This window comes from Acanthochromis polyacanthus, chromosome 21 (genome assembly GCF_021347895.1).
Source record: "Acanthochromis polyacanthus isolate Apoly-LR-REF ecotype Palm Island chromosome 21, KAUST_Apoly_ChrSc, whole genome shotgun sequence".
Lineage (NCBI taxonomy): Eukaryota > Metazoa > Chordata > Actinopteri > Pomacentridae > Acanthochromis > Acanthochromis polyacanthus.
In genome coordinates, this window is record NC_067133.1 from 21083215 (window position 1) to 21155303 (window position 72089).

General features: G+C 39.6%; 1 protein-coding gene across 2 annotated transcripts; it reads left to right on the forward strand.

Moving 5' to 3' along the window:
* Positions 1-781: 781 nt before the first annotated feature.
* Positions 782-53777, forward strand: rnf213a (ring finger protein 213a). Of its 2 annotated transcripts, none has more exons than XM_022216710.2 (67): positions 782-907; positions 2990-3108; positions 7177-7322; positions 10442-11140; positions 11268-11446; positions 11563-11730; positions 11988-12196; positions 12315-12604; positions 12695-12951; positions 13080-13292; positions 13392-13584; positions 16262-16317; positions 16650-16824; positions 16907-17068; positions 17147-17245; positions 17340-17462; positions 17704-17887; positions 18078-18251; positions 18681-18833; positions 18926-19545; positions 19972-20131; positions 20216-20433; positions 20845-20982; positions 21093-21257; positions 21839-23123; positions 24778-24959; positions 25063-25218; positions 25323-28931; positions 29017-29141; positions 29488-29604; positions 29685-29809; positions 29897-30019; positions 30130-30191; positions 32121-32274; positions 32354-32495; positions 32581-32772; positions 32859-32989; positions 33063-33220; positions 33327-33533; positions 33651-33838; positions 33990-34110; positions 34213-34313; positions 35824-36006; positions 36226-36392; positions 36501-36603; positions 36700-36814; positions 36918-37125; positions 37231-37427; positions 37539-37661; positions 39057-39167; positions 45499-45741; positions 45827-45902; positions 46013-46047; positions 46157-46257; positions 46374-46530; positions 46686-46860; positions 47370-47464; positions 47596-47847; positions 49217-49349; positions 49740-49823; positions 49904-50084; positions 50323-50524; positions 50626-50703; positions 50808-51005; positions 51230-51319; positions 51454-51632; positions 52972-53777. In XM_022216710.2, the coding sequence occupies exons 2-67, from the start codon at positions 3009-3011 to the stop codon at positions 53126-53128; spliced, it is 15702 nt and encodes a 5233-aa protein (XP_022072402.1). In that variant the 5' UTR covers positions 782-907; positions 2990-3008; the 3' UTR covers positions 53129-53777. The 2 variants fall into 2 exon arrangements, with proteins under 2 accessions (XP_022072402.1, XP_051797048.1); XM_051941088.1 differs by lacking the exon at positions 782-907 and adding an exon at positions 952-1059.
* Positions 53778-72089: the final 18312 nt, after the last annotated feature.

The following is a 72089-nucleotide window of genomic DNA, read 5'->3' on the forward strand; positions in this document are numbered from 1 at the left end:
GGATTTCATGCAGAAATCTTGAAATAATCCATGGATCCAGACTATAAGCTGCATCACTGTCAGAATCTAATTATTTGGTCCTTGTGTCATTTCTGACTCTCCCTGAAAATATCGAAATCCGTTTTTTTTTGTGCTTTGAGTAACATTGTTAACAGACAAACCAACGTAGAATGTCACATAACTCACACAAAATGTCAAATTCAAACTGTCAAAAATATTATACTGTAAATATCTGAAATTAAATACAATTAATGACAATTACCAGAAAAAGAAATATTTATTCTGGGATTTTACATAGATTCTTTGGTTGAATGTGCGATGTGTTTTATATTTACAGACGTTTTCACAACAAAAAGGTTGAATAAACGCAATTTCATCAGTGTCTAATATCCATAAGCATTGGCAATCTGTTAAAAAATAATATACACTACTGCTCAAAAGTTTGGGGTCACTCAGAAATGTCCTTATTTTTTGAAAGAAAAGCAGTTTTTTTTCAATGAAGATAACGTTAAATTAATCGGAACTCCAGTCTAGACATTGTTAATGTGGTAAATGACTATTCTAGCTAGAAACGGCAGATTTGTAATGGAATATCTACATAGGAGTACAGAGGTCCATTTTCAGCAACCATCACTCCTGTGTTCTAATGTTACATTGTTAAATATTGATTGCACGACATAGAGTTGATACAAGTTATCGACTTATTATTTCCCCTACACACATGGGTGCCCCCCGCGTGATGAGTCACACTGAAAGTTATCTTTATTAGCTGACGCCCATTTCTGACAAAACGAAACTTTGGCAAATGCGGAAATGAAGTGACAGCGGGCTTTTGATGGGACTAACATCGCGGGTTCATCGTTGCAGCAGCAGGGATGGTTCGCGGTCTCATCTTTTTGCAGAAAAGGTCAGTCAGCTCAGGTGTGAGAGCTCATGTGTTTGTTAATCTTACCGAAAGCTGTAGGTGATAACGTCAGACCTAACGTTATGACAAAGTAGGAATAAACTAATCCTATTAGCCGGAGTAGCTATCGTACCTTGATGTCACAGCACGTCTGAGTAAGTCTGGTTCAAACGGGGTTACACTGTGATGTAGTTCGGTTAACGCCTGCTATATTTGCACGTATTATTGTGTTCTTGCTGGAAAGTGACCAATTGACCAAGCTAACGTTAGCTACGCAGCTCAGTAGGCTGCCCGCTGTAGAGCGTGTGAGCTTGTTAGCTAGTTAGCATGCCTGCTGCTTTATTTCAGTAAGTGCGCTGCAAAGCTTTAGTTTCACCCGATACACGTGTCGTGATACTGTGATAATGTCAGCTGCCGGCCGCTTGTTCAGTGTCTCTATTTTGCTCTGAAACGAGGCTACAGTACAGGAAAGAAACAGGAAGTGACTTAAATAATGTCTTTAGCGAAGCAAATATGTGATTGGACAAACTGTGGGGTCGAAGATATTATAACTACGAAGAGGAATCTCTCCGCAGCGGAAAAAAGCGTTCCCCAACCACGCAGTCTGTAAATATGTAATATGCTTTCTTCTGCTGTTTTTGATTATTGGAAACAGATAGAAACATAACGTATACATACATACATACTTCCATGTTCAAGGTAAGATAAGGTTTAACTTTAATAATTCAGAACGGATATTTTTTTGTGTCTGATAGGGGAGAAATCCGAGTATTCGATTCAAATATCACCACAACGACCAAATATTCAGATATTTGGGTCTAGCCCTATCAATTATGTATGCTGTCTCCTTCCATTCTATTCGCAATTTTCTTTGCAATGTTACCACAGCCATAATTTGCAGAAATGTGAAGCATTTTTTATGGATTTTTTTTTAAAGAGAAAAATAATTACAAAAAGTACTGTTCACAGTGACATAGGTTTTGGACATGTAAAGTGTACACATAATAAAAAGTATGTATATCTGTACATATGTCTGTAGCTATTATTCAGTCACGGAGCCTGATGTTGACTGCTTATTGATGTAGTTTTGAAAAAAAATGTAATAATAATGACAATGATGATGTATGAGCTCTGCCTGCTAAGGACTGGTTGCACATTACACAGACATATACAACTGTTTGTACGAAGTGCAGTAAAACTCAGATACACCACTTTCAAGCCTCAGCCTGAAGGTGTAGCCAGAAGATAAAAAATTGATAGATTTTTCCATTGCGAGTGCAAGACAGCAGCAATGGTGATTTCCAGCTCAGTTATCCAGAAGTGAAAGCAAAGTGAGGATCCAAACCACATGATGTGATGTCACTAAATTCTCAGCACATCTAATATATGAATCAAATTTACACGCTTCATCCATTAGACATACCAGAATCTAAATCAAGAATTTGATATTATTGTATCATAACATTGTACTATTGAATTAGAATTTTAACTTGTTTGAATGATGTGTCCTGGGTGAATTAATCTTTTTCAAACTATTTTTTAAAGTTTTCAGCCTGTAAATAAATAATGCCTACCATCTGTCTAGATGATGAGAAAAGTTGCAAAAGTCAATTTGTCAATTTTGGCCTGCTCATTGCTCTTTGATCCTGATAAATATAGTTTAGTGCAGCAACATTTTTAAACATTTTTATGATATTTCAGTTTTAAAAAAGGTTGTTCTTCAATGAACTAAATGTGATCAATGCTCCCTTTCTCCTCATGAGATTATTTTTTGCAGGAATTTGTATTTTAGTGTACTATGAGAGCTCTAGTTTTCCCTTCTCTTTGACTGAAGTCTCCCTATCATTGAGTGTTATTTAGCAGGATCGAAGGTAGGCATGCAGTGAGTCACTGGAACTGTTGCAAAATGATTTCCATTTTGGCTACTTAACAAAATGTTTACAGGCTACTGGGTAAGACTGTTCAAAGTCCAGAGGAGAAGTAAACAACTTTGTTCTGGGTGGTTGTTGTAGAGCTGATAACAGTTTCATGAGCCTTCGACTGGTAAAATTGAAACTAAAAGGAATCTGTTTTCTTTCTTTGCAGGAGTCACTGAAGTCTGACAATGAAGTGTCCAGGTTGTCTCCATAATATTGTGGAGAAAACTGCCAATTTCTGCAGTAAATGTGGCACCAGGCTGACTGTTCAACCTGCAAACACACCGGGTTAGTAGATAAGTTCAGAAATTTGGTCAAACATTGTATACTGTAGTGTAATATTTTTGGGTACAGTATGCTAAAAATAAAAGGTGATACAGTCATGGCAATTGCTGTTAAACTTAAGAGTACTGTACTACAGTTAAATATGTCTGAACTACATAATGATGAATATTCTAATAATCAGTGATGTTTTGATGGTATTGATGAAATATGATAATTAGAACTGGGACATTTCGATTAATCAATTACAGTAAGCATGATGAATTATAATGAATTAAAAAAAATAACACATTTAATCGCGTCTTTTCTCAAGGTACGTGTTCACAGGATCTGTCAATTTCTCAAATTGACGGATCCCAAAAAGTCTTACAATGTTGAATATATTTGCTATAATTGGACTTTGAGTTTGCAGTAATCTATGGATGTAGTTGACAGATGAAAAATGCAGATAAATATAAATGAAACAAAAACCTTTTTGTTGTTTAAGTTCACGTATATGTAGGGCTGAGTACCGAACTTCGGTTCTTTAATGGCACCGACCGAAATGTTTCGGTAGTAATGAGTATCAAAATAAGCCTCGTCTTTTGATTCCATGTTCCGGTACTTATCACGTGATTATAATAAAGCAAACCTGTGATTGGCTGTAACATTACACGTGATTGCGGCAAGCCGGAAAAAAAACATGCTGTGGCACACCTCCCCCCATTCACAGACAGGTTTCACGTTTGGTACATTGACTTTACTGCAGTTGTGTAGCGTGTCGTCGAAGTGAGAAAATATGCCTCTGAGGTCTAAAACGTGGCTCTACTTTTGTAAAATGGATGCCAATAGTGTGCGGTGCAGTATATGCCAAAGCAGGTAGTAAACTCCATCTAAGGCTAAATACCGGCACGAGACCGATAGTCGACAAGTACCTTAAGGGAAAGTTGAAAAGAACTTTGAAGAGAGAGTTCAAGAGGGCGTGAAACCGTTAAAAGGGAAAAGGGTGGGGTCCGCGCAGTCCACCCGAGGGATTCAACTCGGCGGGCCAGGGGCGGCCGCTCGGTGCGGGAGGATCCCCTTGCGGGACCTCTCCCCGGGTGCGGGTCGTCCCCCGCCGGGCACATTTCCTCCACGGCGGTGCGCCGCGACCGGCTCCAGGTCGGCCAGGAAGGGTCCGGGGGCGAAGGTGGCTCAGTATGCACTGAACTGTACATTGCTTGCAAATGTTCTTTTGCACTGGAAATCACTGGAAAATTAAACTCAAGATGTGAAAAGTAATGTGTAATGCAACTTTCATTCTGTTGGAGTATATATTGTAAAACTGGTATCGAAAAAGTATCGTTTAGGAACCGGTATCGAAGTGAAGGTATCAGTATTGGTACCGGTATTGAAACTTTTAGATTGATACCCAGCCCTACGTATATGTCTATTCATTGATTCAGTTGTCAACCAAAATTTATTTGAATTGAAAATCTTTGCCTCTTGTGTCAAATATTGCTGTTGGACAAAAATGCAATTAATCATGATTAATTACAAAGCCTCTAATTAATAAGGTACTTTTAAAAAATTGTGGCCCACCTCTAATGACAATCTGATGACAAGATCTGACCAATGGATTTTGAAAAATACAGGGTGACACAAAAAAACAAAATCTGCTGTTGACATTCCTCATTGACCGCTGCAACATGTCAGCTAGGATACTGTGAATTTCATCCTGAATTCTCTGTTTTAACTCATCCAGAGTTCTTGGTCGAGTCATGTACACTTTACTCTTGAGATAGCCCCAGTTAGATTTCAAGAATACATTCATACAGGAGGACGCCATCTACAGGAAGTAATTTTTAAAAAAGGAAAATTCCGTCATTGTTTCTTAAATGGCATGTTTTAAGGTTTCAATTACTATGAATAAAATTTTTTCTTCCATCACTCTTGGATTTTATTGGATTGTTAAAAAGTTCCTGTTTTTTGTGTCGTCCTGTATAATGGTGTCAAAACTGTTTATCAATAATATGCCCTGTAGGCATGGAAAAAAAATGACCAATCTCACAGCAAAAAAGACGATGCACAGCTCAGTATTTTTAGTATTTCTTGTGGTGTTAATTACCACTAAGAACTACTCCTAGATTTTCTGGCGACAATAAATCCTGCTGCCTCTGAATGCTGGCTTCTCTTGGTGATTTTTTTTAAGATCTTTATAGAAGCTTTTTGGACATTTGTACACAGTCAAGTCTTAGACTCTGGCCCATGATTTGAAAATTCGTTTCCACATCAATATACATTCTCACAAGATTTGATTGATGGATTTCACAGAAATGTTGAACAGCATGTAGCAAAACAAACAGAGAACACAGGACTTATACTTTATCTGTACAGCCATGGCCATAAGTTTGGACACAAGTACCATGAGGCTTGTGAATCTTAGAAAATACCACAAAATTGTCACTTACAATACAGTACACAACTCCTGAGAACTATATTAAGTTTCATATTTAAAAAAAAACATCAAAAGAGTTTGGTGTCATTTTGTTATTCTTACCAAATTCGGTTGTGAAAGTACTGCATTTTTTGTTATTTTCTTCTAATATTATGTTTTGGGAACAAAGTTGTTCCAATTGTTGGAATTTATTGATAATATTATATCCCTTGTTGATTTGTTGACTAATTAAACTGGTGCTGTCAAAAAATATTAGTTATGTTCTGTAATAGACATCAAAACAGACATAGTAAGTCATGCTGTGTCCAAACTTATGGCCATGGCTGTATATTGTACTTGCTTAACAGTGTTCCATCAAGGGATGAGTGTATGTATTATCCGTGGGACTACTCTGTCAACTGTCACAATCAGACAGACATACTTAGATTACACTTTAAAATGTGTACAAGTAAATATGTAAAGTGATGTAACAAAAAAAGGAGTTCATCTGTTTAAAATTTACGTCATGGCTTGACAATTTAGGAATGTCGCACTTATGAAAGCTAAATTACAAAGTGCTTCACACGAAAATAATAAGAACTTCACATTGAGTGTAGTTTTTCTGGCCCTCAAGATGGCAGTATTTCTATATTTATCAGTTCACAGTTTGGCAGGCAATAGAATGGGTGGGTAATCTTACACACTGAGTAAGATTACATTTGATAATCATTTTGTGACCAGCTTTATAAAATACCAACAGTTAAAAAGCCAACTCGAGCCTTTTAACTTAATGAATAAGCCTTTGTTCATTCACATATTTATGTTCCTGACATAAACTTATGTCTTGTGTTTGTGGTCAGTATTTATGCATCTGTACATTGTAGAAGTTCATTTTCACATCTTAATATTTCCTTACAGCTCTTATTACTCTTTTTTCTATCACAGAATGCTTTGCTTGGTCTCTAAGATTTCATTGTATTGATAATGCAAATACGGTACATTGAAGAAAATCCTATTAGCACATTGCCTGCTAACGGCAACTGTTATGTCAGCAGGCACTGAATGAGTAGATTGTTACTTGATGTGCACTTGAACTATCTATGACCTGAACAGATGTACCCCGAGCAGACAGGGAGAGCTCCTGTCATTGAAGGATCAGAGAGATGGCCTATGTATGGAAGTATAATCAGTTGTAAGAATTAATGTAACATAAGAGTCATTGTTCACTCTTGAGGAATATAAAGAGGTCTGCTGAAAGAGTTGTGGGACGCTTTTAGCCAGAAACTCAGCATGGTGACTGATTGGGTCCACTTACGCAAGTGTATTTAATAGAAACCCAAGAACTGTTAGATTGTGAGTTTGTTTGTTTTGGTCAAAATTTCCCTAATCCTTGGTAATAACACATAGATACAATCTCTTTTTGTCGTTGTGTTCATAAATATGGAGGTTGCCCCCCATAAATAATCTTTGCAATCTTTCAGTACAAAGTCACTGCTTCCTTCTACATAGCTTTTACTATGGCAAGGTGATGTGATTAGGATTTAGCTAGAATGCACAAAAAATTAATGTCCATCAATACAGTAAGCTACTGTCATCGATAATTCTGGTACTTATCAAATGGCTGACTGTCACAATGCATGCAGTTATATTTTTTTTTAACACTATGTTTCTTACTCCAGATGCAGGAAACGAGCCTAAATCCTTGGTGACAGGCTTGGAAAATACAACACAGAAATCAGTGCCTCAGAAAAATGTGGACAACAAAGAACTCAACAAAATTCATAAACGACAGACTGATGAGACCTTCAACAACCCAAAGAAAAAGGTGAGAGTAACTGTCACTGGCTTGCGTTGCTTTTTTTTTTTTTTAAAGCATGGGCAACTTCATATGAGTCTAATGTCTAACTTTATCTAATTACTCTTGTGTACAGTAACATTATATTCTAAAACTTTCTAATATGACAGTTGTGCAGTACACTACCTGAATTAAGGTCGTTCATAGTGTTAATTTTTTGTTTCAACTGTTTCAGAGATACAGTGGGTACGGAAAGTATTCAGACTCCTTGAAATTTTTCACTCTGTGTCATTGCAGCCATTTGCCAAAATCAAAAAAGTTCATTTTATTTCTCATTAATGTACACTCAGCACCCCATCTTGACAGAAAAAAACAGAAATGTATATTTTTTGCAAATTTATTAAAAAAGAAAAACTGAAATATCACATGGTCATAAATATTCAGACCCTTTGCAGCGACATTCATATTTAACTCACATGCTGTCCATTTCTTCTGATCCTCCTCGAGATGGTTCTGCTTCTTTATTGGAGTCCAGCTGTGTTTAATTAAACTGATTGGACTTGATTAGGAAAGGCACACACCTGTCTATATAAGACCTTACAGCTCACAGTGCATGTCAGAGCAAATGAGAATCATGAGGTGGAAGGAACTGCCCAAGGAGCTCAAAGACAGAATTGTGGCAAGGCACAGATCTGGCCAAGGTTACAAAAGAATTTCTGCATCACTCAAGGTTCCTAAGAGCACAGTGGCCTCCATAATCCTCAAATGGAAGAAGTTTGGGACGACCACAACTCTTCCTAGACCTGGCCGTCTAGCCAAACTGAGCAATGGTGGGAGAAGAGCCTTGGTGAGAGAGGTAAAGAAGAACCCAAAGATCACTGTGGCTGAGCTCCACAAAGTCAACTATCACTGCAGCCCTCCACCAGTCGGGGCTTTATGGCAGAGTGGCCTGACAGAAGCCTCTCCTCAGTGCAAGACACATGAAAGCCCGCATAGAGTTTGCCAAAAAACACATGAAGGACTCCCAGACTATGAAAAATAAGATTCTCTGGTCTGATGAGACCAAGATTGAACTTTTTGGTGTTAATTCTAAGCGGTATGTGTGGAGAAAACCAGGCACTGCTCATCACCTGCCCAATACAATCCCTACAGTGAAACATGGTGGTGGGAGCATCATGTTGTGGGGGTGTTTTTCAGCTGCAGGGACAGGATGACTGGTTGCAAACCTCTTCCAGAGTGCTCAGGACCTCAGACTGGGCCGAAGGTTCACCTTTCAACAGGACAATGACCCTAAGCACACAGCTAAAATAACAAAGGAGTGAATTCAGAACAACTCTGAGTGTTCTTGACTGGCCCAGCCAGAGCCCTGACCTAAACCCAATTGGGCATCTCTGGAGAGACCTCAAAATGGCTGTCCACCAACGTTCACCATCCAACCTGACAGAACTGGAGAGGATCTGCAAGGAAGAATGACAGAGGATCCCCAAATCCAGGTGTGAAAAACTTATTGCATCATTCCCATGAAGACTCATGGCTGTACTCGCTGAAAATGGGGCTTCTACACAATACTGAGCACAGGGTCTGAATACTTATGACCATGTGATACTTCAGTTTTTACTTTTTAATAAATTTGCAAAAATTTCTACATTTCTGTTTTTCTCTGTCAAGATGGGGTCCTGAGTGTACATTAATGAGAAATAAAATGAACTTTTTTGATTTTGGCAAATGGCTGCAATGACACAGAGAGTGAAGAATTTCAAGGTGTTTGAATACTTTCCGTACCCACTGTATGTTTATTCTAATATATAGACAGTGGGAGACAATAGTTTGTATTGTGTATACTGTGGGTAGACTAAACAACAGGAACGCCTCTCTATACAATACAAACCAATTCAACAGATCTGAAAAGTAAATTCTCCAAAATGTGTGTAAATTTAAAACAGTTCCAAAAAATCAAGCAGTATAGCCTTCATGAAGGTAGAATTTATTGTAGGGATGTTGGATTAAATTACATTTGCTAGGTAGGTATATCTATATACCTATGAAGATTATAAACTGACAGCTATAAATTTAAAGAAAATATAAGCACATTAATATTTTCCAGGTGGAAACAGGATCTTTTTGGGAAGAGGCAACATATGCGATCTTGAATTTAAGAAATCCTTATTTGACATGGAAAAATTCTTTGTGCAAAAGGCATGTCAGAATGCCAACATCTAAGACATGCTGGTATTACAAAGACGTGCTTTAGGGCAAGCAGTTGTAATAATCAAATATTCCAGTAGAAACATTGTTTGGAATAGCTTTTAGAAATACTTTGAATTTCTAGCAATCTTGAATGTTAATTTGTTATCTAATCCTCTGAACCCGAAAATTCACCAGTGAGTTTGCAAAATCTCACAAATCATTTAAAATCATTTAGCATAGCCAGCAATGGAAAAAACGGAGACATTTGCCAAATTCTAAACATCTCAACGGTTCTTGAACTAGTCATCTGCAACGTAACTTTCAGATGGGAAACTTAACTAAATCTAAGCCTAAAATTATGATAATTCTTCTACAGGTCTCATTTAAATATTTTCCAGTAATGAAGTGTTTAACCTGACTCTAAAAAAATAAAACAAATTCGAGGCTTCTCTGTGCAAGCAGAAAATTCTTAGTGATTCATCTGTCACCAAAAGTCATGTGAGGGAAAAAATCTGGGACTTTTTGACTGAACTGGCCTTAACTCAGGCTGCTTGCACAGAGCGGAAGCCAATTAAAAATCAAACTAATAAAACATCCATATTAACTAGAATCATCTTTTTTCCAAGTGTTGGTAGCACCTGTGGACACTTGGAAAAATACCAAAAGTGTTAATCACAGTTTTTATTTGTAAAAAAATGTAATAAAGAAAATTCATGCTTTGTGATTTATGGCATTATATCTTTGTTATACTGCAGCAAAGGACATTTTGGAGTTCTTACTATTTCTAACTATGGTTGTGCTGCCTATATAGAGTGGAAATACCTTATATTGCAGTAAAAGATTTTCCCACATTAATAAAAATGAGGCAGTAGAAATGACCCAGAAACTGTTTGGGGTTCAAAAAGGCCTGGTTTAGGGTTTTACATTGTAAAACTAATTTGTCTTCCTTGCTTGTCTTCAAGAAAAAGAAGAAAAGGAATAACAAAAAGAAAAAAGATGGCAACATGTCATCAGACCAAGATCAAAGCCAATCTGACATGTCGCATTTGTCTCTGGACGACAACCAGGGAAAGAGAACAGAGGGCACAAAAGACTCCTCTGACCCTGAAAGCTCAGATAATGCAATGGACGAAACACCAGATGCACTCCAAGATGGGCTGAGCCAGCCCAGTTCCTCAGCAGTTAATGATACCGCTGTACCCTCTAAAGACACACAGGTTACACAGAGTGACAGCGCAGCCATCACAGAAGAGGCACCTACAGCAGGGAAGTCCGAGGAAACCATGGGCAAACCTAAAGAGGGAGAGGGCAATGCACAAAAATTAACAAAGGATCAGACACTCGAAACACCACCTGCTGACTCTCCAACTCAACAGCCCATCTCAGAAGACAAAAAGAGTACAACTTCTCAGTCAGGTTCTGGTGAAGGAACAAACTCCACAAGTCGTAAAGAGCAAAAAACTGACAGAAAAACCTCAAAAACCAAGAAAGACACAGTCAGTACTAAAAAACCTACACTGGACCAGAATGCAAATGTGGAATCAAATCCAAAAGACACAGCAGAAACCAAACAGAAGGGAAAAGGCCAGCAGGACCAGCAACAGAAGCAGACTGTAGCAGCTGGGCAAAAGATGGTTTTTGGCCCTCAAACATCGTCAAAGGTAATGCTAACTGATATTTATGAAAGGTAGTGCTTATTAACAAATGGAAGCCTACATATTTAGACATATTAGACAGAATTTTCATGAGTTTAAAGTGTGTATTCAGTGTACACATTCAATGTTACAGGCTGACAGCACAGGCTCTAGTGTGGACCCAGAGGTGACAGAAAGCCACATGGTGGTTGAGCAGTCAGGGAGTGGGCAGGACTCGACTCCAGCACAGACCTCAGAAGGTGACACAGGAAGTAAAGATGGCAGTAAGGATGGCATGAATTCCAACACGCAAACAGCGCCCCCTCCCAAAAGGTGATGAAATTCTCTCAGATGATTGAATGCACCGCTGTTAGATAATTTTTGCCTTTTTTTTTCTGTCCCTAATGTATAATGCAGCACTTTTGTATTTATTTACTTTTGCTTTTTAGGCCGGTGAGGAACAATACGATTGCTGCACAAGACAGACTCACCATTTACTTCCATGCAGTTCTCTCAAAGGATTTCAAATTTGATCCAAAAGAAGATCGCATCTTCATCAGGGTTGGGCACCGCATTGGGACATGGGAAGAAAATGCAGTTGAACTGTTTGTGACCAGGTATTTATTCCTACATTATTAATCAAAGGAGTTCAGATGGTTGCTTACTCTGATGGCACATCAAATGACACATTCAAAAAAATTATGCTGCAAATTTAAATTTTCATTCATAAAAAAACACAAGTCCCTTTCAAGCATGCACTCCTTTCCATTAATCTGACAGCATGCTCGTACATAAGCTTGTGAGCATGTAGGCCTTCTTATCCTTGTGTGTTTTGTAATGTTCTGCCTCACTGACTTTGTTTCTTTTCACACAGGGATCTTGGAGAACATGGTTTTCTGGTTGAAGGCACTCTAATGACAATCAAATCCAAAGCTGTGTCTGTGTCGATACCATACAAATATGTGGTCTATAAATATGGAAAGAAGACATATGACTTTGAGTACATATACAAAGTGGATTCTACACCAGATGTCCATACCAACAGATGTTTGTTTGTGAAAAACCACCTCATCAATGACGATGGTAAATGAAACTGTCACTTGGTCAGCTTGTTATTGTATTTGCCTGTGTGCTAATGGCATTCCTATACCATGTGGTGTTTATATTGCACATAGTTAAAATCACATCTTTATCACAATAGGAGACTGGCATCAATATGATGACATCATCTGTGCTGAGCCATCAAAGAACATCTTCAAACGCGTCAAGGAAACATTCTGGCCTGAACAAAGGAATAATTTAATTAAAGGCAGAGAGATTGCTGGGAATATAATGCTGGAGACTATATTTGATCTACTCAGGAGCTGGAATAATACCAACTTGAGAAGTTTTCTGATCCAGCTGAGTCAGTTCATTCAGGTCTATGGGGAGCCTTTCGTGTATGAAGACAAAGAAAAGAAATGGTACTCCTTAAAGTATGGGCCAGATGATGTAAGTTTACAACCTTGTTTACAATGACTAGTAACCCTCCTGTATGGCCAGCTCAACTTACTTCTCTGTATCTCTTCTTTAATGTTGTAGGTGAAGAAGATGCTGAAAGAATTCATGCTGAATAACATGATTCCTCAGCTGAGAGAGGGAGACGGAAAGAGTCTCTACATTAAGGACCCCTTGAGAGCAGCAGTGATCATGCTGCATGTATGCAGACAGCATCAAATCAGACTTGAGAATTTTGAGCTCAAACGACTCTGTACTGCACTGTGTTTACCCAAGCTAGAGAAGGACAACTTCCTTCAGTACTGGACCGATTTTTCTCAGTGTGCGTCTTCTCTCAAAAGGTTGGCACCTAATCTTTTCAATAATCTTACAGTACATCGTCTGTTGACTGAAGAGTAGTATCCTTAGTAATTGCATTTGCTGTAATATTTAATATCCTGTTGAAATGCACATATTGTTTTTGTTGTAGTCTGCCGCAAATGTTAGGGTCCCTGATCACCACTGTAAAAGCAGCAACAATGCCTCACTGGATTATGGTACTACCACTTTACCACCTCCTCAAAGGCACCACAAAGCCTTTTGAACCACCATCTTCTGGAAACTTGAAGTATGGTGCATCCTGGGCAGGTTTACAGGGCCTTGAAATGAATCCATCAGCATACATGAACAGTCAAGACAGAAAGTAAGAATCCACCTACTTTTGTGTAGACATCTGCCAGTGCATTTATTTGAGCATAGAACTGCATTACTGTCTATTTTCTAATTGTTCTTTTGTTCTCAGAGCTCTGCTAAATGTGATGAAAAACCGCAGTCACTTGATGGAGGTGGATGCATATTTAGTTCGATCCTATTTGTACCTGATGTCAACTGATGAACTCATGGAGTGCAGCACCACCATTAACCCTGAGCTTTTGGACATGCTTCAAGTTTTCACTAACAAGACTCCTTCCGATATAACTGCCAGCAGTTTTGAGGTGAGTGGAAAAAAGCCAGACATTTACACGCCCAAAATATGTGTCGTTAGTTTATTGTGAAACAGTTTGTCAGATGCAGTTAAGAACAAAAGTTTACATACACATGAAAAGAGCCTGCATATAATATACAGCCATTAAAGAAAGTTTATAACACGTAGTCAGAATCAGTGTTTTAATAAATTAGACCATGCTTATCATTATATTTCTTAACAAAAACAACAGCAAAGGCATTTACAAAGAAAACTTTTTATAAAAAAATTAAAAAATTTAGTTTTAAAGTATATTTTACAAATTTATGTAAACGTGCCTTCAAGAAAGTTTACAACACACATTCTCAGTACTTTGTAATATAGCCCTTGTTGTCTATAACTGCTTGTAATCGTTTCTTGTATGTGGAGATAAGCTTCCTACACTTCTCTACTGGAATTTTTGACCACTCCTGCTTACACAGTTCTTCCAGTTGCTGGAAACTGCCAGGATTATGACTGGCAACCGCTACCTTCAGTTCTCTCCATAAGTTTTCAATCGGATTCAAATCCGGTGACTGGCTTGGCCATTCCAGGACTGTCAAACGTTTTTTCTTGAACCACTCAGCCATTAAATGCGACTTATGCTTCGGGTCATTGTCCTGTTGAAATATAAATCCACGACCCATCCTGAGCTGCTTTGCAGACTGGAAGAGGTTTTCCTCCAATATCTCCTTGTATTTGGCTGCATTCATCCTTCCATCAATCCGGACAAGACGTCCAGTTCCCCATGCTGAAAAGCAGCCCCAGAACATCAAGTTGCCACCACCGCACTTCACAGTTGGAATGGTATTATTAGGGTTGTAAGCCTCGTTCTTCTGACGCCACACACGGTCATGACCTTTATTTCCAAAAAGGTCAATCTTGGTCTCGTCTGACCATAAAACTCGAGCCCAATCATCTTCTGTGTCCTCAAAATGAGTCTTGGCAAAGTTTAGACAGTCTTGAAGATGTCGTTTTTTCAGAAGTGGAGTCTTCCTTGCCCTTCTGGAGAAAAGGTCTGCACTGTGCAAGACTGAAGAAATTGTTGTCAAAGACACAGTTGTTCCTGCATTCTTCAGACTATTCTGCCGCGACTTGAGTGTTGTTCGTGGGCTGGTTTTCACTGTTCTAACTATGCTAGCCCTGGCACGTGAAGATATCTTTGATGGTCTTCCAGACCTTGGCAATGTCGACGTGGTGTTGTGTACCTTCCACTTTCTTATTATTGTCCCGATAGTTGACACAGGAATTCCCAACATCTTAGACATCTTTCGGTAGCCTAATCCTGACTTGTGAAGGTTAATGATCCTCTTTTTGATCTCTTGAGACAGTTCTTTTGCTTTGCCCATGGTGATATTACTTCTGCAATGACTGTTGCCCATGTTATCAGCCCAATTTATACCTTTCAGCCAACATTGTTTGGTGGACAAACTGTTAGTTTGCTGACTGCATCTTATCCAAATGTTTATATGCATCAAACTGTGATTAAAAAAAGCTTCTCTGTCAGTTTTCACACATGTATTGTAAACTTTCTTGAAGGCACATTTACATAAATTGGTAAAATATACTTTAAAACTAAATATTTTATTATTTTTATTCAAACATTTTCTTTGTAAATGCCTTTGCTGTTCCTTTTGTTAAGAAATATAATGATAAGCATGGTCTAATATATTAAAACATTGATTCTATGACTATGTGTTGTAAACTTTCTTTAATGGCTGTACACGGTCTTTTCAATGGCAGTTTCCAATGACTCCTGTAACTGTTAATTTTCTGGTGCACTTAAATGTGTGCATTACCACTTTTGATGTGTGTCTGAAATGATTGTCTTGTTGGAAAACCCAAATGCATTTAAGAGCCAACCTTCTGACTGGCTTTTTGGTCACTCTTGCCCTTGGCCAGTTGTCTTCCAGCATCAGGGCATACCTTGTGTTTCTTTCTTTGCTGTCCATTAACCCTTTAAGCTTCAGTCAATTCCAGCTGTTTTCAGTACGAAAAATTGCTAATATTCTATTTTTAAATAAAAAAAATGACCAAAAATACAGGGAATATTGGACGCACATCGCGAGGTGCATTTCCTTGAAAACGACCGATTCGTGGATTTTATACCGACTTCAGGACATGTTTTGGACAAAATAGTTTACTGGCTTGTGTTGTCTGGATGTAAAAGGTTGAATTATGGCCGTTTTTTGTGGAATCTTTTTTTCTGTGTGTAATAATGAACCCGGAAATGTGAGTCGCGCTGTGTGCGTTGAAGCCGTGTATAGAGAACGGATGGATGAATATTTGTTTTTGTCGGACAAATGTGTTTTTCTCACCCGCTGTGGTAATCACATCTGAAAGTGGTTTATACCGGCGGATTCATGAGAATCTAAGCTTTCCATCGGCGTATAATGTTTGTATAATTGGGTTTGCAGCCGTCGGACATTCTTGAAATTCCTATGCAAATTAGTAGGTGTACCACCGGCGGTACACCTACGACGCACTGAAGCGTAAAGGGTTAATTCAAAATGAATCATTACCTTGGAACTGCAAATAGCTGTGACATAGGTGTATGGTTATAATGTCCAACTAGAAATACATGCACACCTCCCTGCCACTAAGAATCAGGAATTTTAAATGGTGGTGTTCATTCAATCAATTAATCTTCATGGTTTTCTGTTTTTTAGGCAGTATCTGACATCCTCTCACATATCCAAGGCCGTCTTATTGAGGAAAAATACAGGTGATTTACTCTTTACTCATTTTAAATTGAGTAGTACTGGCATGAAGAAGTCTGTAGACACACAAGTTGTTCTTATTGTTTGTACTATATTTTACTTGACTGTGGTTAATTGTATGTTGCGTCTTATACTAGAGATGTCTGCAAATATTTACTTGATATGTGTTTTGCTTTTATTGCCAATGTCGTATTTTGATTGATTATAACAATGCTAGTAATGTCAGCTGTTTCATATTTTCATGTTATTTTCCTTAAATATTTCCATTTGAATATGTACAAATTGAATTATGCATATGGAAGTATTTATCCTGCCTTTTTTTTTTTGTTTATCATAGATACTTTACAGAGGCTTATGGGAAAGAGTGCCTGGCAACAGCAGTGAGACTGTTAGAAAAGATCTGCAAAGGGGTTAAACCAGCATCATATACTCAAAACTACCCTGACATTCCCGTAGCATGCATGAATCTAGTGGCATCAGTGTCAGACTTTGTTCTATGCAACAAACAACAGGTATGTAAAGTATCTTATGGTGCAAGGCAGTTCAGGACAGTTATCCCTTGCTAATTAAATATGAACTAAACTTTACATTTAGGAATCTCAAGAAGGAGACAGAGAGCAACGATATGCAAAAGACTTGGTGATCACTCAGGCAATGGCCATAATGAGAGACTGGATCAGTCGGTCTTTCAGACAGAGTTTGCTCAACCGGGGTCTGACATCACTCTACCAAATTAAAGCAACAGAGGAGATTGAAGTGAGAAGTTTTATTACACATATGTGTCTTTGGTATATAATGCTGAAAAACTGAGCTTTAATTAGCTGTATTTTACAGATCTGGAACAACATAATCTCCATCCAATTCAAAGATGAAGAATGCACAAAAGAGTGGAGGCAGACATTCACCAAGGATTTTGAGGGAAAGTATAAACAAGTAGGTGATACATGCTTTGTAATTTTTAGTTTGTAAGTTACTTTTGGTTAAAGTGCAAAATATTTCATTTGTTTATGTGCCTGTGTGATTTTAGGAATCTTCTCTGGATCAAATTGAATTCTACTGCACAAAGATTGAGGAACTGAGTGATTCCCATCCACATGTTGCTGCTAGTATTGAGAGATGTGCTCTTGAGTCTGTTACGTCTTTGTGTCAGGTATGAAGACTTGTCGTTCACTTTTAACATTTACCTCTATTAATGGCATAGTTTTTGGCAGTCCTAGCCGTAATTTAAGAAAAACACTAGCGTTATCCCATAGTCAACAATGAAAGATGCTGCTACAACTGCTTTACAATAATTTATATGTAGAAATTCAAGGTTGTGCAAATGTCACAGGTTACTTGCATGTATTTTAAAGATGAAACATATTTTTCTTGTTGTTCAACATCATATGCAGACCAAGTCTGAGGGCAAACTGTTTGAGAGGTTGAAGATAAATTGGAAGTTCGGGAAACTCATCTCTGCCATTATCCAAAAATCCTGGCCAAGAGACACTCAAGGGAACTTTCAGGAAGATGAAGAAGTGGTCCTTCAGCACCTACTCTCCTGGACTGCTGCCAAAGATGTTTTCCAACTACATGGTATCTCCTCAGGAAAACATTCAAACTTGAACACTCCAAAAAAAACAAAACAAATTAAACTAGTTAATTTAATAGGGTCAAATACCTTAGTAGTAACCAGGCCTTAATTTATAACTGTGGCACAAGACAAGCACTGCAATCAATAGGTGGATTTAAATGAAACACTGACATGAAACTTCTGTCACCACAGGCGCAGATGAAAAGCTGATCGAGAAGCTCTCTCCCGATGCAAGGGACAGAATTGCTATAGGCATATCATCATTCACAGCCATGAACAATCAACTGGTCCAAGGAAACATTAAGATCAGCCTGCTCAACATTATTCTGGAGAGGCGAGACGTCTTCTTAGACCTGCTAAAGATCGGTAATAACTGTATGCCTGTCATCAAAGATTCTCGAGTGGTTTAAATGTGTACGCTGTCATAAAAATGATTGTTATTACTCCGCCAAGGAATGCGGCGGAATTATGTGATGGAAAATCACGTGACGGAAATCATACTTGCATAATTTCCGTCGGAAATCATACAAGTATCAGTTGATTAAATTGTGGAGGTGTATCCGAGTCCCATCAGTTCCCGCCGCCAGCTACATATTTAGATCACGTGATTCAGTATCCATACATAACATACACATGCATAACACGCCTGTGCTCAGCCAGGGTAATTTTTTATTAAAGATTTCATCTGTCGGAAATGATAAAAACATTGAGTAGACTTGGCTGAGTACTTCCCCTCTCTGAGTGCTTTTCTTGTATTAAGATAGGTGTGTGTGTGTGTGTGTGATTTGATAACAGACTGCCTGTCTGAGAAAGGACAATACAAGGATGGTGCCAAAATGAGGAGGCTGTTGCAATGCAGACAAGATGAAGTAAAGGCTGTGTACCATGAAAAGGAGCTCGTCGATGTCCTTTTACTAATGAGCCACAAACTAGAAGAACATATGACAGGTATGTTTACTGTATCAGAAGACTTAATCAGTTTGGTTTTGATCATGTAACTGCAGCAAATTTAACACATGCTTCGTAAATTTCCCTGATAGTTGACATCGCCGAAATTGAAGATACTCAACAAGTCAACATTGAGATCACAGCCTTGGATCATTTCATGGAGGTTCACCAGTTTGATCAGTTGCCCTCTCCAAATGCTGGCATTGTCACTTACTTCAATCTGGATGAACATGTCAGACAAATGGCTGAGGTCTTGTACACATTCCAGGACAGCTATGTGTTCAAAATGTGTTGGGAGAAGCAAGCCAAACTCCTGGCCTCTGAAGAAATGGAAGACGACGATCCTGATGAGCAAGCGATAGCAGCTGTTAATGCAACCCTTGAAGTGATGCATGACGACATTTTCTTGGCTTGCTTTGAGGATTACAAAGATATCTACACTCGTCTGAAGAATGGCAGCATACGACTGGAAGAGATCAACCAGCTTTTCAGAGATTACAAGGGCAAGTACATAGAGCTTGCACAGGACCTGGACATCATGTGCAGAGTTGATAAATCGACAGACAAACAGTGGATCCACAGCAGGGTTCAACAGATCGAGCAGTATCATGAGCTTCATCTAGCTGTGGCTTCAGCTCAAGTTATCATGATGGTCAAAGAGACGCTTTGTCTTCATGGGGACTTCAGAGTGCTTGAGACACTCACAAACGTTGTAAGTAGTTATGTTTTTATTTACTACACTGTATTCTACTCATTAACCATCGGAAGCGCAAAACCTGCAGACAAGTTTGAAAGGCATCGAGGCTTTTGAAAATATTGCCAAAACTACCATTTATCAAAGCCTGCATGTGTGAAATCAAATGAAAGTATCTATAGTATGTAGTCATGATTTTTCTAGTATTGGCAGAACAAAATGAAAAAAAAACTTGCTTCTGCTCATATGAGCATAAAGTTGTTTCATTTGAAGACACATAGTGATAATGGATAGATGTATGTACAGCGATTCAATTGATTTAAAATTAAAGAACAGTGTTTTTTGTTACAGATAATACATGCATGATTCCCAGTGATTGGTGACTGATAGTTACTAGTTACTTGGGCAAAGGTACCTTCATATTTGACTCTGCTCTCCTCTCAGATTCATGTAGACTTTCAGAAAGAGACGCTCAGTCGCATTGACAATGAGTTGATGCAGGCTAAGAGGGTTCTGGTAGACATCACTGAGCCCCGCAGACTGTGTCTACAGGAGCTTGGAGTCAGAGGACGCTTTGTAAAATGGGTGAAGGATGCTCTTGAAGGTAAGTATAGGTATCATTTGTTGCAACAGCTCTTTTAAAAGACATTCATGAAAATAATTTTTAAAATGAATGACTTTTTCTTAGACATCAATGAGCTGAAGGTGTTTGTTGACATCGCTTCCATCTCTGCGGGAGAGAATGACATGGATGTGGATCGTGTGGCTTGCTTCCACGATGCTGTCCTCGGCTACTCGTCAGTGCTGTATGAGCTCAAACCAGACTCTGGTTTTCAAGCCTTCAAGGAAGTGCTCACGAAGCTCTGGAGAGCATTGGAGAATGATAGCAACCTGCCAAAAAAACTGGTACGAGATATCGTCTAGTGATATTAGTGAACATAGCAATAAGATAAACTGAATACAATTCATCCTTTGATCTGAAGATATTCTTAAAGATAATAGTTTTAGTATTGCTAATTAAGTAGTTGACACCAATGTCGTTGATAGAGAACTTTTTACGAATATTTGTACATGTATTTGTACGTTATTAAAATAAAGAACATTCTTGAGATACTCTTATTTACACATTTTACTAATCCCTTGTTATGTTATTTGAGATATACCTCAGAAATATATTATTAAAAGATCGAACAAATAATGGATGAACTACAGGTACTCTTATGGATGTAAGTGTCATATAGTACCCTTCCTAAAGCTTATAATAAAAGAGAATGGGTATTACACTGAACAATTAAATCATATTTTCTGTTATTGTAGCGGGACAGTGCACGTCATTTGGAATGGTTAAGGACTGTGAAGGACAGTCATGGGTCTGTGGAGCTGTCGTCTCTTTCTTTAGCATCAGCCATCAACAACAAGGGAATCTACCTGATCAGCGCGCAAGGTGTAAAAAAGGTAAATAATATTGTTAAAGATGATTGCATCCCTATGCCAATGCACCATTAAGGTTATTTGTGCATCCTTCAAGATTGTGCATGAGATGGTATTTCTGTTTTTCAATCTAGCTGAGTCTTGACACAGCCCTGAAACTGCAAATTCCAGAGGAGAACGATGAGGGCCAGCACATGCGCTCCTATTCTCTTGAGGACCTTAGGGAGCTGCAGAACAAACTCATGCTTATGTCTGGGAAAGGGGATCAAGGGCAGAATGAAGTTGATCACTTTGCAGAGGTATATGGAAATATTCTTCTTTTTGTATGCCGTGAATTAGGACCCCTTTAAATGAAAAATCTCTCCTCTGCTAAAATATCTAGACCTTTAGCTGTGAAGCTCCAAGCTGTCGTCAGATATCAATGAAAAAAACGTAGCCAAGGAATTCTCTGTAGATTGGTGCAATACAATTAGGTGAATAATATATTAGAGCTAGGATATACAGCCATTTTCAGTTTAGAGCAATTCTCGGAGCACAGTGGCTATTAAAAATTCTGAAGTGGAATAGGTTTTATACTGCCAGGACTTGGTTGCCAGTCTAGGTAACCAAGTAAGAAGGGCTTTGGTCAGAGAGGTGATGAAGACCTATGTGAAATGGTGGGAGAGATATGGACTAAATGTTCATCTGAGGAAATGTCAAGGTGAGGAGTTTAATATTTTCATTAAATTCGAAAGGAGCAGATGATTTGCTGTACTTAGCAATGCAAAAAGTACTCAGTCAGCCTTATTACTTCCATCTCTGAAAGCTGTCTTAGAATTATTTCCCACCCTGTATAAAACATTTGCATCTGAATGTAAGTATTTTTTTTATCTTTTTTCAGATTTTTGCCAGTGTTCAAAGACTAGCTGAGGCATTCATTGCTCTTTACACTGCTGGGAATCCTCTGTTCAGACACTGGGAGGTGCAAATCCACTGCCGTTTAAACAGCCAAGAACCCAGCATTATGATGGACTTTAACCTTGGCACTCTTCTCAGTGTCATTGTGGAGGGCAGCATAGAGGAGCAGCTTCCTGAACTTTGCAGAAAAATGGAAAAATGTCTGGACTACTGGATGGATTTTATAGACAAACAGAGATCCCAACATTACTATCTGAACTATTACACAGCTGAACAGATAGTCTACCTATGCAGCAAGCTCACTCAACAAAATGTGGCCAATGTTGATGACCAGGTTCTTATGATGCTCTCCTTCATCAAGCCAAACTGCACATCCTCAGATCTGAGGCAAGTGTGGCATGCCCTTCAGTATGAAATCCTAATCAAACCGCAACAGCAAAATGAGGACATTGAGTTTCAAACTTTTGCTGTCATGCCCAGCAGAAATCTAGGGGACCCAGACTTAACAAATGAATTGGATCCTCTGTCAAGTCTTGTGGAACAAGCAAATGGTTTGCAAAATTTTGATCGGATATGGAATGCTTATATGAAGGACATGAAGAGCTTTCTCCCACACATTCTTGATATCAAAAGTCTCGGAAGGCTGTTGGAAATACTAGCCAACAAAGTTCAAGAGAATGAAGAAGATGACAGTGACGAAGACATTTCTGATGATAACACTGGGAATTTCATAAAGAGACAGCTACCCAAAGGTCTGGCCTCTGGAAACCCAAACCTCATTGTTTGCTCGGATGATGAAGTATTGACATGCTGCATCTCCATTTACATGAATAGTGAAGATGAGTCACTTCCAACCTATGATGAAGTTCTCCTGTGCAACTCTTCAACGCCGTATGAGCAGGTGGAGCTATTCCTGAGACGCTGTCTTAGCCCAGGCTACAGTGGACAGAAGATATACTCTCTACTGTATGGAGATCTGCTCACTTATGATGTGAGCTCGAAAGTTGAGAACTTTTTTCAACGAATGAAAATGCAGAGTGTTAAAGACTACAGACTTGTCATCATTTGCAGCTCAAAACGAGAACATGCCTACCTTCCATCAGCCTTCAGCCAGTACAGATTGCACATGGTTCCCCAGGAGCCACTGACGAGGATTCAGAGTTACCTCCAGAAACACTATGCTGTCCCAGAAGATCAGTGCAGCGCCGCAGCTGCATTTAAAGACAGACTCTGCGTTGGTGTCATCTCATCCAAAAGGGCTGGTGTTGGTAAGTATATGAACGATTTCATATTGGTAAATTTTACCTATATTCAATTCAATTCAATTTTATTTATATAGCGTCAATTACAGTCAAATCGTCTCAAGACGCTTTACAGAACCCATATGCCTGACCCCCAGAGCAAGCCCAAAGGTGACAGTGGCAAGGAAAAACACCCTTTTAACAGGGAAGAAACCTCGAGCAGAACCCGGCTCTATATAGGGGGGACCCATCTGCCTGCTGGCCGGGCGGGTTGAGAAGGACAGAAGAGGGCAAGGGGGAGGGATGGGAGAAGAGGGAGGGGTGGGAAAGCAAGGAAAACACAACACATTTGGATACATGCATGACAGGATATGTGACACAGACAAAGTATAAGCTAACATTGAAAACTGACTCATAATTTACTCTTATGATGTACAGCTCTGACATTAAACATACTCCATATATAGCTAGCAGTAAAATTCAAACAGTATGTAAGTTAGCATAACAGTATAGTGAAGGCAATGCAGAGTTGACTGGTGGAAAAAGGGAGCTGGAAGCAGAGGGCTGGAGGAAGGCCAGCAGCAGCATCCCACAGCGGACATGATGGAGACTGGACCAGCTGGTGGAACATCGACCGCAGATCTGAAGCATCCAGCTCTGGGACCAGGGACACTCGGAGAAATAGCACAGGGGGAAACAGAGTGAATGTACTGCAATAACGGTATACATATTAAATGTAAAGGTAGATAGAGAAGGGCTCAGTGCGTCAAGAAAAGTCCCCCAGCAGCCTAGGCCTATAGCAGCATGACTAGAGGCAGAACGAAGGGACGTCCAAGAGGGAGTCAGCTGTGCAAATGAAGACACAAGCCGAACCCCTGTGGGTCACCCAGTCAGCCCCAACTATAAGATTTGTCAAAAAGGAACGTTTTAAGCCTGGTCTTAAAAATAGAGAGGGTGTCTGCCTCCAGAACCCAAACTGGGAGCAGGTTCCACAGGAGAGGCGCCTGATAACTGAAGGCTCTGCCTCCCATTCTACTTTTAGAAATTCTAGGAACAACAAGTAAGCCTGCAGCTTGAGAGCGAAGAGTTCTACTAGGATAATAAGGTACTATCAGATCTTTAAGATATGATGGAGATTGGTTATTAAGAGCTTTATATGTCAGAAGAAGGATTTTAAATTCTATTCTGGATTTAACAGGAAGCCAGTGAAGAGAAGCAAGTATAGGGGAAATATGATCTCTTTTGCTAACTCCTGTCAGTACTCTCGCAGCAGCGTTTTGGATCAACTGTAGATGTTTGGGAGAGCTATTTGGACAACCCGATAATAAGGAATTGCAATAGTCAAGCCTGGAAGTAACAAAAGCATGAACTAATTTTTCTGCATCACTCTGAGACAGAATGTTCTTGATTTTTACAATATTACGCAGGTGAAAAAAGGAAGTCCTACAGACTTGCTTTATGTGTGAGTTAAAGGACATGTCCTGGTCAAAAATAACTCCAAGATTCCTCACAGTAGTACTGGAGGCCAATGTGATGCCATCCAGAGTAACTATTTGCTTTGAAAGCGAGTTTCTAAGATGTTTGGGGCCAAATACAATGACTTCAGTTTTGTCTGAATTTAGCAGTAGGAGAAACAGTATAGAGAAACAATACTTGGCCTAATGAACTTTTCTAATTGCAGGTAAATCTCTCTACATCAAGAGGCTGTATGAAAAATTGAAGCACTCAACCAAAAAGCAATCAATGATGAAATGCATTCGTTTGAGTGAACCTAATGTTGATGAAAATGTCATTCTTCAATCTCTGTTGGACACCCCTATAAGGAAAGACCTCGCAATGTTCCATTTTGACGTCACATCAACGGTAATGATTAATCTCAAGTTAGTGCTTAGTTTTGTGTATTATAACCTTTTATTTGTACATGTCTTGACAGCTTACATATACTGTGTTTGAACTGTTTTTAAAGGTGCAGAAAGGTCTCTGCGAGTTCCTTTTCAAATTGTTGATTTTGCGCTATCTGATGGATTCTGAGGGAAAGATGTGGAAGTGCAATGACAAGCAGCTGTATGTCATTGAGATTTTAGAGCCCACTGTCAAGTCAACTAGAAATGCTTCATGGCAGGTAAGAATTTTTACAAGCACTTGATACAAATACTTACCATTTGTGATCTGATTTTAAGCTGTTGCTTATGTTATGTTGTACTGTCATGTCTGTTTTCTGCACAGGTTCATACTGTGAACAGCACATTCACAGACGTTTTCCCCAATATTTTCTGCCGACCACCCAAAGAGGTTCTGATGCTAGAGATGAGGAGGCAAGAAGACCCTACTATTGTGAGCAATGATGACCCGCTGATGGATGATGAAGAATTCAGGAGTGAAGCCTTTCAGCGACCATACCAGTATCTCACACGATTTCATAACCACAGTGATCTAGATGTGTTCACATATCAGGGAGTTGAGGGGTCACACATGGAATGTCTGCAGATGCTCCTCATGCACTGTGGCATTATGGATCCGTCCTGGGCAGAACTGAGAAATTTTACATGGTTCCTTAACCTTCAGCTTAAAGACTGTGAGACATCTGTTTTTTGTGATGCCACTTTCACTGGAGACACGCTAAGTGGATTCAAAACCTTTGTGGTGGACTTCATGATTCTGATGGCAAAGGACTTTGCTTCTCCATCACTCAGCATCTCTGACCAGAGTCCTGGCAAGCTTCAAATCGATCTCACTGGTGTCCGAGATGAAGACTTGGCTCCTTTTCTCATCAGAAAAAGATGGGAAACAGAACCACATCCGTACATCTTCTTTAATGATGACCACGTGTCCATGACCTTTATTGGTTTTCATCTCCAGCCCAATGAACAGAACTTTGTTGATGCCATTGAGCCTACCTCTGGAAGAATTATAAAGAAGAATGTTATGACGAGGGCATTGTATGAAGGCCTAAAGCTGCAGAGAGTTCCTTTCAACATTGACTTCGATTGCCTCCCACGAGGGGAAAAAATCGAGCGACTCTGCAATGTTCTTGGTATCCAGTGGCCTCTTGACCCCGATGAAACATATGAACTTACCACTGACAACATATTGAAAATGCTGGCAATCCACATGCGATTCAGATGTGGCATCCCTGTCATTATCATGGGAGAGACAGGATGCGGTAAAACAAGACTCATCAAATTCCTATGTGAATTACGGAGGAGTGGAGTGGCCACTGAGAACATGAAACTGGTCAAGGTGCATGGAGGAACAACTTCAGAGATGATCTACAGCAAAGTCAGAGAAGCAGAAGATGTTGCTTTGATCAACAAAACAGACTATGGGTTTGACTCTGTTCTCTTCTTTGATGAGGCCAACACTACTGAGGCTATCAGTAGCATTAAGGAGGTTCTCTGTGACAAGACGGTCAAGGGGGAAAGTTTGCCATCCAACTGTGGATTGCAGATCATTGCTGCATGCAACCCTTACCGAAAACACACAGATGAGATGATTAAAAGGCTAGAATCTGCAGGCCTTGGGTACCGAGTTCGAGCTGAAGAGACTGATGAAAAGCTTGGATCTATCCCTCTCCGCCAGTTAGTGTATAGAGTTCAAGCATTGCCACCAAGCATGATTCCTCTTGTGTGGGACTTTGGACAGTTAAATGACCACACAGAGAAAATATACATCCAGCAGATTGTACAAAGAGTGGTTGAAAGCAAAGAAATTGATCAAAGTTACATCAAGTGGATCACTGATGTCCTTTCAGCCTCACAGAAGTACATGCGGACAAGAAAGGATGAATGCAGCTTTGTTAGCCTGAGAGATGTAGAGCGTTGCATGCAGGCTTTTGTTTGGTTCTATGACAACCATGTCATGTTTTTTGCAGAACTGGAAGAATTTGAGAGTCAACAGAATGCTGAGAAGCAAGAAAGACATCAGAGACAGTCGGAGAACAGAGACCCTGTTCTCTGGTCTTTGGTCATGGCTGTAGGAATGTGCTACCATGCTTGCCTAGAAAATAAGGACAAATACAGACAAAAAATCAGCAGAGGCCTGCCACCAGCATACAGCCCAGCAAAGGTGATGCAGGAAATCTCACTCATGCAAGATTTGCTTCTGAATGGTGTGCCAATGGGTGATACTATTGCAAGAAACAGCGCCCTCAAGGAGAATGTGTTCATGATGGTTCTCTGCATTGAGTTAAGAATTCCTCTCTTCCTAGTTGGAAAACCTGGAAGTTCGAAATCTCTGTCTAAAACTCTGGTGGCAGATGCAATGCAAGGCCAAGCTGCTCATTCTGACCTCTACAAAATGCTCAAACAGGTCCATTTGGTGTCTTTCCAGTGCAGCCCTCACTCAACGCCAGAGGGCATCATTAATACCTTCAAACAATGTGGTCGCTTTCAGGAAGGGAAAAACCTGGATGAGTACATTTCAGTTGTGGTTCTTGATGAGATTGGGTTGGCTGAGGACTCTCCAAAGATGCCACTGAAAACCCTTCACCCATTGCTAGAGGAGGGATGCATTGATGATGAACCACAACAGCACAAAAAGGTTGGATTCATTGGCATCTCCAACTGGGCACTAGATCCTGCAAAGATGAACAGAGGCATTTTTGTCTCCCGTGGTGACCCGGACTTGAGGGAACTCATTGAGAGTGCTAAAGGCATATGCTCATCTGATGCAATGGTTTTAGAGAAAGTCAGGGATTTTTTCCAGCCCTTTGCAAGAGCCTATTTGAACATCTGCCGCAAACAAGGCAAAGGCTTTTTTGGTCTGCGTGACTATTACAGCTTGATCAAGATGATCTTCGCAGTGGCCAAAGCTTCTCAACGGAAGCCAACTGCAGAGGAGACCGTGAAAGCAGTGTTGAGAAATTTCAGTGGCAGGGATGATGTAGATGCAGTTGCTGTCTTCACTAAAAGACTACAGATGGCACCAAACCTGGAAAACATCAGTGCCATTGAGTTTGTGAGAGAAAACATTCAGGCGGTTGGACAGGAAGAAGAATGTCGGTACCTCCTGGTGCTAACAAAAAACTACGCAGCGCTACAGATCTTGCAGCAAACCTTCTTTTCAGAAAGTGGTCAACCAGAGATAATCTTCGGATCCAGCTTCCCAAAAGACCAGGAGTATACCCAAATCTGTCGCAACATCAACAGAGTAAAAATATGCATGGAGACAGGTCAAACAGTTGTGCTCCTAAACTTGCAGAACCTCTATGAAAGTCTCTATGATGCTCTCAACCAATACTACGTGTGCTTGGGAGGACAGAAATATGTGGACCTTGGACTGGGGACCCATCGTGTCAAATGCAGGGTGCACAAAGACTTCAGACTGATTGTCATTGAGGAAAGAGAGGTGGTCTACAAACAGTTCCCAATACCTCTAATCAACAGGCTGGAGAAACACTATCTGGACATTCACACTGTCCTCAAAACTGAGCAGAAGAGGATGGTGGAGGAACTGGTGAGATGGGTTCAACATTTTGTTTCCCTGAGCAGTCAGCATTCAGCAGTGGGCCAAACATACAAGTATCAACCCCCAGATGTCTTCATTGGTTACCACTCAGACACATGTGCTTCTGTGGTTCTTCAAGCAATAGAGAAGCAGAAAGATAGTTTGGAAAGCTCAGATTCTGACAGGAGAGTGCTTGATGAGGCAAAACTCACATTGCTCAAATGTGCAACACCAGACTCAGTGGTGCGGTTGGATTGCACGGGCCTTCCAAAAGTGGAGAGTGAATATCTTGGGAGGGTCTACTTTGAAGAGCAGAATAACAACTGCTTGGCTGACTACATACTCGCTCATACGAGGCAAGAAGTCAATTGCGGCTCCTACTTCACAGAGGTAACGCTAAAGCTGTTTTGCCAGGTTTACATGTTTCCTTGTAGTGGTAGGTGCTTAAAAGTTTAATTGTAATTTCCAACCATAGGTGTCAACATTCTCCAGACTTTTGACTGCATTTGACTTGGAACCACTGGAGAAAATGCTGCATAGCATTGAGCTTCTCTCACTCCAGCAGTTTGACACAGAGCACTCCTTCCTGAAGAAGATCAGGTTTGTTGTTATACTGTCCAATATATAATTTCACACTTTGAAGTTATTATAACAAGCTAACCTGAAACAGGCTACGAAAGATGAACTACAATACATTAGTATGTTTACTTGTGTAATAAACATGTCATAAACGGATGAGATACAGCTTACTGTTACTAATCTTACACTTTATTCTGGGTTCTTGAGAACCATTCAGATAATTTGACATGTATTTTTATAATTTGTTTAAAGTCAGTATTTTATTTTCAGAAAAAGCATTTAATTTAAAGCAGAATATACTTAGCTGGCTGATTATGATCTTATGGTATGATTCCAGTCTAAAGTTTAAATCACTGTTTTCTTGTAGGAACTTCCTCATCACAGAACATGGAAGCAGTACCACTGGACCATGCAACAAGATCCTTATCATTCAGTGTGATTTTGATGAAGCCTCTCATAGTGCCAATCTTATTGCATCTGCAAAGTAGGTCCAACATTTCCATTCTGTGAGGTGTTCACCTTTGTAAGATTTTGCCATATTGACGTTTATTTATTTATTTTAAGGTATTCATCAATAAACGAAATCAACAAGACAAACCAGGACAGCACAAAAAACAAAGTGTTTGTCTACTTCATCACCAGACTGCCAAGAATGGAGGGAGGAACTTCCTACATTGGTTTTCATGGAGGTATTGTTACTACAACTTGTGAATGTACATTTTTGATCACACTGTTTAAAGATTAGAGAATAATCTAAAACATGTTCATTTTTACAGGTCCGTGGAGTTCTGTTCACATCGATGACCTCAGACGATCAAAAGACATTGTTTCAGACATCAAAACCTTGCAAAACATGACAATCAGTCAGATGTTTGAAACAAAGATGAATCAGCCTGAAGGTAACTGGTTGATAAATTATATACATTTATATTAGATTAGGTATTCCTCCATTTGATTTTTTTCCATCTTGAAATCTCTTGGTGCTTTAAAATCACAAAATTCTTTACAGCTATGGACACAGATGACATGTACACTGAGAATGAGCAGGAGCCAGCAGAATTAGAGGAACATGTGAGTATAGACAAAATGTATTTTACATATTTTATATTGTCCTGAAAATCACAAACTTAAAAAAAAAAAAAAAAAAAAAAAAATATATATATATATATATATATATACACACACACACACACACACACACACACACACAGTGCCTTGTGAAAGTATTCGGCCCCCTTGAACTTTTCAACCTTTCGCCACATTTCAGGCTTCAAACATAAAGATATAAAATTTTAATTTTTTGTCAAGAATCAACAACAAGTGGGACACAATCGTGAAGTGGAACGAAATTTATTGGATATTTTATACTTTTTTAACAAATAAAAAACTGAAAAATGGGGTGTGCAATATTATTCGGCCCCTTTACTTTCAGTGCAGCAAATTCACTCCAGAAGTTCAGTGAGGATCTCTGAATGATCCAATGTTGTCCTAAATGACTGATGATGATAAATAGAATCCACCTGTGTGTAATCAAGTCTCCGTATAAATGCACCTGCTCTGTGATAGTCTCAGGGTTCTGTTTAAAGTGCAGAGAGCATCATGAAGACCAAGGAACACACCAGGCAGGTCCCAGATACTGTTGTGGAGAAGTTTAAAGTCGGATTTGGATACAAAAAGATTTCCCAAGCTTTAAACATCTCAAGGAGCTCTGTGCAAGCAATCATATTGAAATGGAAGGAGTATCAGACCACTGCAAATCTACCAAGACCCGGCCGTCCCTCTAAACTTTCACCTCGAACAAGAAGAAGACTGATCAGAGATGCAGCCAAGAGGCCCATGATCACTCTGGATGAACTGCAGAGATCTACAGCTGAGGTGGGAGAGTCTGTCCATAGGACAACAATCAGTTGTACACTGCACAAATCTGGCCTTTATGGAAGAGTGACAAGAAGAAAGCCAGTTCCCAAAGATATCTGTAAAAAGTCTTGTTTAAAGTTTGCCACAAGCCACCTGGGAGACACACCAAACATGTGGAAGAAGGTGCTCTGGTCAGATGAAACCAAAATCGAACTATTTGGCCACAATGCAAAACGATATGTTTGGCGTAAAAGCAACACCGCTCTTCACCCTGAACACACCATCCCCACTGTCAAACATGGTGGTGGCAGCCTCATGGTTTGGGCCTGCTTTTCTTCAGCAGGGACAGGGAAGATGGTTAAAATTGATGGGAAGATGAATGGAGCCAAATACAGGACCATTCTGGAAGAAAACCTGTTGGAGTCTGCAAAAGACCTGAGACTGGGACGGAGATTTATCTTCCAACAGGACAGTGATCCAAAACATAAAGCCAAATCTACAATGGAATGGTTCACAAATAAACGTGTCCAGGTGTTAGAATGGCCAAGTCAAAGTCCAGACCTGAATCCAATCGAGAATCTGTGGGCAGAGCTGAAGACTGCTGTTCACAAACGCTCTCCATCCAACCTCACTGAGCTCGAGCTGTTTTGCAAGGAAGAATGGGCAAGAATTTCAGTCTCTCGATGTGCAAAGCTGATAGACATACCCCAAGTGACTTGCAGCTGTAATTGCAGCAAAAGGTGGCTCTACAAAGTATTAATGCAAGGGGGCCGAATAATATTGCACGCCCCACTTTTCAGGTTTTTATTTGTTAAAAAAGTTTAAAATATCCAATAAATTTCGTTCCACTTCACGATTGTGTCCCACTTGTTGTTGATTCTTGACAAAAAATTAGAATTTTATATCTTTATGTTTGAAGCCTGAAATGTGGCGAACGGTTGAAAAGTTCAAGGGGGCCGAATACTTTCACAAGGCACTGTATATATTAATTTAAACAGAAAGTCTACACTTAAATTAAATATACGTACTTTTTAAAAATATGTTGGCATTCTTCTGTCTGCACACTGTTCTCTTGCTAAAAGATATATTTTTATCTGGATTCAATCAGAAACTTGCTTTAATCTGTATGTCATCCCTCTGCAGGGCTGGGATAATGTTGTGGACACCATCGCACTGCTGCGGAGCTGTGTGCAAAATGCTGTCAGCATGCTGAGAGACCAGGTGGAAAGTGGTTTCCGCAGCACTCAGAGAGTTGAGATTCTTCTGACGCTCCTGAGTGACAATGATGAAATAGCAGGTGTGAATATAAATTTATTATTGTACTTTTTTGTTACAGCAGTTGTGTAGTGCTCATCATTCAATCTAACTGTGGCCAGGTGAATTTCTACAAATTGTGAAGAAGCATCTTCACTCATTGTTGGTGACTCATGAAGGCAACACCCTCTCATCCATCAAGAGCAACTGGGTTCTTAAGGAGGCCTCAAACATTGATGCCTTGCAAGAGGGAGGCACCTTCAGGTAAGTGTTTCAATGTCTGTGTTCTGTTTTCGCACGCAATCCTTATTTTTTGTGGAAAGTATTGTTAACTGTGGGTTCATCACAGGCACACTTTATGGAAGCGTGTTCAGGCTGTGGTTGTACCCCTGTTGGCACATCTAGTTGCAGTCATTGACCGCGACCAAAACCTGGACCTCCTGCTTGATAGACACTGTAGTGAATCTGTTAAGAGGCTGTGGTTAGATATCTTTGGCAATGACAAGCTGCTGGACATCTCAAACCTGACACTTGACCACAAGTAAGTGGTAGTAATTTTGCACTGGTGCCAAATTCCTGGTGCTAATATTACTTACCAAACTGTTTGCGTATTTAAACTTTTCACAGCTCTGAGAAAAGAACAATCCTTGTGCAGAACTACATTGCCCAAAACAGGAACATGAGCTGCAGCATGCCCTTCAGTTGGAGGATTAAGGACTACTTGGATGAACTTTGGGTTCATGCACTTCAACATGAAGGTAAGGCCTGTTACCAAATAATCTCCAGGCATTGCGCATTTTTGGTGTTACATTAAATTTATATCTCTGCTAGGGCAAACACAACAAGACTTGGATGAGTTCTTTTGGAAGACTCCCTTGGGACGCTACTTGGCAAAATCAGACCCAGAGATGCAGGCAGAGTTCTTTCATCGCTACCTCCAGGATTTCATCTCTATGACAATGAACGTCACTTGCCAGGAAGATCTGCTGGTTGGTTTTCTGTAATACTTAAAGCCCTTAAATTTTAAGCTGCATCTGACTGATGGTGTGTGTGTGTGTGTACATACAAAATAATGGGTACTATCTGATTTTCTAGCTCCTGTGTGGTGCTTTGAATTGCTGTGTCCGTGAGATGCAATTGCAACTAAATCACACAGAGACAGTGATATCTCTTCCATGGGTTCATTCTGCTTATCATGAGTTCAAGAACCGGCTGCAGAACCTGTCCAGAATGATCTGCATTGAACCCCAGGTTACTCAGGACCTCTTGAGAAATCCTGGAGCCAGCGATGGGGATGAACTGGTGAGCCTCAGTGCATTAATATTTTCTCTGTTTTGTTAAATGTCTGTGTATTTGTTATGAGTTGGTCTACTTTTAGTAGTCTGTAATATGCAGTGCTTGTGTGCCCCTGTCTCCAAGGTGCTGGATGTGTATGCTGCCTTTGCATGTGTGGAATACCTGGAGCCCACAGTCCTGAACACAGATGCCCAAAGACAAGCCTGGCTGAGACGGGTGAAGAAACTTCAGGTTCCAATTGAGTTGATCTGCTCAGAGGACAGTGTGAGACATTATGGAGAGAGGAGTAGGATGTTTGTCAGCAGAGTCCAGTAAGTGTAACTTAATTGAAACTATTCAAATGATGAGGATTTTTGAGTAATTATAGTACTTGAGCTGTATTGGGATGGATAGTCATTTGGTGTGTGTGTGTGTGTGTGTGTGTGTGTGTGTGTGTGTGTGTGTGTGTGTGTGTGTTTTTAGAGCTGGATGGAATCGAATATTTTCTGTCTCGCTGTTCGTGGAGCACATGTTGTTGGGAATTGAGGATTTGGAGAGAAAGCTGGCCCCTGTTGTTTTGGAGAATGCACGAGGACTTGGCCAGGTTTTTTTTCCCCATAAATAAATACTATACAACTGCGTCCACAACAACTACAATAATTCCTCCATCTGTATCTAAATGTGTTACATCTGCTCTCCCATTAAGATACTGGAAAAAAATTCAGACCTGAAAACACAGCAGACGTTTGAGGCAGTAATAGGTTTGCTCAAAACCTGCAAAGATGGAGCCGTCGAACGCATCTTCAGGTAAAGATTCATCTTTATACCTGTTGAATTTTATCTGCATTTCTTCTACTTTAGTTTTAGCAAGTTGTCTATATTTCTGAAAATGAGTGGTTTGACGCGAATAAAAAATTGATCTAATCAATTAGAGGCTTTGTAATGAATTTATCATGATGAATCCCATTTTTGTCACATAGCAATATTCGACAAAATAAGCAAAGTTTTTCAATTCAAATAAATTTTGCTTGATGACTGAATCGATGAATCAACATACATGAACTTAAACAACAAAAATGTTTGTATTTATATTTATACGCGCATTTTTCTTCTGTCTACTACATTCACAGATTACTGCAAACTCAGAGTCCAATTATAGCGATCATATTCAAAATTTTAAGACTTTTTGTAAACTCAAGCACTTTCAGTGTGTTGAAAAGTTGTCTATTGTGGGATGGCTACACCGTTTACCTGTACCAGCACTGATGTAGCTACCGTTAGTTCTAGTGCTTTGCATTGAGGTGATACTGTCGGCTTGAAATGCTGCATTGATAAGTAAACTCTTTGTTGTACAATTTGCACACATCCGTGCTTTTTCTCGAGCTGCCATCGGGAAGTTTTTTGAAAGAAACTTTCTGCCCAACAAGCTCAATGCGACCTCGTCTTCCTTCACAGTTCATCAAACTTTCTTGTGCGCTGACATCACTCAGTGCTACCTGCGTATTTTCTTCGTGGCTGGCAGACAGGCTTTAGGTGCATTACCGCCACCTACCGGGCTGGAGTGTGTGCATCAGTCACAGAAATGGCACAAGGACCCCCTAAATAGATTTTGGCAGTGATACAACATATATTCTGGATCCACGAATTTATGAAAGATTTCTGTATCATTGCAAGATAGTGGCACAGCATCATTGTAACTATAACTGTAAGTGAACGCTTTGTCAGCTGCCTGTTGATGATCACATGATTGTGACCCTACTACAAATCCACCGCTGCGGACTAATTGGGACTTATCCACCGTAAATTATACGACTGAACAGCCTTGACGGAGTACTGCACTCTCGGAATGCTTTTCCTCTTTTCTTTTTGTAATTAAATAATCAAGATTAATGCATTAAAGTCCGGGCTCTTCTGAAAAAGTTTTTAAAATGCCTTCAGTTCAGTTCCCTAAAGCAATACCATTAGAATATTTGGAGCTTAGATTTCACTTCTATAAGAAGGACTGTTTTCTTCCTGGAGGTTGTTGAATAATTTTTTTCTGTCACTATTGCAAGAAAGTGTGTATTTTTTTTGTTGTTGTTGTTTTTTTAGATATTTCCACTTGCATGGGGGTACTTGTTTTAAATTTAGGACTTAAATTCCCCAATGTTTTTCTTGCCAGTCTTTTTCTGGTATAGCCATTGAAAGTCATAAAATTTAGATCAATGTGAAAAAAAGGGCTTATGATGCCTTAAATTTCATTTGCTGAATAATGCAGCATCTATGTAGTTCCCACAGAAAGTCTGGGACTTAAGCTGTTTCCTTTTTTCTTGTCTAGGTTTGGTCTCACACAGTGCCCAGTGTGTATGGGACACCCTCAAGATCCACTCTGCCTGCCATGTGAACACATCTATTGTGTAAACTGTATCAAACAGTGGCTGGTCCCTGGTCAGATGTACTGTCCCCTCTGCATGCAACCAGTTAGTGAAAAATTCCCAATGGTTCCTGCTGATGAAATAAGGTTGGTAACTGAATGTAGATTAGAACATAATAAACTGAGTTTAATTTGTTTTGTTTCTCATGACATGCAAAGATACAATGCAGTTCTTTCCAAACACATAATATTGTCATGCAGTCTGTGCTAATTTATATTTTCTGTAAAACATAGTTACCTTCATTCTGTATGACCCTGGCATTTGACACATTTTATTAAACATCTGTGTAACTTTGTTTTGTGTAGGATTCTAATCAACCAACACGCTCAGTTCAGGAAGCAGTGCAATGCTTTCTTCATAGACCTTGTGTCTACTATGTGCTTCAAGGACAACTGTCCGCCTGGTTCAGCTGTCATTCTTCATTTGCTGTCCTTCCTCATGGTGGAAGCAAACAGTATTCCGTTCCTCAAAGGTTTTTCTCCACTTTCTCACTTGTGTAACAGCACACCTAAATGTATTTGTGGAAAAGTATGTTTCCTCAGCTCTGAATATTTTGATTACATTTTTTTTTTTTTGCCAGATAAGCGACAAATCCTGACAAAGGTGCTCTCTCCATTTGATGACTCTGTGGATAAAAATCCAGTGGTTCGGTCAGTGGTGCTCAAACTCCTGCTGAAGTACAGGTGAGCTGCTGTGTTGCACTTTGCATAAGGCAATAATTATGTATGTAATATTTGTACTGGTGTGTCTCATTTTTGCTCAATTCGCACTTTTTAAAGCTTCGATGAAGTTAAAGTCTACCTGCAGCAGCATCTGATGGAAGTTGAGCAGAGCAACATCTTGGAGGAGACAGACAAAACTGAACTCTACTGCTTGTACATTAACTGCTTGGAGGTGCACCTGAATTTAAATTCACAAATGGATTGCTGCATGTTATTTCGTCATGCAGTTTGTTTTTATGCTTTTTGGTTAACTGTTAACCTTTTTATTTCTTCAGGATTCCATGTTTGAGAGGTTGCAGTTCAGGTCCACTGCAGATCAGCATGCATGTTTACAGGATGAGAGTGTCTTCCTGGCTGACTTCCTGCAGTTACATGGTCAGTCTGCAGAAACAGCCACTGTGGAGTACCTGCAGCAGGTGGCTAGAGTGCGTATGGACCTGGATGTGACCGCAGGCTTCATCGTGGAAAGACTGAGAGCCACAGGTGTGTCTTTTTAATGGAATGTCAACACATTTCGAACTTGTTTCCCTTTATGAATGTGTTCATTTCATGAAAAAAAATCTTCCTTCTTTCTCAATCTTAAACCAGGCTCTCAGGAAGGTGATCAAAGTGGAACCACAGCCTTCCTTACCAGTGTGGTGAACTTGTGCAGGCAGAGTGGAAATGACTGGTATCGCGTCTATTTGATCCGAAAGATCTGCAGCCAACATGGAGTAGAGTTTGTCTTGAAGCTCCTCAAAGTGGACCAAATGTCTTGGCTCTTCCCTGAAGAAGTTCTGAAAAAGGTTATTTACAGTGTGATTTTCAGTGTTAGTGACCCAGTGAAGGCAGGGTTGTGATTTAAAAGTCATGCTAACACTGATTAAAATATATGTTTCAATCTTTACTGCAATCAGAATGTAGAAACCACCCCAGTAGACCAGTATCTGGTGTGTGGGGAAGATTACAAGACTATCAGGGATGCTGTTGCAAGAGGAGTTATGGAAGGCAAAGTGGACGGGCTGGATGAAGTTTGTGAGGTAATATGACATCACTTTGTTGCTGGTAACTCAGTATTTAATTAAATTCAATTCTGTTTATATAGTGCCAATTGCAATCCAGATTGTCTTAAGATGCTTTACAGAATCCGTATGCCTGAACCCTCAGAGCAAGCCCTAAGGCGACAGTGGCAAGAAAAAAAAGCTCCCTTTTAACGGAAGGAAACCTTGAGCAGAACCTGCCTCATGCGGGGGGACCCATCTGCCACTGGCCAGTTGGGTTGAGAGGGACAGAAGAGTTAGAGGGGGTAGGGGAGGGAGAGGGACGGGGGAAGGGATGGTGGGGACAAGGAATCATATAACACACATTGGGATACATGCATGATAACAGTAACATAGATGATACATACAAAGTACAAGCCAACATTCAAATTGATTCATAAGTTTACTGTTATGGGGTAATTTCTCTGGCATTAAATATACTACATATGTAGCTGGTAGTAAGATGTGAACAGTGTGTACATGAGCATATCAAGTACAGTAAGGGCGATGCAGAGTGGATTGGTGGAAATGGACAGCTGGAAGCCGTGGGCTGGAGGAAAGTCAGCAGCAGCATCATACAGTGGACACGATGGATACTAAGCTAGTTGGTGGGACAGCAACCACAAATCATAAGCATCCAGCTCTAGGACAAGGGACAGTCAGAGAAAAACACAGGGGAACACAAAGTGAATGCAGTGCAATAATGGTATAAGTAGTCACTACATAGGTAATGAGAAGAATGGCTCAGTGCATTGAGACAGGTTCCCCAGCAGCCTAGGCCTATAGCAGCATAACTAGGGGCATAACTAAAGGACATTGAAGAAGAAGCCAGTTGCGCCCGTATGTGCAGACTCCAACTTACCGCCTCAGGGTCAACCAAGTCATCTAAGCTGTGTCAAAAAAGTGGATTTTAAGCCTGGTCTTAGAAGTAGAGAGGGTGTCCGCTTTGCAAACCCAAACTTGGAGCTAGTTCCACAGGAGAGCCGCCTGATAACTGAAGGCTCTGCCTCCCATTCTACTTATAGAAATCCTTGGAACTACAAGTAAGCCTGCAATTTGAGAGTGAAAAGTTCTGCTAGGATAATATGGTACTATAAGGTCTTTACGATATGGTGGAGATTGGTTGTTAAGAGCTTTGTATGTCAGGAGAAGGAAGCCAATGAAGAGAAGCCAGTATAGGAGAAATATAATTTCTCTTGCTAACTTCTATCAGTACTCTGGCTGCAGCATTTTGGATCAACTGGGTTTTTCAGAGAGATATTGGAACATCCTGTTAGTAACGAATTGCAATAGTAAAGCCTAGAAGTAATAAATGCATGGACTAGTATCCGGTCAGAACTCTGCATTTAAATACATATTTACATGAGTTGTGCTTCTTTTGCATTTTCTTCGCAGGCTTGCAGATGCCTACCACAGCGGAAAACAGTTTACCTACTGTTGGCACTGTACAGAGAAGTTACCACTCTCTACAGAGACACCAATGTTAGCTTCCACCCCAAACCTGAGGTAGGTTCCTAAATGAAGACCTAATGAGCTGTCTGTTCATAGAATTAGCTTACATATGACAAATGTTATCTTTTTGTTTACAAAAATTTGAACTTGTGTGTGCCAATGACTACAAGTAAACTGCTTCCATTTATCTTAAAACTATGTTGTGATTTGAATCCGCTGAACAATACAAACTGTACACTGCTTGTGTTTTCCTGAAAACAAAACGACAGATGGACCGCACAGGTTTAAATCTCTATGAGATTTATATATTACGTTTATATGAATTGACTAGATCTGTACACCATCAGATAGTTTTGATTTACTGTGTTGGTAGATTTTCTACCAGCATGCAATACTTGGTGTTGCTTCTAAGAGGAGTTTTTACATTGTGCTGTCTGACAACCAGCAGTTAACTGTGCTCAGAAATCTCAACAAAGCCAAAGAAATCTGTAGCTTAAACTTTTCTTTTTTTTAAATTTTCTTTATTTAGGATCATTACACTTCAATTTATACATCATCAAGAATTTCAATGTTTTATCCTCTGATCCTTTTTTTTTCTTTTCTATTACATCAATATTACATCATATTGCAATCTTAATTAGAACAGAACATGGGGTGTTGTCAGTTTACAAGAAAGAAAGGGGGGAAAAAAAAAAAGGACAAGCATACAGGATGTTATATATATACCTCTCTCTCTTCCTCTCCTTCTCCCTTCCCTTCCCTTAGACATAGGCCGGGCATTTCGGAGTTATATACATTTTCCATTTGTTCCAAATTTTCTCAAATTTAAAGTCTTGGAGTTTCAAAGAGAAAGTAATTTTCTCCATTCCATAGATTTGGTATGTAATATCATACCATTCTTTAATGGATGGGGTATCCGGCTTAAGCCATTTCCTTGTGATTGCTTTCCTTGCTGCTGCACTCAGTATTCCAAACAGCTTCTTAGTTGCAATGTTTGTGCTCTTTGAGGGCATGAATCCCAAAAAAAGTTCGTCCCAGTTAAAGGGTATTTTTGTTCCGAGTATTGTTTCTAACTCAGAATGAATCTTACACCAGAAGGAGTGAACTTTTGGGCAGTTCCAGAACACGTGATAATGATTAGCATCCTGGGAGCCACAATTTCTCCAGCAGCTAGAGGTGCCTGAGTTGTGGGATGATTGAGCAGGGGTGATAAAATATCTACTAAGACTCTTCCAAGCAAATGTTCTCCAGGAAGGTGAGCTTGAAATTTTCCATTGGAATTCACAGTATTTAGTCCAAACTTCCTCTGAAATGCACTTATTACTCTCCCTTTCCCATTTTTGCTTGATGTATTTGCTATCTACTATTTTGATATCCTGGAGTCCCTGATAGAGTCTTGATATTACTTTATTTCCTGTGTCATTCTTGTATGCACTAATGAAGACTTTCAGTAGGTCATTTTCAAAAGCAGCTCCACTCTTTATCATGGAACTGTTTATGTAATGTCGTATCTGTAAAAATCTAAAAAAAATCATTGTTTTTTTAATCCATGTAATTCCTTAAGTGTCTGAAAATCTTTCATTGTACCATGGTTAAAAAAAGTACAGTATGATGAGAGGCCCCGATGCACCCATCCCCTGTAGTTTACATCCAAATTGCCTGGGGGAAAATCAGTGTCATGAGAGCACCATTTAAGAATCTTTACTTCCTCCGACAGGCCACTTTTTGTAATAACATTCAACCAAACCTTCAGAGATAAATTGATCCAATTATTACCTATTTCCACAAAGTTTTTTATAAGTCTTTTATCTCCTATTCTCGCCTGAATCGGAATTGCCCCAGACATATTTTCCTCAATTTCTTTCCATCTGGCTTCATAATTAGAGTTACACCAACAATAGAGGATTCTCAGATGGGCTGCTTTATAATAATCCTTAAGGCAGGGGAGTGCAAGTCCACCCCTCTTCTTTGTCAGTTGAAGAGTTTGAAATTTTATCCTCGGTTTTCTTCCATGCCAAATGTATCGGGATATTAATTTATCCCATTCATTAAATTGTTTTGTCACTTATTTCAATTGGAAGGGTCTGAAACAAATACAAAATTCTCGGCAAAATATTAATCTTCACAGACTCAATTCTTGACTCAAAGCTTAGTATTGGTATCAGATTCCATCTTATTATATCCTGCTTTAATTTTTGAGTCAACTGATTGAAGTTTAAAGCATATAGCTTTGTTAAATCTTTTGGTATGTTTACTCCTAGGTATCTTATTTGTTCTTGGTCCCACTTCAATTGAATTGTAGATTCTATGGTCTGGCTCGGCTTGTATTGGAAACTTAGAACTTCAGTCTTTTCAATATTTAAATTATAGCCTGAGACACGTCCAAAAATCTCCAAAAAGGACAATAATTTCAAAATTGAGCTTTCTGGGTTTGTCAGATAAACTAAAACGTCATCCGCAAATAATGAAATTTTATGTTCTTGGTTGAACATTTTTATACCTTGAATCTTCTTATCTTGCATAATCCCCTGCCTCAAAGCTTCAATAAACATTACAAAAAGCAATGGACTTATTGGGCAGCCCTGTCTAGTCCCTCTCTCTAGGTTAAATGTGTTTGATACTGCGCCATTAATTTTATCTTTGCCCTTGGATTGTTATACAGTGCTTGAATAGTTTTAATAAAGGTCTGGTGGAAGCCAAATTTCTGTAGTACTCTATATTGAAACTCCCAACTGACTCGATCAAATCTTTTCTGCATCAAGACTAAATAATACTGCCTGAATTTTATTTTTAGCTATATGGTCAATCACATGCAATGTTCTGCGAATATTGTCCTGTGTCTGTCTTTGCAGAATGAAACCCGTCTGATCTAGACTTATTATCTGAGGAAGGATATTTTCAACTCTTTTTGCCAAGATATGGGTAAAGATCTTATAGTCTTGGTTTAATATACTTATCGGCCTATAACTTCCACACTCCAATTTATCTTTTCCCTCTTTTGGTATCAGAGAAATCACGGCCTCCCTCCATGAGGGAGGAGTTATGCCTGTTTTTATCACATGGTTATACATGGTCTTCATATTAGGGATCAAGTGGTCTTTCATTTCCTTGTACCACTCTGATGGGAAACCGTCTGGTCCCGGTGCCTTATTGGGTTTTAAATGTAGTATTGCCTTTCTAATTTCTTCATCTGTAATTTCACTAATTAGAAGTTTGTTTTGTTCATCCTTCACAATGGGTAGTTTTATCAGGTTTATAAAAGCATCCATCTTTAATTTATCTATTTTAGGTTGTGTGTATACATCTTTGAAAAAACATTCAAATGATTGTTGGATATCTTTTGTTTTGTGTTGTATGGAGTTTGTTAAAGGATCTCTAATTTGAAATATTGTGTTCTCAGCCTGCTGTTTCTTTAATTTGAAGGCAAGTAGCTTAGACAATTTCCCTCCTGCCTCATAGTATCTTTGTTTAAGAAAGATCATATTCTTTTTAATGTCATTTGAATAGATTTCGTTTATTTCATTTTTTTTTCTGTCTATTTCTTTTTTATTTCCTCATTTAATGTCTCTTTATGTATGTTCTCTAATTTCTTCAAGTCGGTTTGTAAACTTTCCAATTTCCCTTTTCTCTGTTTTTTTTTTAGATAAGCACAATATCCTATGATTTTCCCCCTGAGCACGGCTTTAGACGCATCCCAAAGGACCGGCGGAGATACCTCCCCATTATCATTATCCTCAAAATAATGTTTAATATCTGTTGTTATTTGCTTCCTGATTTGATTTAGAATTCCAGTATTTAGCCTCCAAATAGTATTTTTCTTTTTGGTGCCTAATCTTAGATCCATAGAAATTGGTGCGTGATCGGATAAGTCCATGCTTCCTATGCAGCAATTTATCACCCTATCTAAATCTCTTTGAAACATAAAAAAATAGTCGATTCTAGAGTAAACGGAGTGAGGGTGAGAAAAGAATGTATAATCCCTCTTTGTCGGATTCAAATCTCTCCATATATCTGAGATTCCAAGCTCTCCCATCATTAACTTTACTCTTTTGGCTGTTTTCTTCTCTCCTGAATGATAAGGTTTAGATGTGTCTAGAATTGGATGAAGTCTTACATTGAAATCTCCTCCGCAAATAAGGATGCCCTGTGCCTCTGAGATCAATAGGTTGAGAATACACTCATAGAATTCCCACTCAGATCCTGGAGGGGCATAGATATTCAAAAAAGTTACCAAAACACCCTGAAGGTTTCCCCGAATCAGCACAAACCTCCCATCTGTGTCCCTCTTTTCATATAAACATTCAAAGTGTAATTTACTTGCAATTAATGTTGCTACCCCTCTTTTAGAGCCCTGACTACATGAGGAGGAGTACTGGTTAAATCTCCATCTTTTGAGTTTTTCGTGCTCAGTTACTGTTAGATGAGTTTCCTGGAGGAGAGCCACATCTATAGCTTCCCTCTTTAGTTTTGCCATTAATTTGCTCCTCTTGATTGGATTCCCCAGTCCGTTTACATTATAGGTAGTTACTTTAAGTGATTGGATACTTTGCATTGTAAAAGTATTAAATATATTGAAATGCCCTTCAAGCCTGTGCACAAATTACATCTTACACCCCTGGTGTTACAAAGAACTGTAACAAGAACATGAACAAAAAACAATAACACTTTAACAAGAAAAAGAAACCATTCATCAACACTGACTTCCAAAATTAAGGCCATTCTAATGGCCTTGTGCCTCAGTTGGAACTTGAGTGCAGAGGGAAAATCTCTCGCCTCTAGTGTTGGGAGAGAGCCCTCTTCAGCGTTATAGCTGATACACGGGTCTGTAGTGTTCACTGTCCAGTAATAGCTGTCCCGATACAGTATGGGTCTTTAATTTGCCCTTAAAACTATTTCACTAACACATTAACAGTAACATTGAGAAGAAAAGAAAAAAAGTTGTTAACATATTCAATCACGTACCCCCGTTGTCTCAATAGTTCTCTCTGTCAAGTAGCAATGGCATTTATCTGTCATTCTGACGGCGAAAAACCTGAAGCCGCTCCTTAAAACCCTGTCGGGGGCCCGCGATCTCCCGGTCCCCTCGCCTTCTGTTAGGATGCCATGTCAGCCGATTAATCTGATCCAGGAGAGACGTCGGTCTTTTCATCACCGCCACTGGTATCCCCCTCTTTGCCATGTCCACCGTTGCGTCTTCAGCCGAGTTGTAGGTCACCGTACCATCCTTGTAGTGCACTCTTAGCCTGGCCGGGAAGGGGGTCTGGAATCGGAGGTTTTTTCTTTCAGCGCCGCTTTAGCTTCTGCATACGCTCTTCTTTTCCTCAGCAGCTCCGGTGCGTAGTCGTGGTCCAAATGGATCCGTTTCCCTTGAAAATCAAAACCTTTTTTCTGCCATGCTTGTTTAATGACCTCCTCTTTCTTACTATAACTTGAGAACTTGACCACCAGTGATCTCGGTGGAGCTCCGTCCGGAGGCCTGGTGGCGAACGCCCGGTGTGCTCTCTCGATATTTAGCACTGTGGATGGAGGGAGCTCCAGACCCTTCGTTAACAAATCCTCCACAAAAGTTATCATCGACGCTGCGCCTTCTTCTGCTCCTTCTTTAACCCCATGAATCCTCACATTCTCGCGTCGCGAGCGTCCCTCCAGATCCGTCAATTTGGCCTCCGTTTGAACGTGAAGCTTCACGAGCTCCGCTAATACTTCCTCTGTGGACTGGATACGGGTCTCGGCGGTGTCAATTTGCTTCTCTGCTTCCTCCATTCTTTTGTCGATTGCCTTCAAATCCTCTCTTATGCCGTTAAGTTGTTGACAAAAGTCCCGTCTAAATTCCCGAAGCTCTGTCAAGATTAAGCCCAGGCTTACTTCTCGACTCGGCGCAGCGGCGGTGTCCACCTGCGGCTCTTCCTCCATGTTGCTAGCGCTGCGAGCTTGTGACAGTTCATCCTCCTCTTCTTCATCTTGTTTATTCTTTTGTGATTGTCTTTTCTTCGTTTTTTTGGGCATGTTCGTTTTCGTGTTGTCTCGTTTGGTTTTAGCTGTCTTTGAAAAAATTCGAGTTACATATTAACACTTTTAATACCCACTGTCCGGCAGCTATCGGTTTATGCTGCCATCGTGTACCTCACCAGACCGGAAGCCATCAGCTTAAACTTTTCATTAAGTGCAGCTGCTGTTTTGATGTGCTTTGAACTTGTCACCACAAGAAAATGTTAATCACTCCTGGTTAAGCACATACTTTTGTAGAGGTAACGAAACTGAAATCTGAATTTCTTTGCAAACTACTTGTATAAAACAATGTTTGTCATGTAACTTATTTTCAAGTCATATTTTTCAGTTTGTTTCCTAACAATATTTGCATTTTTATGTATCTTTGTACCAACAGCAATTAGAAGGCCTGATGACTTACATTCAGACATCAAAACTCCTTGCCAGCCCAGAGGTTAAAGCCTTTGCCCAGGCTTTGGTAACCAACCAACTTGGGCCTCTGACTGTTGGTCCTGGGGTCTCTGGTTCACAGTGTGAGTCAGTGGACTTAACCATTCACTTGGCGGCTGTCTTGCTCTGTGGAAACCAGGGGATCTTAGCACCCCTGCAGCAGCTAGCACTGTCACCTGCCAACATGCAGGTATGCAAAATAGCTGTTGACATTGAGGGCAACTGTGCCTCCTCTTTTTCTGAAGTGAATTGAATGTTTTTATCTGTTGGTACAGGCAGCTTTCTTGCCCACCATGCCAGAGGACATGTTAGCCGTGGCTCAACAAGCTATGGGTCCATTGCAGTGGTACTGTAAGTAATAAACAAAATATTAGGTCCTTTCATATGAAATATATCAATTGAAAATGCTATGCAGCCTTCACAAACGCTGTCTTTTAAATTTTTTATTTTTTTTGCTGCAGATTGTCCAAATGGTCACCCCTGCACTATTGGCGAGGTATATCATGTTCATTCTGAATTATAGTAGGTTTGTAATGAGATTTTCTTTCTAGCACTTTTTACATATTTTTAATGACTTTTTCTGTTTCCCACATCTGTGTCTCTAGTGTGGGCAGCCTATGCAAATAAGTCGTTGTTTAGACTGTAATGCTGTGATCGGAGGAAACAACCACTTGCCCGTGCCGGGATTTCAGCCTGCTCAGTTGCAGTAAGTTGTCTGTAAAATTCAGCAAGAAAAACATGTAATCCCAAAGACATGATTTTATTTTAATTTAATTTGTGTATATTTTTCTTTTATTTGTGTTTATTCACTGTCTCCTACAGGGGTGACCGCACTCAGACAGGCCACATCCTTGGTGACCCCAGACGCAGGGACAATCCAGACATGCTAGACACTAAGAGCCTTTCCCCCGTTCCATTTACAATTGTCCGCATGCTCACTCACATGGCCATGCTGCTTGGAGCCTGGAGCCACCCACAGGTAGCTTAGGTGTTTTCTTTTACAACTACAAATGTTCCACATAATATATATGAGTTTTTATTACACTTTCCATGACCTTAGTAGTACAGCATTATTGATATTGTGCTATTTACATTAGAGAGGTTGGAGTCATCTCCTGCTTTTTGTGTTTCTAGTCTGTCTCTGCCCTCATCAAGCCTCCAGTCCCAGACACAGGAGCATTTTTACTTGCACACCTGAGGAAAGACATGAAGCATCTTATCAGATCTCTGGGGAAAGGGACCGATGACACAATCAGCGCTGTTCACCTGCTCATCACCAGCCTCCTGGAAACCCACCAGCAGCAGAAATGTAGGGAACAACTTAGAGCTTCCTAATTATTATTAATAATAGTTATACAGTTTTTTTAAACCTATTAAATGCCCTGTGTGAATATTTGAAGAGACCGAAGTTAGGTGGATGTGATTATAGTTTACATATATGATTCAGTTATTTTTCATGCTGTTTGGTTGTTTTTGAACCTTTATCCTCCCTTGCCGTGTATTTTAAGATTTTAATCACACAAGAGTAGAATATGCAACCTCTAGTGGTCACAAAATGCTATGGTACCATTTTGCAGCTGATGTGTAACAGGGATATTCTCAAATAGTTCTGTTATGTGGTATAATTTTAAGTAATACAAGTCAACAAATACCTTATTTACAGGTAGTTAATGATTATTCTTTGGTATTTCTAATACTTTAAATGGACTTGTGAAGATAAGGTCATTTAATTACACTAGTAGAACAGCTGTAAACTGTGTGGAAATCTAGATTAATTGAACTACATTCCACTGTTAAACACACTGGCTCTCCTTTCAGGGCCCATTCCTTACAACAATCTGCTCTCCACCAAAGAGGCTAGAAATGGATGGGAGGTGGAAGTGAGCACTGCCATCATCACACCTCAGCTGAAGGTAGAAAAAGTGTAGCTCTGTTTGTTTCTTAAAAGGGAACAAATAAAGCCCATAGTCTAATTTCAGGAGCATACTTCTGCCTTATATGTGTGTATGAGATGCATGCATAACATGTTTTTTTGCTTCTACAGCACTTGGATAGACAGCTAAAGGAAGTGAACACATTCATCCGGGGTGACTCTCGCATCTCTGCCAATCCAATCATGAAGCTTATGTTTGGCGATCCTCATCTCTTTTTGGCCTCACTTCCCCCAAATTCTCTGATCCATGGTTCTGCTGTGTGGAGCTGCAGGGAGAAAGTGTCTCTGCTGAGCCTCACCCACATTGTCGAGCAAAATGATGGCAAAGACACTTTGCCAGTGCTGTGGAGGTTTCTGCATAGGGTAAGTAAACAGTGACTGAATATGCAGTTCCTCATTTAAAGACTATTATAACAGGTTTTATGAAGTTGGTCTCAAAATAATGTGTCATAACCAAATAATGTTCCATTTGTACACTAAGTACCTTGTTTTTTCTTTGAACCCCAAAACCCACTGGCAGGTTTAAAAAGCGTGCTTTTTTAAAAAAAAGGAAAACTTGTCCAAATTGACACCAATTATCAAAGCCCGGAAAGAATTGATGGCCCTTCAACTAATCTGGTGCAATTTTCAGTTATGATGGGGACATTATACAAATCTAAGTTTAACATCATGATATTTTATCAAAATCATTTTTATTTTACATGTTTCTTAAAAAAAAAGAAAACTTGCCACAAATAAACTGTTAGCGATAACTAGATTCTGTAACAAATAAAAGATTCAGCTCTTGTCAGAGCAACTGAGAAATTCGTGACTCACCTGTGACCAACAGTCATGTCACAAAAAATCAGGACTTTTTGATTGAACTGGGAAAAACCTACAGGCTGAGCACAGAACAGATAGAACACAAGTATGGAAGCAAATTCAAAATTGAAGTAAAATATCAATTGTATGTAGAGCCACCTTTTTTCTAGTATTGGCAACACCTGAGGGTCCACATTTTTCTGTCTTCATAAAATAATAAATTTTTTGTTCTTCTTGTTTTGACACAACTGTGTCATGGTGCACTGAAGACATTTTTGAGTGCACTCCACTTCTGGCCATAGGGGCCTTGTTTACATGGAGGTGCAGGACTTGATATTGAAGTATACAATGAGCCCATGGTAAATAAAAATGAGACAGGGACAGAAAAAACAGCCAGGAGAACTGCCTTGAGCTCAGAGGGTTAAACAATGACTTGTAGTCTCTCTTTAGAATTATACAATACAATTTCTGTGACTTAAAACATGTTGGAGTTGTTTATCTACGGTCTGATAATTTCTACGAATCAGTATAATTTTGGCCGCCAGAAAACCTGCACTGAAATATGAAAACATATTCGTAAACTGATGTACCAAGATTGTCCTGGTGACACAACAGTGCTCTTAATAAATTGTGGCTTTTCGGATTTTCACATGCTACATCCATTCATGATGTCCATTTAACAAAAGATTATCTAAACACTAGGGCTGGACCCGAATATCCGAATATTTGTTCGCTATGGCGATATCTGGATATTAATTTTGGTATCCGAATACCCCCCCGTCGGACGTTACGGGGCGGAACGAATATTCGGATATTCGTCTTTAATAGGGCCCGAATATTCGGAGGCTAGAAACCACTATTCGGGCCAGCCCTACTAAACACAAACAGAGAGCAGGGACAATAATTTGACGACTGTTTTTGTTTTTTGAAGGAGGCAGAGGTCCAACTGGTGAAACACCTTCCTGACATCCTCACACTCCAGAGGGATCTGGTCAAAAAGTTTCAAAACATCGCTGAGCTTACTTATGGCACCATTGCAGAATTTCTTCGCAGTCAGAAAGCAGGTATCAAAACTGTCCACACCAGCAGTTCTCAGCTTTTTCAATTGCATGACTCACACACACACACACACACACACACACACACACACACACACACACACACACACACACACACACACACACACACACACACACAAATTCCATGTAACCCCTAATTACCTCTTTCTCGGAAATGTCGTAGTAAAATAGCTGGCAACAGGCAGTCTAAAGACCTGCCTGCCAGGAGGTGAGTTGTTTTAACCTGTAAGGAGACAATGATTGAGTATTCCTAAAAGAGGGAAAATCTCCTTCACACATGACACCCATTGATGTTAACACCTATGTCTTGTGTTCTGATCTGTTGTGGACATCTGTACACTTGGGATCAAATGTTTGGCTTCTTCATGTGTGCAGTTTCGCTGAAAGCCTGGTATGAAAAATACATCAGGATCTTCATGAAAACCTGGAATAAACTTAGAGGATCGCTGGCAACCAACGGTAACTAAAAACACTACATGCAACCCTCTCTTAACACTGGCCTGTTCATTTTCATCTTACATGACTTAAATGTTGTTCAGGTGAGGTCAAGATTCCAGGTGAGTTCTGCCAGAAGGACCTAGACCTCAACAGTGACTTCAAGGTTCTGTTACCACGGCGACAAGGGCCTGGCCTGTGCTCTACAGCCCTCGTCAGCTACCTAATTGCACTGCACAATGACCTTGTCTACTGTGTAGACAAGCACACTGGAGAGGAGACCAGGTGGGGGCGCTCATGCCACATTTTTCTCACTTGCACTTAACTGTAAAAAGAGTGTGTGTTTGTGAAGTTCTTCCACAAATGCATACTTCACATTATATAGGATGATATGACAGTACAAGGATTGAAAGAAAGCATTTTAATGTCAAAATAAAAGCTGGAGAGAGCATTCTAGTAGCTATACACTCATAATTCAGAGGTGTTCTCTCTTGGCTGAACTGCTCGTTTATCCTTCCCACAGTTACAAAGTGAGCCCTGCAGATCTGACTGACCTCCACGTCATTCGTTATGAGCTGGAGAGGGACTTGATGCCCCTCATTCTGTCAAACACCCAGTATAGCATCGAGAGGGGCCAGGAGACCCTTCATGAGTACGACTTGCCCAAGATCCAGCGACAGATCATCTCCCGCTTCCTGCTGGGCAAACCTCTCATCACTCTCAATGTGAGCAAATGAAAAGTGGAAGCACAGCTGCTTTGCCCCCCAAAAAGCTTCAAAATTGTTCAAAGGCAGTTTCCTTCATGTCCATGTCTCTTTACCCACAGGGAATTCCAACTCTAGTGAGAAGACAGGATCGCAACTATGAGATTATCCTGAAGGATGTGAAAACAAAAGTCAGTCAGGTAAGTTGTGATATACATGAGGTAGCAACCGGAACCATAATTAACTCATCACACATTACGGATATCCTCTCATGAGTGTCCATATTTTATCTGTGTGCCACCAGGAGCCTCTTCAGACCCTCACACTCTTTGCCATGGCTGGAGAGCTGCACTCCTACAGTGAGGTGTGTGAAGCCTTGTCTACACTGGAAGTGGCCCTTGGTTTCCTTGCCATGACTGGGGGAGAGCCTCATATGCAGTTGTCCTGCTACCTGGCGGAGGTGCTGCAGATGGGAAACCAGATGGCTCAGCATATCCTCAAGGTCGGCCTATCTCAGGCACTCGTTATTTTATTCTGCTGCAAGTTCTCTCACTTCCATAGAACAGCCAGTCTGGACCGTCTGGTTACTTTATACTGAAAGAAATTGAAAACTTTGTCTCAAAGAGTTACTGTATTTCGCTTTAAATTATAAACTTAAAAGGTTCTTGTCTTGTTTATGTGCTAGACATGATGTATAACTTGGTATTCTCCTTGTTTTGCTCACAGGCCTTGAGCATGTGTTGTCTAAAGCATTGCGTAGCACTGTGGCAGCTGCTGACTTCACTCAAATCAGAAAGTATGCTGCGGCTCAAGAGGGTAAGGCACAGTACAATGCCAGCAGTATACAGGTGGTGCAAAAAGCATTAGCATTACTATTCAGAGAAGTAATGATTTTTGCTGACCTAATGAATATTATTTTGCCTCTTCCATGTATTTTCTGTGATCATCAGGATCCATTTCTGGACGTTTCAGAGAAGTACAAACAGGCTCTGGGTGAGGATGAGCACAGGCTGCTGACAGGTTTCTTCTCCAAGAGCAGTGCTGACACTTTCATGTTGGAGATGCATGAGTTTCTGGTGCTGGTCCTCAACAAGCCCAATGCCCCGGAAACATACAGGCCTGACTGGGGGTAAAGCAGATATTTATTATATTCTTTGATTTTGCACACCCTTTTACAGATCTAAGTCTTGAAATGAGATAAATTGCAAAAAAGATTCTCAGATCTTCGAAAGTAGAACAATTATTTGGAAATTAGGGATGCCTAGGATGAATGCTTTATTGATTCATTGTCCTAAATTGTTTAACTGAATAAAACATAACGGATAAGGCAGAAGATAAAGGAGATGTGGGAAAATGCATTGTAGATTAGTTGGAGTACATGGTTGTTCTACCACGTGGAGCCTCTTACTTCTGAATACTGTAATAGTCCTGCTTTGCCATAGCATTAGTAGTACAGAATGCTATGGCTGCATCTCACTGTCGTACTGCCATAGGGGGGAACAATGCTCTGACTTGTTTAGATTTCTTTTAATCATTCACACTTGTCTTGTGAGGTCCTAAGCGAACAATGCAGCTTTTGTGCTGACTTAAAATTATGACAGGTGGAACTGTTGTGGTTGAATATTTGCATGCAGGAAGAGGAGCACTGTGATTAAAATAGATAATCCAAAAAAAAAAAAAGCAGGGCTAGCTTCCTTTGCAATCCTTGGCAAAACATTCAGTGTGGGAGATTGTTGCCTTGGAGGTTGTTTTCATTGCTTCCCGTAGCCAAGAAAACAGTAACATGCAGGTAGAAGAAAACAAATCTAAAGTTGCCTGAAATTACTGGCCAGTGGCAGACTAAAGAACGACCATGAGAAAGTGTTCTGTTACACCTAATGCCCACTGGCCAGTGTTCTCATGTTGTTGGTGAGCTGGAGTGTGATAAGATAAGCACCTCTGTGGCCAATGGAGTGATTTCTGGCATGTGACTGCATTCAGAACAGCTGTTGAGGCATCAGAATGGTGTCCAGAGAGTCTACTTTGTGTTATTGGTTATTTGATTATTGATTGCTGAGGCTGCAATTAAGAAAATAATGAAAAGGGAACTGTGGCTGAAGAGTGGAGAAGTAAACTTTTTAAATCTTTATGCTTTAAAGTGATAGTGTTAATATTTGGAGTATAGATATCTGTTTGCACTTTAAACCGCATCAGTGGATTTGATAGGTTGCACTCAGCAAACCTGAAGTTAAATTCTGTCGCTGTGGCTCAGTATTAATGAAAGTTAGTTGTCCAGGCAAAGTCATAGAGAAAATGTTGCTTTGTAAATATTCATCTCCTCTGATTGAATGAAGCTGATACGCTATGCATCAGGAGAAGTGCTACATTAGGTAGCTTACCTGTTTAATTTTAAATGTATATGCTGTCAATGTTTGTATTACTGTAATAATGTCTGATCTCTTCTAAAGTACCTGATTTGTGTCTTAAAGCTTGAAGGACACACTGGTGTCTTACATGGAACGCAAAGACATGGACATTCCCCCTGATGTGGAGGAACTCTTTCCAGAGGAGATCTGTCTGTCCCATTATGTCGAAGCCTGGAAGTTCATCGTCATCTTCAAGCAGGAGCGTACTCAGAGACAGTGAAGACAAGATGAAAGGGTTATGCACGTTTACTTTGTCTGCCTTCCTTGTTATCGTTACATCCTTTGATGAAGTTTACAACTTGAGCTGACAGTATTGATACATCATATATTACATATATTTATGCAGAGAATATGTGCCTTTTTAGAAGCACTAATGTTGAGTTTCACTGTGCCACAGAATGTGTACAGTTCACATTTATAGCTTATCTCTATGAAAAGGTGAACTTTGAGAATTTTTCTGATGATCTCTTCTTGTTTTGTATTACTTTCTATAATCCCAATAATCAACATGTACAATGTTTCTGTACAGTTGAATACTTTTTGCTTGCACTTTACTTCTTCACTAATGGGAATTTGAAAAAAAAAATCTGAATTCACTCAGGTACAAAATGTGCAGAAAATCAGCAGAGTTGAAATCAACGGGGCCATGTACTTTTAGTGAGGATGTGTGTTTTCACTTGAATCAGACCATTCAATTCATTTTTGGCACTATTTAGACGTCTTACGCTGTTGTGTCATATGTAAAAGTTGTATTTGCCTTTTCGATTTGCTGTCTTACATTCCATTTTTTCCATTTCATTTTCTTTGACGTTTTTGTATTTGTGCTTAGTAATAGACACTGCTTCCAATAAAACCTGTGAGCCCTTAAACATGTTTGCTTCATGCACACTAAGATACTAATCTCTTAACAAACAACATGAAACTACTTTGTGCTATACAGTGGCTATTTGTTATATTGGATTAATTCCGTCATACATTTTTTAACCAAAGAAGACTAATATATGGAAGGCCCTATCTGCTTTGCCATGGTAACTGTTTATTTTGCACATAATAGGCATTCCAGCCAATTAAAAGAGCATCATATGAACAAGTTAAAGTAATAACTTAATTTTCACAGGAGGGGGTCTTTCAAAAAAAAAAAAACAACTGGCCTATACCCTACTTCTCCCTCAGGTATTTATTATTTTTAACTTTAAACTGCAACATTTTCTAGCAGAAATGCCTGCTGATATTGGAATAATCCACTCACACAGGAACCAGTTGTCACTAAAACAGCTGCCTACCAAAGAAATACTTGAGTACATTTGGTTAGTATTGCACTTGAACCTGTGTAATTATTGATGTGTTGTTATTTGAGTGTTGCACAGAAAATTTTCAACAACCCTAATACTGTAGGTCGTAAGTTAATTACTCCTTATTTACACGTTACATCACTGCCAAAAGCCAACACATGCTATACAGAGGCAGTGTTCAGGAAATGTCTGCCTGCCAAAGGTTTCGTGACTCTTTGACCCTCTGTTGGTGGGAGCGCAATGTGTTTCTGATCAGGCTGATGGAAATGATAAAGACAAGACAGCCACAAGAATGCCGCTGGACAGCTCCTTGATTCAATTTCCTCTATGCCAAAGTAGTGTTTAGCATAACAATGACAAATGGAAGCATTTGCCTACGAAAGTAAACCATGCCAGCGACCACCCCCTGGGAGTCTGCAGTCAGTAAATGATATCCATCCATGGGGATAGCTATACACTTTTCCACTCAAATAACATGTACTTTACTTCATCTCAGTGCTGTAATGATCACTCACTGTCCGCTAGCAGATTTCAACAAGAAAGGGCGATGCTGACACCCTGGGCTATCAAGCTGTGTCCTTGCTGCTCATTAGCAAACTCAAAATATGGAAGTACTATACATGGGCTCAGTAAATACACCCACAAATGGGTCACAGGCATGATTTGTGCAACTCAGTCATTGAAAACAAGCTTCACTGAGCAAGTTCAATCAGTTTCACTTCCACTTCTGTAGGCTTCAAAGCCACCATGCCAGTGGTACAAAGGGAAGGAAACAAAGAGGCCAAATTATTGTCCCTGCTCTCTGTTTGTTTTGTTGTCATTGTTTCTTGATGAGGAGGAATTTGGGGCAAAATTACTGTGCATCATGGTTGATGGATATTTGGGATCAGGTCATGAGCCTTTTTATGAGAAGGTTATTATAATTAACAAAGCTGGACTGGGCAGTGCCAGGGTGTTTTCAGAACTCTCAGTACTGTCTTAATACAATATAGGAGTTTTCAGCAAACATTTTAAGAAGATTTATTTGATTTCTAAAGCCTGGAAGAAAGATGGGTCTTTAGGGAACATGCTGTTTCCAAATAAATAGCTGTGCTGGATCATTAATGTAATTATTGTTTTAGTCTGATTTGTCCATTTTGGGCCTTTTTTTCAGAGACCAATTGAAAACAGGTATTAAAGAAAATGATTTGAAAATTTGCCCACTCTTTATTATCTGGTTTTGTTTTAGATCACATTTAAACCACATTTTTCTGATGTAATCCCACGCTTTTTTTCCACTCGGCTGTTATCCTGTGAATTGTACATGCAAATTCCACTAAAATACAATGTGTAAAACATTATATCTAAATCAATAGTTTGCTTCAATTTTCCCCTTCATATCTGACTGAATCTTGTGTATCTCTTAACCCATCAGAGATGACCTTTAAACTTCACAATCCATTTAAAATGATCTGAAGTTTGGCTTGAAGTCGCGACTGTGCCTTGATCCGTGGAGGAGCTTCAGACTTAACACTTTGCAAAACAGCATCAGATATTCATCAAGTTTACACCTTGGAGATACAATATCATTCACAAGTTTCAACGTCAGACAGGCGCTCAAAGTCGTAAGGGAACTAAGATTTTAATGACTGTGGTATGAAATCAGGGCCCAGAAATTCCCCCGAGACCTCAGAAAGCACACCAACAGGCTACTGTATTTTCTATGGGGCGTTATGCTTTACTGGCAGTCAAGGGCGAAATGTTTTCTTTAAATTAGCCCTTCAGGGTTCTGCTGTTATTGCATTATTATCAAATTAGTGTATTTTAATTACTACGTCATATGACATGTATGCGCCACCAGGTCACGATGGGGTGAAAGCAGAGTCCAAACGTGTTCAAACTCTCAGATTGCCCAGCCTGCTGTGCAATGTTGAGATGAAGAACAGAAAGAGGGGATAAACTCAGTGAGCACATCTGTGAATTATATTAGCTAATTGTGTGCACTTCTCCTTGCACTCAACACTTGGGTTGTCCTCCAAGCACAAGGAAGAAATTAAGAGCACTGCTGCCATGTTGTTCTATTAAATACGTGAAGAGAAAATACAATTTCTAGTTAAGTGGGAACATACCACATGGGACTATGAGAGGCACAGCGTTCTCGGATTTTAATTTTTTCCCATGTACATGGGCAAGTTTCTCAGCAGCACCACAATCGAGGACAGGAGACAATCAACAACACTGCAGAGAATATTTAAGTCAGATTTTCATGTACCTACAATGTATGTCCATTCAAAAAGTATTTTTTGGTTGTCAATTCTGAGCTTCCCTTTTCCTATCTATGTTTACCTCCCAGATTAATGACTTTCCTTGGTTGCAATGTCTTTTCTGCACCGTACTGAGTCCCCTGCAGAAATCACCTTTGGCAGAGAAATCTTAACTTTACCTTCTTCATTACTGCAGCTTGAATTTCAATACAAAACTGTCTGCTACAGGCCGCCAGCTCAGCCTTTGCGTTCCATAATAATAATACCACATATTGAATCAGATTGTTATGGTAAGATGAGAGGCTGTTTGAGAAGCCCAGAAATATGTCTAGTATTTCCCAAATAATAAGAAGAAGCAAAGATAGTGTTATGTGTCAGGCACTGAGTTACATTTCAGTGTTGGAAACTTCTGAAAGATGCTGCATGAATGTATAGACATGGGATATAAGCCAGAATTCCATATCTGTGCATTTAGTTTGAATGGAAACAAAGTAGAGTGTTTTCTCAAGGCTCAGGGACTGGTGCAGATTTTTATTATTGCTAGGATACCATAGCAGTTATCCATATGCCACAAAAGTTAGTCTTGTATGCCACTGCAAATAGTGCTTAGAGCAATCTTTCCAAAAATATAAACCAATTTCTCAGCTTGGCTTTATTCCATATCACACAAGGAAGTGGAAGACATTCCTGGAGGGGAAGTCAACCAAAAAGAGTGCTACTTTTCACACTGTCTGTCTTAAAATAAAGCAACTAGCTTCTTGTTTTGCTGACCTCGAAATTTTGTATGTTTCTACCTTGCTGCCATGACTTATAAAATCACTTCAGCATGTAACATTACTTGTATAGTCAGAGCACTTTTGACCACACTAAAACCAAATCGATGAATAAGTTAAGATAGGATGAAGGAAGATTTGGATTAACTGTTTCTTGAACTTCTTGGATAATTTATACTAATGCTGATCAACATGGCAGTATGGTGTAGTTGTTGTTATTGACCCAGCCTCATTAAAAAGAAACAATTAATTAATATCCTCCTATTGTTGTTTTGTTTTTTACATCCTAAAAGAGACAGTTTTTAAAATTCATCTACCCTCTTTGTGATTGAAATTGCTTATAAATCCAGACTTACAGTTACATCCAAAGCTTAACTGGCGTGTCACCTACTGTTTCAATCTGTCACACTGTTTGCTGAGCTCAGACAGCTGCTTGTCTTTCCACAGCTCATCAGCAGATCCTCAGTTTGCTAGTTTCCCAGCAGAACCTATATGAACAATGAACACTTCACATGAGCACCACACTCCACATAGATGGCTGGGTTATAGGTGGTGTTTAGAGCCACCTACTTTTGTAACCTTTGGCAAAGATGTCTAAATTTGACTGAAGAAGACATGGAGACCTTTCAGATTCCTACCAGGCCTCACCCTCTTTGTTTCTCCCCCCAGACTGTGTATTTGTCCCGAAAGCCCGACTCTGCTTTTCTGCTCAGTGATGGATAACTGTTCTTTAAAAAGACTGAAGTGCTTGCCATCATTATACTTTCAGGGTTTAGTTATAAATGTCACTAAGCTGTTATTATGTAAGGTTTCCAGAAATCTGACAGTGTGGAGTTTTCATTCTTGGAGGGGCATGGATTGTGTTGCATAAATCAAACAACAGAGTATCCATTTACATCAAGGCTGAGAAATGCCTGGAGCTTTTACAACAGAAAACTCTCATTTGAAAGAGAGAAAACAGTTGCTGCCTGGCACACCACAGAGAGTGTTATATAATACAATTAAATACTATTCTCTTTCTCCCTCTCTCTTCTTTGTTTCATTGCCTTTATTGCTCTCTCTCACACTCTTCACTCTTCTTTCTAGCTTTCTTGCATCTCCATTCATTCATTCTCTTTTCTATGATGTGCTTTGTTATCTGACGGCCTTTGGCTGTGAATAGATAATGACTGTGCAAGAGTTTTTGTTTACCATGGATACAACAGGATTAGAGTGATTACTACTGGTGCCAGTGTTGTCACAAGCCCAGGAAGCATTTCCCAGTGTATGGAGGTGATGACAGTTATCCTGTACAAGATTAGAGCAGTTGGATTATGGGTTATTTTTCTCGCCCTGGTGATGAGAGACTTGAAGAAAAGACTCAATGTCACAATGCCAAGACCCTGAGGAACAGGGCTATCCTAAGTGAAAGTAATCCCTAGCCCCTGTATTTGTTGTGAACATTGACTTGTTTGCTCTTCTGAGCTGTGTTAGCTTGATGTAGTCCACCTATATCTGTAGAAACTACGTCACTTTCTACCTTGACCTTTTATATTGGTATTCCATGATGCCTGGCCCAGTGGTGGCCTAAGAGAGAGATGGTTCTTGGGCCTCGAATTAAACTCTCATGTGGTCAGGGCCCAAGCTGGTGTTCAGTTTCACAGTGCCTCTCTTCTTGGCCCCAGCACAAATACACAACACCCTCTCCAATTGCACTTGATAATATTTATCCTCAGTTACACAGATATGGATTCTTGAGTGGAATACAGTGGCAGCAGACAAAGCAGAGTGACCTTGAGCCCACAACTAGGCCTTGCTGAAGTGGGTTCCAACATGAACCACTTCCAATTCATGTTCTCTGAAGCAGTGGGGCAAAAATAAGCAATGTAGCCATTAAGAGCTCCGATGCAGCACAGAATCACTTGGCTGTATATTTGTCCTTGGGATGAGTGCATGCATTGCTATAGTGAGACGGGAAACTACCTGAAACACACACTGCTATCACAAGTAAGGAGCAGCCATAGTTTAAATAAATCAGTCCAGCTTGTTAGCCACAGCTTTATCTGTGTTAACCTCCAAGACTAGGCCATGTCAAAGATAGGTATATTAATACCTCCAGTTGAACGGAATGGCATAGACCACAAAGACGTATTGCAGCAGGGCTGTGGGTGCTGAATGACATTCTTGTACTAAAACTAACTTCTTGAAAATACAGCCACAGTTCCCATCACCTGGAGTTATGTTTGTGTCTATGTTGCAAGTCCAGTTCACTCTCACTTCGGTAGTTCTTGGAGAAAACTGTAGTTCCTAGGCTGCTAAATGCTCCTTGAAAACAGTTAAGAATCTAAGACAATACACCACAACACTAATGTAGTAAGTTGGACAACCAGAGCAATGAGATCAAAATTCTGAAGCTCCACAGCTGAGGGGAACTGCAGAGTAATTTCTCATGAAGTTTAAAATACAGGCAGTCATGGTTTGCTGTTGAAAATCTGAGGTTCAACATACTAGTAGTGATGAATTTGTGATATGAAAAATATGCTAAATTAAACTCTAAAAGCTTGCTACCAGTTCATTATTATATGATGTCAGACTGATTGTGAAGGCGACTCAGGATGGTAGGTATTTTTAGTGAAAAGAAGAAGAAAATATCTGTATACATAAAGAGTAATATTTAACTTGGCCATTCAGAAAGTATATACATCTCAGTTCCTACAGAACTTATTGCCTAAAACTGTGGCACCCACTGTGACTTCAGATCATCCATCTCATTCCTGGTCAGTCAATATCCAGTATAAGCTGGAGCCCTTATTGTGGATCAGCCTGTGATTTGTTAGTTGTCCTGGCTATTAGAGATGGCATCAGAGAATTGAGGGTTTTCTAGCAGGGGAAGTAGATGGAAATAATGAGGGGAAGGAACAACTGCCAGGCCTTGCTTTTTCACATAGAGAGATCTGTGTGTAATATTGTTGTTACTGGCAGAGCCTGTTCTGGGCAAGTCAGCACCACCCAGTGATGCCCAGGAACGACATGCGTGTCATTTCCTGCCAGGGGCAGTCATTTCGTTATTACTGCTGCTCACTGGCAGCCCGCTCATGTTCTGTCTCTGATTTCCAAAATGAAACATGTATATTTTTCTTTTGTCGACAGCAGCAATATTTCCAAGTAAATCAAGATTGCGGTTGAAGAAGGGTTGGGGTCTTAGAAAACTTCAGTTTATGCTGAAGTTGAAATGTATGAAATGCTTGAATCAGACCATTTATAAATAGTCTGCAGAAGTGCTTTTGGCTTTGAAAAATAGCCTGTTTACTCTACCTTGTAATGCCCCACAGGACGGATTTCCAAACTGTATACATAAAGCTTGCACAACCAATATGGACTAATTACAAGGTATCTTGAATTACATGACATTTAGCTGGTGATAACAGGAAGGTCACATGTAATTAAATGTTATTAATGAGCATACTGACTAAAATGAATGTTGTTAGAATGTTCAGTATCTAAAGGTAAACAGCTCCACCTTTTTCTGAATGTGATTTGTAGAATTTATTGACCTGATGGGGCCACTGTCTCCTTAGATTACATCCAACCAATCTGATGCTTTGTTTAATTGGAAATGTAACTTTAAACAGTTTCATGTTCTTTGTGAAATTGAGTATTATTTGTTGGTGGCATTTGAAACAACTTAAGACCATTATACATTTTTGAAAGGTTATAACTGCCACACTTCCTATACCAACATCATTTATGAAGCTGTTGATCGTCCAAGCAAAAGCCAAGTGAAATGGGGATATCAAACAGTTTCAGCCAATTTTTTTAAGGGCATGAGGTTCATCCGAACAGCTGAGCATCAGTATTCCATGGCAATCAGAAAGTTGGCTTGCTTGATAACACAGCCGGTAAAGTGGGCTGGATGCCAACAAAGGTCCAAAAGCTGAATTAAAAGCCATAGCAGCTGGGCCCATCAACCAACAGGCAGGATTGTGTAAGAGTATATGTGTTTGCACTTCATGCACTTATAAAATCATGATGATGGTATGACTTTGTGAAAATGCTGGTGCTGTTGTTGAACTGCCTGCTCTGCGTGCCTTTTTAATTGCCCCCTGGGGACAAATAAAGTTTTCTGAATCTGAATCTGAATCTGAATCTGAATCTGAATCTGAATCTGAATCTGAATCTGAATCTGCTTTCTGTTTTGTAGCAATATGGGTTGTGGTGTGATAGGAGGTATTCAAAAGTCTGGGCATTATGATATGGCAGAAAACAGCCCTAAGGGATCAGAATACACTTATAGAAGGGAGTAGAAGCATGCTTGCCTTTTGACCTCGAGGTCCGTCTGGCTCCCACTCAGCCACCAGAGTCAGCTTGCACGGATAGCAACAATGAGCTCATGAAAACAGTAGATATCTTGCAGAAGCATATAGCCCCATACAATGCATTGTTTGTATTATTGGATTTTAAAAGATGAACCAAAAATCACTTTATCTGTCATGTTGGGTGTCCATATAAACAGTTTCAAATTCTCTGGCCTGAAGGATAGGAAGCAGGCGATAACCTGGGATGGCCCCCAGCCCCTGCAGATATCACATAACTGTTTCCTATATCTGTGAGATAACAAAGGACAGCTCAGCTTGTGGACAACAATTTGTTGTTTGCCTATTAATGCGAAATAAGTGTCATCAAATGGTTGTTAAATGGCGCCTGATTGTCGTGTGAATTTATACCTATGTACACAATTTAATAGACACTTGCACGGTTGCAATTTTTCACTGTGGAAAGTCCAATATTGTTTTTGGCAAATGTTGTCATCCTGTAAATTTTGTGAATAAATATTGGCTTTGCTTCATGCAAAATGTAATTCTGGGGTAAAGGCCAACTTAAATTTGCAACTCCATCAGTGAAGCACTTGTCTTGGGGTGGGGAACAACCTGACAGTATGCCACAGAAACATGTGCGAACATTTTTTTTACTCAAGAATACACTTTCTTAACAAAACAAAATCCATATGTATGCAGAATATTCAGATTTCACGCCCCCCCCCCACACACACACATACACATATAAGGTTCCATATTATCTGCTATAGTTATCAATGGGTTATATATCAGCTTTTAAAGTATTGTTCACCTTTCTTTTTAAAACAAGTAGGATTCATAGAGAGGACAGAGCAGTTTGTCATTTTAAGGACTTTTAGACACATCAGTAGTTTACATCCTCTGGGTCAAACTCGGGGCTTGGCAGCTCTCTGACTCAGACTTACTATGTCATACCTTGACACCACACCAAAATCTAGTCAACCGTGTAAATCTTTAATATACATTATGCAGATGACCCTGGAATAACATTAATAAATCTGGTAATAGGCAGGATGGAAGAGAAGGAGGCAGCGTGGGGGAAGCAAAATTCAAATAAGTATTTCATTTCCTTGAGAATTTGTGGCGAAACCCCGGCATGTGCCTGCTTTACATCACTGTGTGATGACTTTACCACACAGCCTTCATCTCCTTTTAGACTCATCCATCTGTAGGTTTTTAGTGCAGATAAGCAGACAATGAGTGATCAGACTTGAAGCCAGAGAGGCGTTTAACATACTGACTCCCTTGCTGCAGAGTAAGAGCTTTCAGTTAATCACCTGTAATGAAGAGAGACACAGAGAGATGGGGGCAGTGTCTTTCAGTTTAAACCCTTTCCTCTTGTTTGCATTGGTTACATGTTAACTGTGGCGTTCGATTCTGAACACTGATATTCTGTTTATCTGTTCTATTCAATTCAAGTCAATTTTATTTATATAGCTCCAGTTATAGTTCAAGTTGTCTCAACACATTTTACAGGACCCATATGCTTGAAACCCCAGAGCAAGCCCTAAGGCGACAGTGGCAAGAAAAAAAAATCCCTTTTAACGGGAAGAAACCTTAAGCAGATCCTGCCTCATATGGGGGTACATCTGCCATTGGCCAGTGGGTTGAGAAGGACAGAAGAGGCAGAGAAGGTGGGAGAGGAGGAGGTGAAGGGATGGGGGAAGATGGAGAGTTGGGGACAAGGAAACTTATAGCAAACACTGGGATACATACATGATAAGAGGAACACAGATGATACATACAAAGTACAAGCCAACAGTGAAACTGATTCAGAAGTTTGCTGTTATGGTGTAAGGACCTGGCATTAAATATACGATGTAGCTGGTAGAAAGACGCAAATAGTGTGTAGATGAGCATCAATGGCGATTTTAGGGGGTGGCAAATCTCATTGGCCACCCCTGCGGCCACCCCAGATCTGATAGGTAGTTGGTCACATGGGCGTGACGGACGCGGGGTACGCGTGGGACATGTCCCCCGCACTTTCCACATCTGTCCCCCGCACTTTTTTCAGCCGTTACAACAGCTAAACCCGTTATTAGCATCCAGTAACGTGTTTTCCCGAGCCGTCTTTGAATGCACCATGAGCGCATGCTAACGCAGGTGTTCCACAGGAGACGTGCTGCTGTGCTGAGCAGCGTCTGGAGTAATGTTTAGCAAACCAACCAGAGCTAGCAAGAAGCAAAAAACTTTACACAGTTCTTTCCAAACAAACCGTGTAAGTTGTGTGACCTTGTTGGATGCAAACAATGTTAGACTTGTTAGCTAAATGATGACAAGGTAAAACGTGGCAATATATCAATATGTTAAGCTAGTCAACAATAATTTAAATGTGGTTGCCTCTGTTACATTACTGCTAATTAGTTTATTCTTGGAATAAACCCAGTCCTCTTTCATTTCTGGGCAGAAGATGTGCTCACAATTGCTCTCCATGTATTTAAGTCTTTTGGTCCCAAAAGAGGAGAGTCAGGGAGGAGAAAAAATAATAGGCTATCTATGGTATAAAAGTGGTTAAATTTACAACTATTTTTACTGCTTCTCTTTCAAATTCTATCTCAGAATTTTGATTTTCAGATTTTTTTAATGATTATTTCCATAACAAAGAGCAGAGTCAGGCAGGAGATGGACCAGAGGCGGCGGCCAGCAGTAATGTTGACCATGCAGGGTCTGCAGAGGTGAAAAAATATATAAGTGGCTGAGAAAAAATATGTATCTATGGGTTAAAGTGATTTTGAGGTTAAATTCTACTGCAATTTTTACTCTTCCTAATGCTATTTCAGAATTTTTCTTACCACATTTTTTATGTTTATTGCCATAACAGAAAGAGCAGAGTCAGGGAGGAGATGGATCAGAGGCCAGCAGCAGGGACAAGGATGTAGGGTCTTTACAGGTAAGGAGAGATTATAACTTCCTGAAAATAAGATATCTATTGCAGGGAGAAACCAGGCAGTACTGATCATTTCATGTTCAGTGTTTGGCACCTTTGGCTACTCGTCCAGTAGATGTTCAAGGGACATTGTTGTCAACTTAACTAGAGTTTGGCCACTAAAACTTTAGATTTTATAGTTTAAAGTTTTATACTTTATAGTTTAAAGAACTAGCCTAGTTGGTCCCCTGGTGTTGCACTGTGGCTGTTAGGGATTATGTGGTTCTTTAGCCACTAAGGACGGTGCAATTAAATGTAATTAAATCGCTCTGAAAAATTTGTCCCCCTCACTTCTGAGATGGTGGTTACGCCCATGTAATAATGGGAAATGGAATTTAAAAATAAACCAGAATAGACACCTTTATTTAACACTTATGAGACAGGAAAACATGGGAGAAAGAGGGGATGTCACATGCAGCAAAGTACTGGGATTTGAACTGTGGTCGGCTGCGTACATGGCATTAAACTCCGCTATGCCATAGCCACCCCACACTAGCTTTGTGTCCCATCAAGGCCACCCCGGTAAAAAAGTCCTGGATACGCCACTGATGAGCATATCATGTATAGTAAGGGGAATGCAGAGTAGTTCTATGTTGTAAGTATGTAAATATGTAATTTGCCTCTCAGTTCAGAGGTGCTACCATAGATTTATTCTTAAAACTTATCTTAGCACTCCTTGAGCTTTGATAACAATATCTTCCCATTTCTTATCACTGACCCCATCCTTCCAGCAATACAAAATAAAGCTCAATGCTTGAAGTGGCTCAATTATGTTCAGCAAAAACATGATGGAGAGGCTGGTTTTACAACTGAGCTATTAATTTACTAAAAGCCTTAAATTAGTGAAACACATTCCAGAAGTATGAACAAATATTGATTTGTATTATAATTTTATATTTTTCAAAAAGTTATAGAAAACTGCATTGTGGAATTAATATATTAGAGCTGAACACGTGCCTCCTGCAAATGTCACATACCAAACAGTAATATTCTAATGGGACTACCCTGAGTACATTTAACACTTCGCATACACACAGTATGACTTGCACAAAAGCAGCATGTGTCCGGCAGTATAAACACTCAGTTATTCACAGCTGGTGGCTTATATTCTGATAAATAAGCTACTTTTAACAATCAGAGCTTTTTGTATGCTAATCAGCAGAGATGTGGAAAGGCTGTTGATACTAATGCTGTATGGCAGAGCCTTCCGAGGTGCTGCTGATGGACTGTTTGCTTGGACTGCGCTACTGCAATTGAGAGGTGATGATATCCAGAGGGAAGCTGTCAGTCAGAGTTGGCGTGGCTTTCGGTGCTAACAGGTGTGAATGTGTCACCATCTCCTTGCCTTAAGCTGAGCTGCGTGGAAATGCATATGTTCAACAGCTGCAGGGAGAGAGACAGAGTGAGAGTGTGTGTGTGTGTCAGTGTGTGTGTGTGCGTTTATGTATCCTGATGCTCGGGTGGCGTGATTAATCTCTAAGGGAGGAAGCTCTTGTGTCTATCCCTCAGTTTTCTGTGAGTCTGTCAGCGCTGCAGCGCATCGTAGTCTCAATGCTTGCAAGAATGTCTATGGGTGACCAGAGAGCCACATAAAGTAAAGCCGCTGCACCTGCATGCTTGCGTTACCCTGTATGTCCTCTAAAAAGTTGAAGTCAGTAAGCTGTGCTGTTGGTTTTAGGAAAGCCAACTTGACTTCCTTCATGTCAGCCACAAGAAGTTTGGGGTTTTCAACATTTTTTTTAATAATATGGCTATAACTTGTGGTTTTGGATTGGCCAGCCATATTATCTGCCCCACTGGCTGAGCTCAGAGAAACAGCAGCTCATGCTTTACTCAGTGCAGATTGTGGTTAATGTTAGTCTTGCATCTATATGGTGGTATTTATGATAGTCTATGTGAAGTTTTACACCCTTTGAAGAAAGTAATAACAAAGCAATGTCTAAGAAGGACAGTCACATACATCTCTACAACTGACTGATAAAGCCAATAACAAGTCAGCTAAAATGTAAATAGTAAAAAAAAATTGAGACCTTTTGAGAGTCCATTCACCAATCAGAAAAATGCATTTTTACCATGCACATTATTGCATAACACTCTACTCTGCAGTCAGATGATGGTTTCAGGCAACTGGATCGAGTGTGAACAGACTAACACTTACAGTAATAGCATTTGCACTGTGTTTGCCATGAAACTGCCAGTGGTATATTGACACAGCATCTCACTTACCCAGTGGTCTACAGCATGACTTTGGATGCTTTATGTCTTATCCCAGAGACGTCAGCCTTCCTAATCATCACAGACCTGAGGAAGATGTAGGATGCCAAGAGATGATGGCATACTTCCTCTCATAGCATGGGACAGTATGAAGTAATCTGTGCTCTGGAGAACCCCTCCCTGTGCTCTGTTCTTTAGGGCTTGGCAAGAAATAGTTGTAGGCAGTGTCACTCAATAACTGAGGTCTAAATTTTTTTGTCTATTCTGCTCGTATGTCAGCCACTTTCATTTCTGCCCAGGCGTAACCAGTGGCACCAGCCAATTTCAACATCTGTGATGTCAACATTTCGTTTTGATGCTCGAAGTGGTCCATTGGTTTCTTTGCTGATGCAAAATTGAAATGACATTCATTAGAATTTGTTATTCAAGTGTTGCCTCAACGAAGAAGTGACAGATTTGTGCCAGTGGGTATCAAGACTTTGCACGTTAGTCATTAGGAAGTTCAGTTCTTCTCCATCTCTGTCAGTTGTAAGTCAAAAATTTATCCACGTCACATTTTCCTTGGTTTGCTTTGTATTCTAAAAACCTGCCTTAGTCTTATTTTCATCTTCATTTGTACACCATCCATCTGATTGTGGGAAATCCTGCAGTTTATTTTCTGACAGCCTGTGGAAAAGATATAATGCCCTACACCAATGAGATTTGCATAAAGATCCCAATCCCAATGCAGTCCTCGGTATAATAGAATATAGTAGATTAACCTCAGTCCCACCAGGCAGTCACAGGAAGCTGTCAACCATTAAATCAATTCATGATTTCTGAATCAAGCTCACGTGAAAGCGTGGTGTTGACACCAGATAACTAAACGTGAAAAGGTCTCAACCTGCATTTTTAAAAAATATATCAGGTAAGCTGACAAGTAGAGGAACACAACCTGTCCAGCAAAGAGCAACATTGCTATCCTTCCTGCTGAGGAGGATTAAGTCTGGCATTTTAAAAGAAGGAGGACATAGGAAGGACTGAAAAACTAAAATATTGTCAAGCAGAAAGATACAGAAATATTGAATCTCATGATGGATAAAGATGCTCAAAGATGCCAAAAGCTCTTCCAGAGAGAAGAGGGAGAGGAGGAAGAAGAGAAGGGACTGGAAAAGAACAACAACTTGATGGAGGAGAGAAATAAACAACAGCAGGAGGACAAGCGGACACTGGAGAAGTAAAATGAAAAACCGGACGAGGAGAAGAAAAAATGCAGCAGAATACCCCCATGAAGGAGTATGTAAATGTAATGTGGACATGTACATAAAAAAGCTTCTCGCTGAAAAGGGGTGGTTCTTTGACGAAGCTCACAGGAGCAACATCTACATCAGGAAACAGAACAGTGAGATTCTGGAGGCTGAGAGGCTGAAAAACGCCAAGTCCAACTGGCAGAAAGATAAGAATGTTGACTTTCTAAACAAGCAGATGGCTGTGAGAGAACACAAATTCTAGAGAATCAACAGTCTGACTGAGAGTCTCTCTGCGACACTCTTCGACATGAAGCAGCAGCTGTAACAAGACACTATCAACAGAGAGAGGAGACCTGGACGTCTGAACACATTGTTCTGGAGACGGTCAGAAAGGATACAGCCCAGGAGAGGAGAGGAGGAGAAAAAGAACTGAGGAAGAACCAGAAAGAGGATAGAAAAAACTTACAGGAGGTGAATAAAGAAATGAAGGAGACAAATATGAAACTGCAGCAAGACATGAAAGAAATACCAGAGAAAAATAAGGAACAAAAACAAACAAAAAAATGAAACCGGAAAGATAAAAAGAAAAAAGAAAGAAGAGAAAATAAAGCACATGAAGAAGGAGAAGGGCTTCTGGAGCTGGTTGCAGCCAAAAAAGAGAGTGACAGTGACGGAACAATGGTTTAGGAGACTGTGGCTTCCTTAGCCTCACCCCTTTCTCCACCGTCTTACCCCTTCGCCTTCTTTCATCCTTACCTCTCAAGCCCCTCTCACCCTCAACCATTCTTTTAACCTTTCTTTATCCTCTTTTTCTTTTTCCTCAATTCCCCTACTACCCAACCATTTAAATAAATATATTTTGTGTGGGTGACTTTAAATCTGAAGAGTTTGAGTCTCATTTCAGGGTTTTCAGATATGTGTTGTTTGAAGATTCCTAAAATGAGCCAAAACACAATTCTTTCAGGTGATGCAGGCTGTAAATAACTGAATAAAAATAATGTCTCTGGATTGAATTGATTGAGCTGTTATTGAAACTCACAGCTCAAATCAGAAAAGAACATGATGTACTGAGACTAAGACTAATGTAACTGTCTCTATGTTTCAACCCAATTCAAAACTGCAGAGTATGAGCTTCAAATCAAACAATTAAGTCTAACCTTAAAAATACACCCTGAAATGTTGGCGTCACAATCCCAGTGAAATTACAATCCTGACAAAGGATGTTTTTGGAAAATCTTATATATAAAATTTGTCAGGTATAGTTATTCAATAAATCATCTTGTATACTAAAGCTCAAAGAAGTTTCAAATTACACTTTCTAGACTTCTTTTGCATGAGATGATGTACTCTTCTTGTCTTTTATTGTCAGTGAAGCCTATTTACACATGCACACACCATGAAAGTACAGACAAACAACAGTATATATTGTGATATAATGCTAAAATGCAGATAATCAGGTGTAATATTGCAGAAAACGGGTGTTATTATTTTTTTAAGTTTCATTCATTATATCTTTTTTATAAATAATCTTCTGAAAACATGATTGTAAAAATAGTAATTTGTTGTACAAATTGCAAGCGTCTACTGTTAATTTCAGATCATATCAACTGTAATCAGTTCTCACATTTATTTTTTTTGGAATTTTATCAAAAGATTTATTTATTTTGAACAATACACAAAAAATGTGAACATTAAAAAAAGGAAGATTCCATAAAATTATATATATATTTTTTCTTTTCATAGTCTAGGATTGTTGAAATCCATGCATTATGTTGTATTAAATGCAAGACAGTCAAGTTAGGACACAAACTAGTTTTCCTTGCCTTAAAGGAGTATGTTTGACAGAATAAGACATTTTTGTAGTTTTGTAACACACCGACCAGCCAAAAGCTTGATCAACAAATTGCATAGTGGATAGATTTACTCTTTAAGCTCCCTAAAGACTATATCTAATCCATTCCCCACAGCGTTATCCATTGTTTTGTAAATATTAAATAGGACACTGGTACTTACACAGAAAAACTTTATTTGTCTGATGTTTTGATCTTAGTTTTCTATAACCTTGAAATTCCAGAAGATTTCACTAACAGAAACTTTTTTTCTAAACATCTGTTACAATTTACCTTAGTAAAGGTATTGGTTGTACATTTATCCATTATTATTATGCTTTTTTAAAGTTTAAATGATGATCTGTACATGCAAACACTGTATGATCAGAAAGCATTACTGACATTACTAAAGCATCATTGAAATACCTCTCGGGGAAAAAATGCAGAGAGCATGTCCATGATGACTGGAAATTAAACATAAGTTACGTTGTTTTTGTTACAGGAATGTATTAGACATAAAGAAAGACTGTGTGCCTCCCCAGTGCCAAACTAACACCACAATTTGTCCTTTGTTTCATCTGCAACCAAAATAAGTCAAATACTCACCTTCATCTTGCTTTCAAACCAACCAAAGAAATAATGCTTACTCCTGAATATGTTGAGGTATGTTTGTTTGTAAAGCACAAGCACAGAGGCAATTCCAAGCGTTTTACTTTAGAGGAAGAAAAAAAGTGGATCTTTCTGACCTGCAGTACCTTTGCTGATCTAGTGATGGCAATCTGGCTCCATTCAAACAGATAGACTTAAGCAGCTTGACAAGTTTTCAAATGGGCTTCTGTGCCAGCATGTTCAGTCCAGGAAAAGGATTATTTCAATAAGTTATTAAGATGTTTTGACACCAGATGTGCCCTGCCCTTCTTCTACAGACTGGACAGAAATGTTCAAATTGAGCATCTGACCAGTCACCGTAGTTTATCAGCAGTCATTAACACACACATGCACATATGAATACATACATGTGAACATACTTGTGTGTGTTCATATGTCAAGCTTGAATTTGCATATGGATGTGTACAAGTGTGGCATTAAGTTGTTGAGTTTACCTACGTTTCTACAGAATAGTAGTGCTAAGGTGCTACGAGCTGTAAGTAAATAGTTATATTTTGTCGTTCATCTGTGAGAGATGGAAAAATGGTGTTGCATGATGTTTTTACACTTGAAGAGCTATAAGGAGAAAAAAACATGTTATGTGAACTTTGTTGCACTTGAAGGCTGCAAATGGAAAAACAGTGTTGAAGACTGTAGTTGTAATAAAGAGATGAAGGAATATAATAACTGTGTTTTCTTAGGAGTCCTGGTACATTCATTCAAAAAACAAGAGAAAATGACCATTACAAATACACAATATGTCTTGCTCTAATGGCCATGATTTTTTTCATTCTTGGATGGTAAAAGTAAGGAAACCAAACCTCTTTCAGTAATATGCAAAGACGTATTAGACTACTATAAATTATAGCAGTGTTTATAGTAGTAGAATAAACTGCAGCCCCCAAAAACTGTTTCTATAACTGACAGCAGTGTGGGTTTAAAGGTTATCAGCAGGAGCCCTCTTTCCCTCTCAGATGATGTCATTGATAACCTCTAAAAGACTGAGTGAGGTCCCTTCAACATAAACACAAGCTGAATACAATGCCCCTGCCATTGCACACATTTAAATTTTCCCCAGGCTGTTTATGTATGTAGATCTTCCACATGTATTTGTGTTTAGGTTGTGTTCATTTTCCATAAAGACTGCTGAGGTTGTCCTTTAAACTGCTGTATCTGGTTTCGATCACCACTGTCACAAAGTATCCTTTCACCACATTGTCAACCTGTTGCTACTCAGGTGCTTCTTCAAACTGTCTAACCTTCTACATCAAAACTCTTTATTGTTTAAGACATGTAATTCTGTTACAGTTTCTAACTGCCAGCATGTTGGAAACACAGACAGACAGTGGTCATCTTCCCATTATTAACTGACTGAATATCTTTAGCATGCTATGACATAGATTGTGTGCACAGCTGTACACATTTTTTGAACTGAACAGAGGCAGTTGCAGAGTCATGAGTAAATACAACTGAACTGAATGTGCATTTACATAGCCACCAGTTGAGGATGCACAACCCAGCAAAATTTGTGCAGTTTCTGTTTATTGGGTATATTGATAATATGATAATAATGCTGTAATTTCACTAGTGGAGTAAATTGTAAGACTTGAAATATATTTCATATTACACAGTTTCTGAAAGTATGTTGACAGGCTTCTACTGGATTACAACACATCTTCATGGATTTCCTTAA

Coding starts and splice junctions, on each gene's coding strand:
- rnf213a (XM_022216710.2), top strand. CDS start 3,009: ATGAAGTGTCCAGGTTGTCTCCATAATATTGTGGAGAAAACTGCCAAT. Junction 33,839..33,989: donor ATGTTTGTCAGCAGAGTCCA/GTAAGTGTAACT, acceptor GTGTGTTTTTAG/AGCTGGATGGAATCGAATAT. Junction 50,085..50,322: donor CACACTGGAGAGGAGACCAG/GTGGGGGCGCTC, acceptor TCCTTCCCACAG/TTACAAAGTGAGCCCTGCAG.